We start from the raw sequence: 72,089 nt of genomic DNA, 5'->3' as shown, positions 1-72,089 counted from the left end.
ATTGTAGTGTGTAAATGCTATGAAAAATATATTCCTTTGTTCGGTGGAATGACTCTTATACGTTTGTGAAGCATGTATGTTATGCCTATCTCCAAATGTCTTGAAATTGTTTTGGCAAGCTTCTACACTCAAATGATAACCCCACACAAGATCTTAGGATTTTCTGGTCATGCAAGCTATTATTACATTTTTCTTTGTGCTAAATGAGATGAAAAATGGTGGACTACACCTAGATCCCACTAGGTTTTTCCACCAACCACAAGGAAGTTTTATTTCCTATGGTATATAAGACCCTGTGGAGAAGTTTGGAACCATTTGGAGTCATTTTAGGGGTATACCCTGTGGAAGCATAAGAATTTTAGCAAATAGCAAGGGTGAGATAGTAAGCATGAATGTAGTGAAGCAAAGATGGCTAAAACGACTATTACTATCTAGGCTTGCGTCCTACAGTCAACATTGCTTTGATACCACTTTGTAGCACCCGGTTTTAAGAACAAAACCAGATACACACCATATGTGAGCCCAAGAAGTCAAATCTCACATATAGCCACAAATAGGGGTAATATCAATAGACAATGCTTATATATAACGCACTTAGTATAAAAGATATAACCTTAAATAGCAAACAGCGGAAAGACACTCCGTTTTTCAAGCGAAAGCTCCAAATCCACACGGACAACTGACTGGTTGAGCACAAGCCTAAACTCTTCTCCAAACTAGCAATCTGGTACCCATCCGGGATTTTTATCCAAATAAAATGTAAAGGCAAGTGTAAGTACATCTCGTACTCAGCAAGAATAACATAGGGTTCATGAGGCTCAAAGGCTAGACACTGGTTGAACTGCATGTAGCTTTTAGTTGTCACAATTTTAGCATATGAGTAGCATCAAGTTGTCAAGTCCCGAAGTAAACTCATGATCAAGTAAAGTGAATAAAGGATAGCATAAACAACATATTAACAATAATAACATTAATGATTTGCCATTATTCTGTATTGGTCCAAGGCCGCTCGTGACCATGAGCACGGCTGATATATCAGTTTTACACTCTGCAGAGGTTGTACACTTTCACTGTGAGTCATGATTTATCCTTTCGCCCGAGGCCCGTCGACCTCATAGCCCACTACCAAGGAAGACCGGCAGGGTTCACTATAAAGCCTTTCAAAGGTTCGTCTAACAAGTTAGGGCCACTAGGTTTCGTTAGTCAGTCTGTGTGACTCACCCGCAGGAATCCACGGTCTGCTATCCCCCATTTGCGCCACAAGGGTAACCACTAACAAGCTAGAAAAGGTCCTCATACTGAGCTAAAGCCAGAGCCATGTAGCCCTCACAGTTGTACTGTATGTCCCAGATGGTCACATACAGATAAGTCCTTTTGGAGAGAAACTAGAGCACCATAAGATAGCCGAGTGCTCCAGTCCTCTTTACCAAAGTTGCTAAAAAGTCCTCTTTTAACGTTTATTGCATATTCCATTAATCAATTTACAAGATCATGGTTTAGTGGAGCACTAGCATAAGCTACCCAATGCAAAACCATAGGTGACAAGGTATAAGATCAATACTAGGAAATCCTTATCAAGGAGACACATGCAATATGAATTGTGTGATTAAAGTTATTAGGAAACAAGGATGATCCCATGCTATACTTGCCTTGAAACTCAGATCCTTCTTTTAGTTCCAAACCTTCCACAATCTGCTTCTTGATCACCACGTAAAAGCTCACCGACTAAACTCAGTCATCACATCAACATCAATCATCCAGAGGCAATCATACAAAGCAAACAAACCTATAATTAGAACAATACACCAACAGTATAAAATAAAGATGAAAAGTTTATAAAATGAATCTACGTCGTACTACGATCACACAGACGTAAAGATCACGAAAATCAGAGCTATAACGAAGAAGTTATGCTTTTCCTAAGATTTCCTTTAATAAAATAATTAATTAAATAGGATCATGAAAATAAAAAGTTGTAAACTTGTAAAACAGTGAGACTAACATGTAGATCTTGTGATTACGAATCTAACGCAATTTGAATGGATCAAAACAGAGTTAAAACGAATATTTTATGAGCAATATAAAACCAGTGGCAAACTTGTAATTTTTTGAAAACGTATTTTGAATCTGAGCGGACGGGAATACGCTTTCGGAGTTAGAAAACGTATTTTGGAAATCCACTAGGACCGCGGGTTGACTCTTTAAAAACATTGGGGGCTCTTTTGCAAAATAACGTGGCCGAAGGGGTATCCTTCGATTTAGGCCATCGGATTTCAAACGGACGACTGAGATTAGATCGGGGCGGGGGAAGGGAGCTGGCCGGCCGGAGTTGGAGAAGATCACGGCGGCGCCATGGCCGGACTTGGCCGGTGCTCGCTGACTTGGCAATTTAGGGCACTAGAAAGCGATCCGGTTTCACTGGGGCGTAGAGGAGCTCGAAGCGAACTTACCTAGGACCAAAACGAAGTCGAGGAGCTGCTCGGACGTGCTCGCGACGGAGGAAGGCGGACGACGACTCTGCAAAGAGGTTCGGCGAAGGTTAGGCAAACCTAGGAAGCAAAAGAATGCGAACGAAACGTCTCGGCGACTTCGCAAGAGCGAGGAGAAAGTCGGCAAGTCGCTCACTGTGACCAAAACGCGTTGCGGTGGCGGATTGCTTTCGAGGTGGATCTCGGCGATGTTCCTTAGCTTGGCTAGAGCCGCTGCTCGTTCTAGGGTTGGGCTAGGGGGTTTAGACGAGGCCAAGGGCGCTATTTAAGAGGGTCAAGACTTGCGGGGCAAGGCAGCCGAGGAAACCGCACGGCCGTTTCCAACTCGTGATGGAGTCCGGCTCCGTCATGAGGTAGGAGACGAGTCCGACAGGTGGGCCCCACCTGTCTGTGACTCAAGGGCGCGGGACCCGCTCGGTAGTGGTAGAAGAGAGGGGAGAGGCGTGGCGCACAGCTGCTGGGCTGTTGCGTCCGGGTGGGCTGGGGGCCGAGCGAGGGGGGAAAAGAGTGGGCCGCGGCTGCCGCTTGGGCCAGAGAGAAGAAGAAAGAGAGGAGGGGGAGGTCTGGGCCTTCGGGCCGATTTCTAGGGAGAGGGAGGAAGAGAAAAATAAATACTTTTCCAATTTTATTTTCAGACCTTTGCTTAATTAGATTGGAAGTAAATTTGAAAACCTTTTTGAAATTCAAAACAACCACTCAGACAAAATAAAATGCGGCAGCATGGATGCTCAGTCATGTTGCCAAACCCTATAATAAATTTTAATATAATGAAAATTTCCCTATGTTTTATGAGCACAAAAATACACAATTAAAAACAGTTCTCCTATTTTGGAAACTTCTAAATTTTGGGGTGTTACAACTATGAATCCTTTCAAAAGTTTGTCTAACGTGTTAAGGCCATAAGGTTTCCAATTGGCGAGCAGATGTAGAGCCCCCTTCTAAATGGCACAATAACGCACAGCCTATACACATAAGGATAGAAGCCGCACTATACCCGAGTCAGCAAAGCCCCTTTTGTGCCCTTTTGGGTAACCTCTAACAAGCTAGAAAAGCTCTTCATACTGAGTGTCGAGGGTATCAACAAGGGGTACCCTCACCAACGCGTATAACGAAACCATCCGTACATAAAACTAGCGCCTCGATTCGACGCTCCGTCCGCACACACGCACGACCATCGACGACCGTAGCCTCGAAGACGGAAATAGCGTCGAGCGAATCAATCAGGCGTCGAGCTCTGGTCAACGTCGAATACGGAACAGGCTCCCGCGAATCGGGAGGCGTCGAGCGCAAGGACGCCGCCGCCGCCTAACGCGCACGCGGGCTGGGGCATTAAATGCGCCTGGTGCCTCCTCACCTAACACATGGGTCACGGAGGGCGTGATAGGGAACAGGCACCTGTCCCATCGATCTTTTTGCAGCCTTCCCCTCCAAATGGCCCAAGGCGTGTCAGGACGTGGGAAACAGAGATGGAGTGTCTAATCAAGACCCCCTCGAGATGGCCAAAGTCAGCGCTTCAACATCAGGACGTCGTACGGCATCCGACCCTCGACCAGATAGGGACCCATCCAGGAGACAAGTTGGGCGTCGACTGACTACATCCCAACTACTCCGCCGGATTTGCCGTCGGGTCGTACGAGCGTGCATCAGGCAAACCAATCCAGGACGGCGTGCAGAGCGGAATGCAAGGGCACGCGTAATCATCACCAGGCTATTAAGACAGGACGACTCGAGGCCATGCCGGTACGGAAGCCTCGAGTAGGTCGGCGCTCCATACTGCTATCGACTCCTATTCTGATGCCTATACATGTACCCTGGGTCTCTCCTTGGGACTATAAAAGGAGGGACTCAGGAATAGAACGGCAGAGGACAAGACCACGCTCATACGTAGTAGAGCTCCACATTTCATACCACGCTTGTATTCACCCCTGTGCAAGCACTTAGGTGCAAGATAATACAAACTCTCCCCCCCGCTGGACGTAGGGCCTTCTCTTGCCCGAACCAGGATAAATCTCTGTGTCTTCTTGCATCACCATCTGGGAAAGGGAGCATGCATACAAATTTACTCGTTGGTGTGACCCCCTGGGCGAAAAACACCGACAGTTGGCGCGCCAGGTAGGGGTCCTGCGTGTTTTTCATCGATTTCCCACTCCTTTCCGGATGGCCACTCATGCCTCGCCGTTTCCGCGCTCCACGGTGATTTGGTTTGGGAGTCTCGAGTTCATGTCTACGGGCTCCGGCGACGACATGATCTTGCTCTCAGTCAAAGGACCAGGAGGAGCCCGCGTTACGCCAGCACGGTTGAAGGCCCCGAGACGCCCTCACCACCACGCCTCCCCGCCTAAGAAGAGGCGCGGACAGCACCACCGCGGCCCCTCTGCTTCAGCACGACCAACAACTCGTGCGAGGCAGGACGTAGGCCACAAGTCGGCAGCTCCGTGTGGCGGAGCAACAAGCGCGACAACTCAGCACTGCGCAACGACGGGAGGGGACGCGTCTCGCGCGCTCTCCCCCACCGCTGCTAGGCTACTTCCACACGGGTTGTTCACTCCAAGAGCGGCACTGCCGTTCGGATTGGACAACGCCGCGGCGTCGCTCGCCAGAGCGATATGCCCAAACGCCCAGACGTACATAGAAAGACCAATGGTCCTCCCACGTGGCTCTGAAGCGCGGCGGCCGGCGTCCGAGCTGTCGGACCTTTCCCGGGTACGAGGCCTCCGTCGTCTAGGCCCCGGACGATACACGATCACCTCCCTCAGGCAGCGATTGCTGGAGGAAGGACGTGGGTGTTTCTACGCCGCCAAACCGGACTCCGACTCCGAGACTGATAGCTATGACCCTACGAGGGAATGCTATCACATCGACGGGGCGGTAGAAACCACCGACGAGACACGGGATGCTGCTGCGGGCGGTCGAGCCCCCGCGGCACGAGAAGACCCCAGGACGCCTGGGAACGACGGACAGGTCGACCCCCTTCCACAGGAAGACAGAACCGCGCAGCTCGCGCAGCTGCGGGAACTCAAGGTGAAGCTCGACGAAGACCGCGAGCGCCTCGTCCTGCTCGAGCAAATCCTCGAGCAAGACCTGCCCTACCCGCCGGGCGGAAGTGTCCGCAGACGCGCTCGAGAGGTACATCGTCAGATCGTCGGCGACGCAGAGCCAGAGCAACCGGTCAGCCGTTTCCCTCGAGCAGGCCCGAATGTAGTGGCAGCGACGATGTTGCTGCGTAACATGCCAGAGCCGTCGAATTCCCAGGCCCGACGCATTCGAGATGAGGTACAGACATTGCTCCAGGTGGCGGTAGTTCAACAAGCCGAAAGCTCGGCATCTCGACGACGAGGAGCTGCCACAGAGAAGCGCGACGAACAGCCTCAAAACGAAAAGGAGGTGTCAGTCCATCAACAACCTCCCCCTCGAGGCAGAAAGACCGCTCTCATCCTCCCCGTCGACAATCAGCGTCGACACGATGCGCGACACGACATCGAAGAAAATCGACGCCGCCGGCACGGAGACGCGGAAGAGCGCGGTTACAGCGCGCATCGCGGCGGGAGATACGACAGCGACGAGGACCGGGTGGCCCCTGAGCCACCGGGCCCACGGGTGTTCAGCAGGGCGATCTGCAGCACGCCCCTGCCCAATCCATTCCGACCCCCGACCAGCATCGCGAAGTACAATGGAGAGACCAAGCCAGAGTTATGGCTGGCCGATTTCAGGCTGGCCTGTCAGCTAGGTGGCGCCCGAGGTGATGATCGAGCCATCATCAGACAGCTACCCCTTTTCCTCTCCGACACCGCCCGTCGATGGCTCGAGGAACTCCCCGCCGATCAGATCCACAACTGGGTTGATCTGGTCAGAGTCTTCGAGGGTAACTTCAAAGGGACCTACATACGGCCAGGGAACTCGTGGGACCTCAGCAAATGCAAGCAGAAGTCAGGAGAAACCCTTCGGTAGTATGCTCGACGCTTCTCGAAGCAGCGCACTGAGCTGCCGCACATCCCTGACCACGACGTCATCTTGGCGTTTGTCTCGGGCACCACCAGTCGAGACTTGGTGCGGGAATTAGGTCGCAATCGACCTCAGACCATCGACGAGCTGATGGACGTAGTAGCCAACTACGCGGCAGGGGAGGAGGCAGTCGGCGCCTTCTTCAGCTCTGAAGGAAGAAAAGGCAAGCAGCCCATCGATGAAGATGGGACCCCCAGTCGAGGCCTCAAGAAGAATAAAAAGAAGCAGAAAGCACGGCTGTTCCACCGGGAGGATTCCGATGACAACCTCGTCGCCGCCATGGATCGAAAGAAACCTCGAGGCCCTCCGGATGGAGGCATCTTCGACAAAATGTTGGAGGAGCCGTGCCCTTACCATAAGGGAGGCGCCAATCACAAGCTCAAAGACTGTCGTATGCTGAGAAAGCATTTCGACGGTCTGGGGTTCAAAAAAGATGCGCGTGACGACTCCAAGAAAGAGAGGGGTGGCAGCAAGGAAGACAACAAAGAGGACGACGGCTTCCCCGCCGTCCACGACTGCTACATGATCTATGGCGGGCCCTCGACTCAACTAACCACGAGGCAGCGCAAAAGGGAGCGTCATGAGGTCTTTGCGGCAAGAATGGCGGTGCCCCAGTACCTTAGCTGGTCGAGCACTCCTATCACTTTCGACCGAGAGGACCACCCCGACAAGGTAATCGCCCCAGGCGTCTACCCGCTCGTCGTCGACCCCATCATCGTCAACACCCGGCTCTCGAAAGTGCTGATGGATGGTGGCAGCAGCCTCAACATCATCTACCTCGAGACCCTCGACCTCCTCGGCATCGATAGAGGACGCCTCCAGCCAAGCGCCGGCGGTTTCCATGGCGTTGTGCCAGGGAAAAAGGCACTGCCAGTAGGTCGAATTGACTTACCGGTCTGCTTCGGCACGGCGGCCAACTTCAGAAAGGAGACCCTTACCTTTGAGGTGGTTGGGTTTCGAGGCACGTACCACGCCATCATCGGACGCCCGGGCTACGCCAAGTTCATGGCTATACCCAACTACACCTACTTGAAGCTGAAGATGCCCGGTCCTAAAGGCGTCATCACTGTCAGTTCCTCCTTCGATCACGCGTACGAGTGTGACGTCGAGTGCGTCGAGTACGGGGAGGCGGTCGAGAGCTCCACCGAGCTCGTCGCAAAGCTCGAAGCCCTGGCCACTGAGGCTCCAGAGCCAAAGCGCCACGCGGGCAGCTTCGAGGCGGCAGAAGGAACCAAGAAGATCCCGCTCGACCCCAGCAATTCCGACGGCAAAGTGCTGACGATCAGCACCGACCTCGACCCCAAATAGGAAGCTGTGCTCGTCGACTTTCTCCGTGCAAATGCCGACATGTTTGCATGGAGTCCCTCGGACATGCCAGGCATACCGAGGGAAGTCGCCGAGCACTCCTTGGAAATTCGAGCCGGTTCCAAGCCAGTGAAGCAGCGGTTGCGCCGATTCGACGAGGAGAAGCGCAAGATCATTGGCGAGGAAGTCCACAAGCTTTTGACGGCCGGATTCATCAAGGAGGTTCATCATCCCGACTGGTTAGCAAACGCTATACTAGTTAAGAAAAAGAATGGGAAAATGAGGATGTATGTCGATTATACTAGTCTAAATAAAGCATGTCCAAAAGTCCCTTTTCCGTTGCCACGTATTGATCAAATTGTCGATTCTACCGCGGGATGTGAAACCCTTTCTTTCCTTGATGCATATTCTGGTTACCACCAAATAAAAATGAAGGAGTCCGACCAGCTCGCGACCTCTTTCATTACACCTTTTGGGATGTATTGCTACGTGACCATGCCATTTGGGCTTCGAAACGCGGGAGCCACGTACCAACGTTGCATGCTCCACGTATTTGGCGAACATATAGGGTCAACTGTCGAGGCCTACGTCGACGACATTGTCGTCAAGTCAAAGCGACGAGGGGACCTGATCCAGGACCTCGAGATTGCCTTTAGTTGTCTACGCGCCAACCGGATCAAGCTCAATCCCGAGAAGTGCGTTTTCGGTGTGCCTCGAGGCATGCTCCTAGGCTACATCGTTTTGCAGCGCGGCATCGAGGCCAACCCCGAGAAAGTCTCGGCCATCACGAGAATGGGGCCGATCCGAGACATCAAGGGTGTGCAGAGAGTCACGGGATGCCTGGCGGCTCTGAGCCGTTTCATCTCGAGACTAGGAGAAAAGGCATTACCACTGTATCGACTCCTGAAGAAGGTCGAGCGCTTTTCTTGGACCACCGAGGCCGAGGAAGCACTCGAAAGGCTGAAGAAGACGCTGACCTCGGCACCAGTCCTGGTTCCACCTCAACCTGGAGAGCCGCTGCTCCTCTACGTCGCGTCGACGACCCAGGTCGTCAGCGCGGCGGTGGTGGTCAAGAGGCAGGAGGAGGGACATGCGCTGCCAGTTCAGAGGCCAGTATATTTCGTCAGCGAGGTGCTTTCGGAGACCAAAGCACGTTATCCCCAAATCCAGAAGCTGATTTATGCCGTAATCCTTGCCCGTCGTAAGCTGCAGCACTACTTCCTTGGCCACCCCATCACGGTGGTCTCGTCTTTCCCTTTAGGCGAAATAATCCAGAGCAAAGAAGCCACGGGAAGGATAGCAAAATGGTCGGTCGAGCTCATGAGTGAGACTCTCACTTATGCGCCTCGCAAGGTCATCAAATCGCAGGCCCTGGTAGACTTCGTCGCAGAATGGACGGACACTCAGCTCCCCCCGACCCAGGTCCAGGCGGAACTATGGACGATGTATTTCGATGGGTCACTCATGAAAACTGGGGCCGGGGCCGGCCTGCTGTTCGTCTCACCCTTGGGCATCCACATGAGGTACGTAATCAGGATTCATTTTGCCGCATCTAACAATGTCACAGAATATGAGGCCCTCGTCAACGGTCTCAAGATCGCTATCGAGTTAGGAGTCTGACGCCTCGACGTCCGAGGTGACTCCCAACTCGTCATCGACCAAGTAATGAAAACCTCGAGCTGCCACGACCCGAAAATGGAAGCGTACTGCAAAGAGGTCCGTCGACTCGAGGACAGATTCCACGGTCTCGAGCTTGTCCATATCGCCCGACGCTACAACGAGGCAGCCGACGAACTCGCCAAGATCGCATCGACCAGAGGCACGGTGCCGCCTGATGCATTCTCGAAAGATCTTCACGAGCCATCCGTCGACCTAGGCACAGGGGCTGGCGTCGACGCCACCACCGCCCAACCAACCAATGCTGTCGATACGCTCTTGATGGTGGAAGAGGTGATGGAGATAGAACGACGACCAGGTCGACCGTTCGATTGGCGCACGCCGTTCCTCGACTGCCTCATTCGCGGCGAGTTGCCAGAAGACCAGTCGGAAGCTCGTCGTATCGCTCGACGGGCCAAATCATATGTGATCTATGGCGAAGACAATGAGCTATATCGACGGAGCCCGACGGGAGTCTTACAACGTTGCATCACCGTGGAAGAAGGCCGAAAACTCCTCGATGACCTGCACTCGGGGGCTTGCGGTCACCACGCCGCTCCACGGACCCTTGTAGGGAATGCTTTTCGACAAGGCTTCTACTGGCCAACGGCCGTGGCGGACGCCATCGAGCTCGTACGCTCGTGTCATGGGTGCCAGTTCTACGCCAAGCAGACGCATCTGCCCGCCCACGCTCTTCAGATGATACCCATCACCTGGCCGTTTGCGGTGTGGGGGCTCGATTTAGTAGGACCTCTACAAAAGGCGAAAGGAGGATACACCCATTTGCTGGTGGCCATTGACAAGTTCTCCAAATGGATCGAGGCTCGACCCATCACCAACATCCGCTCTGAGCAGGCCGTCCTCTTCTTCACCGACATCATCCATCGGTTTGGGATCCCCAATGTCATCATCACCGACAATGGCACCCAGTTCACCGGCAAAAAGTTCTTGGATTTCTGCGATCAGCATCATATCCGTGTGAACTGGTCTGCAGTAGCCCACCCTCGAACAAACGGCCAGGTCGAGCGTGCCAACGGCATGATTTTGCAAGGACTCAAGCCGAGGATCTACAATCGACTGAAGAAATTCGGCAAGAAATGGGTCGAAGAGCTTTCCTCAGTCCTATGGAGCCTTAGGACAACACCAAGCAGGGCCACAAAATACACCCCATTCTTCATGGTCTACGGCTCTGAAGCTATCCTCCCCCACAGACCTCGAGTATGGGTCACCCCGACTGAAGGCGTACAACGAGCGATCAAACAAAGAGACTCAAGAAAACGCGGTCGACCAACTCGAGGAGGCTCGAGACATGGCCCTCCTCAACTCTGCCAGATATCAGCAGAAACTTCGACGCTACCACGACAAGCATGTGCGCAAGAGGGACCTCAACGTGGGCGACCTAGTCCTACGACGCCGGCAAAGAAATCAAGGACGCCACAAGCTGACTCCGCCTTGGGAAGGCCCGTACGTGGCGGCCGAGGTCCTGAAGCCGGGAACGTACAAGTTGGCGGACGAAAAGGGGGCAATCTTCACCAACGCATGGAACATCGAACAGCTACGTCGATTCTACCCCTAGAAGCTCTAGACTTATGTTCCTGCTTACGTTTTGTACCAAGACTTTGTAGACGAATGAATGAATAAATAAAGTCTTTCCCTCGGAGCAACTTCTTTTCGTGCCAAAAAGATTTACAAGTCACGATCTCGACGATTAAAAGGGGGCGCCGACTATGACCCATCATAGTCAGCACCCCCTCGGGGGCTACCTGGGGGACGACCCCCCCCCCCCCGAGTGCCGAAAAAACCAAGAAGTTTTTTTTTCTTACGTAGTAGACCTTGCACGGTTCAAGTAGCTAAGGTGCCTCGAGCCCCTCAAAGGCCGAGGGACAACGAGCTGGAGAACTCCTACGCCCCCGGGCTACGGAAACTCTACTCACTTCCCCACTATTGAAGTGATCGAGGTGATCTTTCACGAAAGATCGAGCAAGGGATACAAACGTAGGCGCAAATAAAAACAAAAGCATCGAGCGGAAAGACAAAATAAGCATTTAACAATTACGAAAAAGATACTGTATCAGTTAACCACAGAATTAACAAAGTATCATACAATGGGCCTCAGGCGCCCTGAGCAGGCTCGCAGGCCTCAGTCCGCGGCACGATCCTCACCACCCTCGCCTCCGCCTGAGCTAACCTCGGGAGGGAGCACCTTAGGCTCGAAAAGCTTAGCCAACCTTTCCCCAGGAGCCTCCGCATCGTCGATCAAGGCATGGAGCCTCTCCTCGTTCTCCGCGTCGGTCTTGGAGATGTCGGTGACAAAGCCATGAGACACCACCTCCATGTCGTAGGAGAAGCCCGAGCAGACAACCGCCATCGCTCGCTTCACCCCGATGTGGAGGGCGTCCCGCACCCGATCTCGCAACGTCGCGCCTATGTAGCACAGCTGGTCGACCAGGGCGTCGCCTCGAGCTCCCTCCCTTGACTCATCCATGGGCTCGACCTCCCAAGAGGTCGAGAGATCACTTATCGCCGTCCGCACTCGACGGTTCAAAGCAACCTCCGCCTCGAGCTGAGCCTTGGCGTTGCGAGCCTCGGATTGGGCGGCCAGGAGTTCGTCCTTGAGCCCTGTAAAGGCCAACACAAGAGACCTTAGGAAAAACCAAGCACACCTCGAAAAAAGAAACCCGATAAAGGAAACATACCGCGTACGGTCTCCTCTAGAGCCGTGTTCTCACCAACCAGCCTGGTGTTAGCCCTCTCGATCTCTTTGCTGGAGCGTGCCAGCTCGGTGTTGGCAACGCGGAGATCCTCGATCGCCTTGCTAGCCTGAACAATGGCCCCACTCTTCTCCAGCAATTCTCCCTTCAGACGCTCGACGTCGTTAGAGAGACTGCGGGATCGAGCCCGCTCCGCCTCGAGATCTTCGAGGGCCTTCTTCTTGGCTTCCTCTGCGGCGCCCCTGGCGACCTCGCCATTCACATGCTCCACTTTCATCTTACGGAAGGACTCTCGGACAGAGTCCAGGTCGGATTTAAGGAGGCCCTTCTCCTTGTCCAGATTTGAGATAACGCTCTTGTAGGACAGGGCCTCCTCCCGGGCTCTGGACGCGGCCTCCTCGACCGTAAGAGCCCGCTCCCGTAGCTGCATCATCTCCTCCTCCGCCTTCTTCGAGGCCTCTCGGGCCTCGGCCAAGGCAGCCTCCCTCGCTTTCTTCTCCTCCTCGAGCGCTATGAGGTCTTGGTAGGCTTTAAGGAGCTTCTCCTGCGACTCGAGGAGTTGATCCTTAAGGAGGGGAAGCTGCTCCCAGCCGCCTCTCGTGACGTGAATAAAACTGGACTTGATGCGGGAGGTCTCTTTCATATCCTGCGAATCAAGGGTCGGATGGATTAGAACACAGAAACCAGAAAGCGCCATGAGGATTGAAGCTCGAGAAACACTTACGAAATAGGCCGGGCCGAGCCCGTTGTTGATGACGTCTGCGAGGAGCCCCACCACATGCTTCATCCAAAGGCGGAGCTCCTCGACGTGTTCCCACTTCTCCGCCTCCTTCCGATCGTCGAGGAAGATGTCAGGCTCAGACGGATCGTGGGAGGCCCGGATACGGATGCGATCGGGGCACCAGTGCTCCATCTCCCGGTCGGCCCGCGCCTTAACGCCACGGATGAGATCCTCGACGGTCTCGAGAGATCCCCCATGACGCAGGAACAGGTCGACGAGGCATGGGAACCGCCCGTCGTCGTCCACCGTCTTCCAAGTTCCGTCCTTGGTCCCCGATGTCTCGATTTCATCCTCCTCGGAAGGAAAGCGGTCCTCCCACGCCCGACGTTCCCGGAGGAACCCTGGGGCGATCCCGTTCATGCCGTAAATTGTCCTCTTGATCTCGGACTCGGGGTCGACGGGGGTGCGCTTCAGGCAGGCAAGCGCCACCACTCCGTCCGCTCGCCCCGGCTCCGCCCGGATCGCGGCAGGTGCCCCCGGGAGGAGCCACGCCGGGGTTGGGGGGCCGTACACCGGCAGATCCTCTCCTTGCTCACCAGGCTCTTGCGGCTCCGGCGGCGCCAGTTGGGCCGGACCTTGGGACGGGGGCTCGAGCAGCCCCTCCTCTTGGCCCTCCTGCTGCTCCTGTTGCTCTTGCTCCTGCTGCTGTTGCTGCTGCGTTTGTTGCTGCTGCGGCTGTTGCTGCTGCCGCTGCCGCGCCGCCTCGCGCTCCCGCTGTTCATCCTCCTCCCTCTTCTTTTTCTGCTCCTCGAGGGTGCGGTGGCCGGCGGGCCAGGGAGTTGATCCCGCGACATGGGGGGTCGACGTCTCCTCCTCCATAGGGCGGGCACCCCCAGACGCTCTGTCACCATCAGACGTGTCGCTGATGGTAATGGGTTCCCCCTCGACCCCCAATAAAGGGGGCTCGGGGGTTCCCTCTGACGTTTGTGTCTGGGGCGCCACACCACCAGTCGACGGCGACGGGGTAGGCACGGGACGAGCCGGAGCCCTCTCGATGTCGGCAGAAGGTTGAGAGTCGGAAGAGTCTACAAAGCGAAGGGTAAGGGCTAGACGATACAGTAACCAACACAAGGACATCACAAGGCCCAGAAATAAACTACGAACCTGGTCCCTTGGAGGCGGCTCCCGTTTTGAGCCTCTTTGCCATAGATGGCTGGGCCTGCTCGAGGGTCCGCTTTAGCCTGAGAAAAGATCGGTATATGAGAAAAAATCGGCAGAGGAACAGGAAGACGGAAGCCACAACATCGAAAGGGCTTACCCCACAGGGAGAACAGCTCGCCTCCCGCCGCCCCGACTAGCAGGCCTCGAGCCACCCCGCGTCAGGGCTCCGGGTCCCTCGAGGGCAGGCGCCGGCCTAGGCGTGTCGGTTCCCGCCTGACAGGCACCGGGACTAGCGCTCCTGCGGCCGGCCTCTCCTTTCTTGGAGGCCGCGGCGCGACCGCGAGTCAGCGGCCCCTTTGCCTGGGGCCTAGCCTGACCGCTCTCTCTGGGCGCCGGGGGAGGGCGCGGTGCGTCTTGACCCGTCTTGGGCGCAGGAGGTGTGTCGGCCCGGGGGCGATGAGATCCACTCGGACCCTCCCTTGACGTCTCCGTCCGGGGGGCATCGACGTCGCCTCGAGACGGTCCCTCAAGGATCCGGTCGAGATGTGACGCCATCCCCTCAGAATCATCACTGTTGTCGTCATCGTCATCATCATCGTTGGGGGATTCTTCCTCAGGCTCCCCCCTCTGCCTGGATTTGGCCCGACGCGCCTCTAACGCTTGGCGGTCGAGGTTCTTCTTCTTCTCCCCTTTCTTGGCAGAGTCCTTGGCAGACTTTAGCTTTTCGGCGGATTGGCGCCGTTTGTCACGATCGACCTCATCCTCCTTTACCGGGGGCCTCGAGGACCGGACGTCGATCCGTCCCTGATAGAATGAAGGCAGACTTAGGTAAGAAGAGGGGAGGGGAAGAAAGGGAACCCAGATTCGAGGTTGCGCGCAAGAAGAAAACATACCAGATCGATCGACCCGGCATCTGGCCTCATGGGGAAGCCATTAACATGCTTCGGTTGAAAATCACCGGCGATTGCAGCCCTGACTCGGGCCGCAACTTCGTCATCCGCCGGAGCCTCGTTGGACATCCGGCACGCCTCGAGGTCCCGAGACGAAACACCGGGGCCCATCTCGTCCATCCTCAACGGCCGAGACATCAAAGGGAGAACTCTCCGGTGATGAACGGCCGAGAGAACGAGGGCGGCGGTCAAGCCCTCCGAACGCAGCTTCTTCATGACGTCGAGGAGGGGGTCGAGCCGAGATTGGTGAACCTGGACGACACCGTACGTCCAATTCTCCGGTCGCTCCGTGATCAAGCGCCCGGTGTAGGCGGGCAGCAGGCCGTCGTCGTTCCTCAAGTAGAACCATTGGGAGTCCCAGCCGGCGTGGTTAGTCGACAGTCCCACCGGGATGTACTCACGCGGCCTCTCCGACTTCCCCGTCTTCAGCACAAGATTGAGGCAACCCGCCCGCACAGGTTTCCTCACGCTGGCGGTCCCAGTGGGGGCATTGAAGAGCTCGCCCCTATAGAGATGGAGCCACAACTCCCAGTGCGGCATCATCCCCAAATAGCCCTCACACACGGCGGCGAAGACCGCCGCGACGGTGATGGCGTTCGGGGAGAAGTGCTGGAGCTCCACCCCGTAGTGGAAGCAGAGGGCCCGCATGAAGCGACTCGGGGGAGCACCCAGGCCATGTCGATGGAACTTGGCGAACGACACCACGTAGCCCTCGGGCGGCTGGGGCTCCCTGTGGTCCGCCGGTGGCGCGATCCACTCTGGCGACGATAGCGAAGTGCGGTGGCGCAGCAGTCCCTCTCTCTCGAGCTCTAACAATCGGCGCTCCATCATCGACGACGGGCGCCAGTCGTCGGCGGCAATGAGTCTTACAGGCATCTCGGACGGAAGGGCGGCGAATCCGCTACTGCACGAGGAGGCCTGTGCGCGAAAGATGGCGAGAGAGCTAGGACGGCAAGGAGGCTAGAGCAAGAGCAAAGATGGGAGGCGGAAGAAAGAACGGCGGTGGTGCCGCGGAGTATTTATAAGCCAAAAATCGCCAACAGACAGATCCGAGAAATGAGGTAACGTCCCCCCATTTAATGCGCCACCTAACAGTCTTTCCCCCTTCACAGGCCGGGCGTTCCGAATTCCACGCCAATACAGCATAGTAACGTCACCCGCCTAAAAAGACGCGCCCAACGGGCAGAAAGGCGAACCGTCATGGCCACTTCCTTCCCTTGTAAGCCAAGGAGCGTACCCGCGAGAGTCTCGAGAGGTCGATGGCTGGCCCGCCGAAAGGGTTCGACAGCCGATCTCGAGCACCAGAGTCAGGGATCTCCAGCGAGCGGTCGAAGATCGAGGCCTGCCTCGAAACTCGCTGGCGATGTCCAAGGTAGGGTCGAGACAGTCGAGAGGAATCCCCCCGACGGGAGGCATCGAGCCACTGGACTCTATCGAATGAGACCGGTATCCCCGACCACGACGACCCAGCTTTATGAGAACGCCTCCGGGCTACAGCTGACCCCCTCGAAAGGGGCACAGGTTCTCACTTGGACTACCCGCTAGGAACTCGATCTGGAGTGGAAGACGCTCGCTCTATCGAGAGTACGTCGAAACCTCCACGCAAGGCAAAGCCGATCAGAACCCTCCACCACTGGTGTCGACAGTGTCTCTGCAAATTAGGCAAAATAACCCTCGAAGGAGTTAAATACTCCCTCGAGGGCTCGGGGGCTACCCCCGCGGGGTCGCTCGCGCGGCCCCGCGGAACCTCGACTGTAAAGACAAAAGTCTCCACTCGAGCGCCAGCGCTCAAATGGAGACTCGGGGGCTACTGTCGAGGGTATCAACAAGGGGTACCCTCACCAACGCGTATAACGAAACCATCCGTACATAAAACTAGCGCCTCGATTCGACGCTCCGTCCGCACACACGCACGACCATCAACGACCGTAGCCTCGAAGACGGAAATAGCGTCGAGCGAATCAAAAAGGCGTCGAGCTCTGGTCAACGTCGAATACGGAACAGGCTCCCGCGAATCGGGAGGCGTCGAGCGCAAGGACGCCGCCGCCGCCTAACGCGTGCACACGGGCTGGGGCATTAAATGCGCCTGGTGCCTCCTCACCTAACACATGGGTCACGGGGGGCGTGATAGGGAACAGGCACCTGTCCCATCGATCTTTTTGCAGCCTTCCCCTCCAAACGGCCCAAGGCGTGTCAGGACGTGGGAAACAGAGATGGAGTGTCTAATCAAGACCCCCTCGAGATGGCCAAAGTCAGCGCTTCAACATCAGGACGTCGTACGGCATCCGACCCTCGACCAGATAGGGACCCATCCAGGAGACAAGTTGGGCGTCGACTGACTACATCCCAACTACTCCGTCGGATTTGCCGTCGGGTCGTACGAGCATGCATCAGGCAAACCAATCCAGGACGGCGTGCAGAGCGGAATGCAAGGGCACGCGTAATCATCACTAGGCTATTAAGACAGGACGACTCGAGGCCATGCCGGTACGGAAGCCTCGAGTAGGTCGGCGCTCCATACTGCTATCGACTCCTATTCTGACGCCTATACATGTACCCTGGGTCTCTTCTTGGGACTATAAAAGGAGGGACTCAGGAATAGAACGGCAGAGGACAAGACCACGCTCATACGTAGTAGAGCTCCACATTTCATACCACGCTTGTATTCACCCCTGTGCAAGCACTTAGGTGCAAGATAATACAAACTCTCCCCCCCCCCCGCTAGACGTAGGGCCTTCTCTTGCCCGAACCAGGATAAATCTCTGTGTCTTCTTGCATCACCATCTGGGAAAGGGAGCACGCATACAAATTTACTCGTTGGTGTGACCCCCCGGGGGAAAAACACCGACACTGAGCTAAGGCCACAACCATATAGCCCTCATGGTTGTAATGTCAATCTCCGGTGCTCAGGTACAGTCAAGATCTCATATAGTCATAAGTCATCTTTTAACGTTCAATGCATAGTCTTTAATCATCTTACAAGATCATGGATTAAGTTAAGCACTAGCAAGTACTACCCAAATGCATATCCAATAGGTATCAAGGAATTCAAAATAAAATTCAGCTATGATTTCACTAGGGTTGTTAATTAAGGTGGACACATGCATATAATATATGAATTGAAAATGTATAGGTAACAAGGATAGTCCCAATTTATACTTGCCTTGATCATCAAAGTATTGGTCTTGCTCCTGCTATGAAAGCTTTCCTCTAGCTCCTGCTGATCATCAAAGTATTGGTCTTGCTCACCAACGTATTGCTCACCTTATACTCGATCTTCAATTAACAACATGCAAGCAATTGGAGGCAATCATAAGTGAAGCAAACAAACCATAATTAGAACAGTAAACCAGCAATAGCAAAACAAATATAAAAGTTTATAAAAACATTCTACGCATCGCTACGATCACATAGACGTAAGGATCACAAAAATCAGAATTAAAATAGAGAAGTTATGGATTTCTAAGATTTCCTATAGAAAAATAATTAATTAAATAGGGTCATGAGACTAAAAAGTTATAAACTGGTAAAATATTGCTACTAACATGTAGATCTCGTGAAGATGAATCTAACACAATTTGAACGGGTCAAAATAGAGTTAAAATAAGCATTTTATGAGCAATATAAAATCAGTGCCAATTCTGTAAATAAAAGCGTATTTTGATTTAAACTGACATGAAATACGCTTCCAAAACTGAGAAAGCGTAAATATGCAACGGTGTAAAGGACTGCGGGTTAATATGTAGAATTTTCTAGGGACTCTTTAACAAAATTCACACCGAAGAGGTAACTTCTAATCCTGAGCGTTGATCTCAATCTAGACGGTCAAGATGGATTCTAGGGAAAGGGGTGACCATCTGCAGGTCAGACACGGTGGAGCTCCATTGCCAGCGTGCATGTTTCGTCGGAGTTCACCGATAAGTGTTTCCGACCGTCCTAGATCAAATGAACAACACAGGGGGTCGAGAAGGAATTTGCGAGCTCACCTACGCGATTTACTCGGGCCGAGAGGGCGTAGAGGAGGCTCGTAGCGGCGCCGGGTCTTCTCTATGCTTGGCGAGATCCAAACTCGAGGCAAAGGGGCTAGAGACGGCTGTAGAAGGAAACTGGAGCAAGGAGGTTGATCTAGGTGATGGGTCTTAAGTGCAGTTTTGGGAGGATGTGTGGATAAGGTCTTGCCCACTGAAATCGCTTTTCCCTACAATTTATAACATTGTGAGAAGAAAAAATGTGACTGTAAGATCAGTGATGTCTACGATACCGTTAAACCTAGCGTTCAGGAGATTTCTGACAGTTGCTAACTTGGAAGCATGGTATAATGTGGTGGCTATGGTGGCAAATATGCAACTGACAAATCAGAGGGACCACATTGTGCGGGGTTTATATATCAAAATAGGTTGTTTTCTGTTAAATCAATGTATAGGGCTTTATTAGAAACACAAGCTTTGCCTTTAGCACTTTTATCTCGAATTGAAGCTACCTCTCAAAATTAGAGTCTTCATTTGGTACTTGTACAAAGGAGTAATTCTGACATGATAATTTAGCACGACGGCAGTGGCAAGGAGAGAGGAAATGTTGTTTTTATTTCAAGAATGAGTCTATATATTCAGCACCTATTTTTTGATTGTCATGTTGCTATTTTATTTGGAGAATTGTTCATGTTTCCCTTAATTGGTATACATTATATTTTCTTAGATTGATTGGCAGGGGTAAATAGAAAACTTAAATCCCATATTATTGTGGGTTCATGTGCATTTTGTTGGACGATTTGACTAAACAGAAATGATATAGTTTTCAATAAGACAGTAGCACTATCTTAGTTGCACGCGTACACTGCTGGACAATCCGGCATTAGCACCGGTCGGGAAGGGCACCGGTCGGGAAGGGCCTGTTGCCCCGGTTCCCGAGCCGGTGTGTAACACCCTAAAATTTGCTTGCTTTTAAAATAGATGAATTTGAATTAATTAAATAATTTTTGAGAGCATTATAATATAGAAAAAAAAATAAATAAATTTTGGGATGATAAAATTTAATATAAGTTTAGAAACATGTTGATGCATTCATGCTGCAGCACTTATTTTTATGATGTGTGAATTTGTGCAAAGAAATTTGTTCAAAATTCAATTTATAAAAGCATTTGAAAATTGGTTCAAAAAAAGAAAAGAAATCCTGTTCCCCTCCTTCTCGGCCTGCTGGCCCAGCCCACCCCGCACCTCCCCCTTTTCTCCTCTTGGGCCGTGGCCCATCCGGCTGCCCCCTCCCTTCCTCCCTTCTCCCTCTGACGCGTGGGGCCTACGCGTCAGCTTCATCCCCCACCTCAACCGGCCGAACCCTCCCCCCCGCCCCGCTCCCACTTCCCCCACGACCCCCTTCCCCCCCCCCCCCCCGCGCCATGCTCTTTTCTCCGCTCTCTCCCCGTCCACTTCCCGAGCCTTATGGTGCATCGTAGGTCCGTTTCTTCAAGCTCCGGCGAGCGGCTCTTGGCACCGTCGCGAACCGCCGCGGAGAGTGCCTTCCCCGGCCGTGCTTAGGGTCCTGGCGTGTTCGCCTTGCCATTCTCTCTCTCCCGGTCCTCTCGGATTTGAGAACCAAGCACCACAGCGCCATATCGCCAAACGCCGGCGAGCTCTTCAACGCCGACCATGGCGCGCCGCCGTGAGAGCCCTGTTCCGGCCAGCGGCGCCTCCCCCTCTTCCCCCCTGATCTAATCCTGGCCGTCCATCGCGGGATCGATGGCCAGAATCAATTCATACCCCTTCGCGGGTCTTTTTTCTAAAGAGACCCGCGGCTTTCAGTTAATCATGCCCGCAGTCCCTGGCCGGTGGATTTTCTGAATTTTCTATATTTATTTTAATTCGCTTATACTTTGCAGTATTTACAGTTCTGCCACTGCATTGTTTAGCTTATAAAATATTTGTTTTAACTCCGATTTGACCCATTCAAATTGCGTTAGATTCGTAATCACATGAACTTTATGTTAGTAAACTTGGTTTAATAGTTTGAAACCTTTTTAATTTCATGACCCTATTTAATTAATTACTTTTCTATAGGAAAATCTAAGAAAATTCATATCTTCTCCGTTTTAGCTCCGATTCGATCCGTTCAAGTTGCGTTAGTTTCATAATTTCATAAGCTTCGCGTTGGTACCTTTGTTGTCTAGGTTCACCACTGTTAGTTTTTCTAGATAAATACAAGTCCGTAGATAGCCTTTGTAGTCCCGTTTAATGTGTAGGTTTCGCGTCGTAACTTCGTTTTCCGTGAATTTCCCGTTGACGTGATCGTAGCAGCGTGTAGATGATTTTGGAAAACTTTTATTTACATTTATTTACTGCTGGTGTACTGTTCTGATTGTAATCTTGTTTGCTTCGTGTATGTCTGTTTCCGATTGTTGTGTGTGATGATCGATGATTGAGTCTAGTCGGTGAGCTTTATTTCGGTGATCAAGATCAGAGCCTTGGAAGCAAGTAAGATCAGCAGGACCAGCAAGAGCAATTGGATCAAGGCAAGTATAGCATTTGGGTTTTAATTCTATGACTATGATCTTGTGACTAGATTAATATAAAGCAACAAATGATAATAATGACTTTTTAGCAACTTGATGATTTATTCGTAAGTGATAACCGGGATGAAAGTGCAACCGTGAGGGCTATAATGGCTCTGGCTTTAGTCAAGTATGAGTAATTTTTCTAGCTTGTTAGAGGTTACCTGTGTGGCGCAAATGGGGGATAGCAGACCGTGGATCCCCTGCGGGGTAGAATCACACGGACTGACTACCAAAACCAAGCGGCCCTAACCTGTTAGACGAACCTTTGAAAGACTTCATAGTGATCCCTGCCGACCTACCTTGGTAGTGGGTTACGAGGCTGATCACCTAAGGCGAAAGGGTAAATCATAACTCATGGGTAAAGATGTACAACCTCTGCAGAGTGTTAAAAACTGGTATACTAGCCGTGCTCACGGTCACGAGCGGCCTTGGGGACTCTTACATTAAGGGTGATGAATCTTGTTGTGTAAATATGCTCATGATTATTGTTTAATGCTCTATATTATTTATGTCACATTGATCATGAGATTGTGGAATCTATACAATCTAGTTGTTATACTTGCGGAGTTCGTCTTGGACTCACTCTTGCTAGGGCTTGTGATCAACCAGTCAGTTGGATCCTGTAGAGTGAAGTTAACACCCGAAGTTTGGAGTTATATTCCGTGGTTTGCTGCCTAAGGTTGTTTCTGATTTTCTATGTACACTATGTAATTTATGCATTGTCCTTTGATATTACCCCTTATTTGTAGCTATATGTGAGGCTTGTCTTCTAAAACTCACATATGGTGCATATCTGATTTTGTTCTTAAAATCGGGTGTTACAAAGTGGTATTAAAGCAATGCTGACTGTAGGACGCAAGCCTAGTTAGAACCGGACGTTTTAGGATGCTTCTAGCTGTGCTTACTTCTTGCTTTCACCTTAACCTTGATAATTGCTAAAATTTATGCTTACCTCTACCCTATTCTATTATAAAACTTTGTCTCTTTTCTAAATCCTCCCACCTTGTCTATTTAGATGGCTCATAACAAGGAGATCTTTGGCATGAATGAACAAAAAGACTTAGAGATGCCACTCGTAAAAGCATTCGATAAGGAGAAGCTTCTAGCCATGCAAAAGCAAGTAGTGGAAGGAATGGCTCAGAATGGAAACTCTCAGCAGTGCATCTCAGGTCCAGTGAAGAGACAAGTAGCAGAAGCTTGGAAAAATATGAGAACCCATGGAGGTGTTGGTAGTAGTACATCAGGATATCAGGATCAATGCCATTGCTGTAGGCATTACGGTCTCCCTTGTCTTCAGAATAGGTCATCTAAAAAGGAAGTTAAGGTAAAACCAAATTGTGTGACCAATGAGGATAAGAAGAGGAAGGTAAAATCACTAGAGCCAGCATTGGGAAGTGAACAACATTCAAATCCTAAGTTGTCACATTTAGCTTTGAACCCTGGCCATGAAAATCCAAACCTTGGAGATGAAGAAACTTCTCAAGCTAACCCCACTGCTCATGAGATATGCATAGATGGATGGACCATCACTTATAAAGAGTTTCAACCTTGAAGGATCAACCAAGTTAGGATGAAAGCTAGCCAGCCAGAGACAAACCTTCAGAGTCAGCGAGCTGATAACACACCGAGCAACACCTCAGTGGAAAATGACATCACAATGGATCCAGCTAAGAAAAAGTGTTATCACTGCCGACAGGAAGGACACTATGTAAACTCTTGTCCATAGAGGAATCAATAGATGCATCATGAAAGTAGCCACACTGAGTTATAAGATATAGGAGTTTGTGCCCTTGTGTAATAAAAACGCTAGAAGCGAAAGTTGAGTTTGTGTGCCTTGTGAACCTTTACTGCATGGTTGAATTGTCTTTATGTTTATGCTTGATTTGGATCTTTGTAATGAGTGTAATGATCTTGTGAGTTTCTTCACAATTTCATTTAGTTTATATGACTAAGGCATAAGGATTAATGACATAAATAGTTGGGTTTTGGTTTTTCTCTTGTTATCTTATCCTGCCTTTCCGGAGTATCACTTCTTTATCAGTTCATATCTTTGATCCGGGATGACCAAAAATCATGAGAAAATTCTGGATGATAGTGGACTTCAAGATCTTTCTCTGACTTCAAGAATCACCCCCATAGCTGTTTTGGTATTGGAGTTATGAAAATCACAAGATGATATAATTGTGCTGTCAAGAACCTGGACCAGTTTTGGTTGCTTACTGTTTTGGACAAATATAACTATAGAATTTGGAAAAGTGTTCTATAGAAAGGTTGTAGAAAATTATTTAAGCTTTCTAACGGTATAAGCTATAACCCTATTGGATTAACAAAACAAGAGTTATGTCCATTTTACTGCGCTGGTGATTTTCATATCGTGAGGAAATTTCAGGATATATGTTTCATCCTTGCACATAAGTTCCTTGGGATGTCAAAAAGGTCTCAATGCAAGATAACTTGTCAAGAAAAAGTGCAAGCTACCTTCCTTGTGCCTCCTAGTCGACCTTTCTTAAGGGGACTAGTACCTTTATATCACAGGTTGATGCATTTTCAACTCATCTTAAAGTGAGAGTTGTCTCTTGAGATATTCTATGATTATGATCATCTCTCCTTCCCATGTTATTGACGTTGGTCACACTATGACAGGGAGTGTAGTATCCCATGGATCAAGAGCCCTATATGATGCCTCTTACTGATACGTGGGAAGAGAATGATAATCCTGCCTTTGAAGAATGTTATGGGTATGATGAAACTGAGTACTATCAAAATAATGATACTGAAGAGCAAGTTGGAAGTGAATCAAATCAGAATCCACAACGGCGAAAGAGAAAAAGGAAAAGTCGTAAGAAGCCTACTCATGGAAATAAGGTGCAACGAGACTATATCAATGGAAGACTGAGCAATGTGGATAGGCATAACATTCATGGAGCTACCAAAGTGGTTGGCGGCTATATTCAAGTAGACTCAGTGCAAGTTTTTGCTCTGTTTGACCCGGGTGCTTCGCATTCTTTCATTTCCACCGACCTCGTAAAGACAATCGAGAGGGTAAAGTGTCCAACGAAGAAGCCTTTACTAGTTCAAACCCCAGTGGGAGAAATACAAGCAGATCAGGTGTGCTCAAATATCAATCTCGTCATAAACAACGAAAACTTCACTGTAAACCTCATTGTGCTAGAGTCACTTGGTATCCCCTTGGTCCTTGGTAATGGATGGTTGTGTGCACACAAAGGAGTGATCCACGGTACCCAGTACAAAATGCTTTTAACAGCACCGTCAGGAAAAAGAATTGAGTATCTTGGTGGTCCACTGCTACCTGAGGAGACAAATGCATATTAAGTTTCTATATCTCTTGGAGTTGTAAGCTAAGAGGATTAGTAGTCAAGATGGACTTCGGTCAACTATGAATAATAGTCATTCAATGGAAATGTTGTTCACGAGGTGTGACCTTGAGACAAGTGTTTAAGTTTGGTATGCAAGTTGTGAAGTTGAAAGGATTATCAAGATATTTTTTTCCTGTTTCTCTCAGAGGATGTGAGCCTCTTCCGAATCTCGAGGACGAGATTCATTTTAAGGGGGTAGAATTGTAACACCCTAAAATTTGCTTGCTTTTAAAATAGATGAATTTGAATTAATTAAATAATTTTTGTGAGCATTATAATATAGAAAAAAATAATTTTTGGGATAATAAAATTTAATATAAGTTTAGAAACATGTTGATGCATTCATGCTGCAGCACTTATTTTTATGATGTGTGAATTTGTGCAAAGAAATTTGTTCAAAATTCAATTTATAAAAGCATTTGAAAATTGGTTCAAAAAAAAGAAAAGAAATCTTGTTCCCCTCCTTCTCGGCCTGCTGGCCCAGCCCACCCCGCACCTCCCCCTTTTCTCCGCTTGGGTCGTGGCCCATCCGGCTGCCCCCTCCCTTCCTCCCTTCTCCCTCTGACGCGTGGGGCCTACGCGTCAGCTTCATCCCCCACCACTCCAACCGCTTCCCTGGACAACAACCGGCCGAACACCCCCCCGCGCTCCCACTTCCCCCACGACCCCCTTCCCCCCCCCCCCCCCCCGCGCCATGCTCTTTTGGTCGTGCGCGCACTACAAGAAACTTGTTAATCTGTGACGGATTTTAGATGACGGATTTACAAACCGTCACTGACAGATGCAATCTGTGACGATAATTTTTTTTCTGTCATAGATGTACAGGAGTGGATATTCCCGGCCCACTAAGTCGTGACGGTTTTTTTGGACCGTCACAATGTATGTTTTTAAATTTGACATACTTTAGTTAGTCCAAAATAATAAGCTTACTATCATATATTTAGTGCAAAGAAAATTAAAATTTTGATTGTGAAAAGAATCAAACCCAAAAGTTGATTCGTTAAAACCAAATAATTTTATTATGTTTTTGCATGTATCTGGTGCATAGCACACGGGGCAGAGGTTAAAGTAGGCACAAATTATTTTATGTTTTTTTAAATATTTTATGTTTTTTTTAAATATTTTATTAACCAAGGCGTGTCACCTGCCGCGCCCATTCTGCTCTCTCCCCCTGCCTTTGTTCTCGCTCAAGCGCACGGAGAACACCACCGAAGCCGCCGAGATTCACCGCGCACCTCACCGTCGATTCGAGCCGCCTCCGCCCACGTTCTTCGCCGCGGTGAACTCGCCTTCATCTCCGCTCTCTCCCCGTCCACTTCCCGAGCCTTATGGTGCATCGTAGGTCCGTTTCTTCAAGCTCCGGCGAGCGGGTCTTGGCACCGTCGCGAACCGCCGCGGAGATTGCCTTCCCCGGCCGTGCTTAGGGTCCTGGCGTGTTCGCCTTGCCATTCTCTCTCTCCCGGTCCTCTCAGATTTGAAAACCAAGCACCACAGCGCCATATCGCCAAACGCCGGCGAGCTCTTCAACGCCGACCATGGCGCGCCGTCGTGAGAGCCCTGTTCCGGCCAGCGGCGCCTCCCCCTCTTCCCCCTGATCTAATCCTGGCCATCCATCGCGGGATCGATGGCCAGAATCAATTCATACCCCTTCGCGGGTCTTTTTGCTAAAGAGACCCGCGGCTTTCAGTTAATCATGCCCGCAGTCCCTGGCCGGTGGATTTCCTGAATTTTCTGTATTTATTTTAATTCGCTTATACTTTGCAGTATTTACAGTTCTGCCACTGCATTGTTTAGCTTATAAAATATTTGTTTTAACTCCGATTTGACCCATTCAAATTGCGTTAGATTCGTAATCACATGAACTTTATGTTAGTAAACTTGGTTTAGCAGTTTGAAACCTTTTTAATGTCATGACCCTATTTAATTAATTACTTTTCTATAGGAAAATCTTAGAAAATTCATATATTCTCCGTTTTAGCTCCGATTCGATCCGTTCAAGTTGCGTTAGTTTCATAATTTCATAAGCTTCGCGTTGGTACCTTTGTTGTCTAGGTTCACCACTGTTAGGTTTTCTAGATAAATACAAGTCCGTAGATAGCCTTTGTAGTCCCGTTTAATGTGTAGGTTTCGCGTCGTAACTTCGTTTTTCGTGAATTTTCCGTTGACGTGATCGTAGCAGCGTGTAGATGATTTTGGAAAACTTTTATTTACATTTATTTACTGCTGGTGTAAATATGCTCATGATTATTGTTTAATGCTCTATATTATTTATGTCACATTGATCATGAGATTGTGGAATCTATACAATCTAGTTGTTATACTTGCGGAGTTCGTCTTGGACTCACTCTTGCTATCTCCCCCACACCTCAGGAGAAGTATTGGGCTTGTGATCAAAAAGTCAGTTGGATCCTGTAGAGTGAAGTTAACACCCGAAGTTTGGAGTTATATTCCGTGGTTTGCTGCCTAAGGTTGTTTCTAATTTTCTATGTACGCTATGTAATTTATGCGTTGTCCTTTGATATTACCCCTTAATTGTAGCTATATGTGAGGCTTGTCTTTTAAAACTCACATCGAACCGGTGTTAAAGGGTCCTGCCAGGGCTGCCACGTTGCAAGACCCTTTAACACCGGTTGGTATTACCAACCGGCACTTCTTCGGTTCTGTTTATTGTTTTTATTTAATAATAATAGGTTTTTCAATACATGTTTTTACTGATACAATAGTATATTTATATTACACGCATATTAAGCATATATAAATGAAAATTATAGGCGGCTTAGCTTTATAATTAAGCTTTGCCTATAATAAAATGAATAGGCCACATCAAAAATTAAATAGATATGTAAAAGGCTTTATATATATAGTTTTATATGTACAAAATTCGTGACACATATATACATAGAGTTTTTTCTCTCAATGTCTACAAACGATACAAATGATCATCGTTGTTTGGAATAAGAGTTTCGTTGCCGTTGAAGTGAAACTCGCCGTTTGGATTGATCACTTGCTTGCGGAGAAATCCTGCTATCGTCTCTTGGATAGCTTTGATTCGGTCTTTTTGTATGACCTTTTCCCTCAACCATTCCGTCTTTAATTTGAAATAAATAAAAAAGGTATTAGTTATCTAAGTTATTCAATATAATTCCGGAGATAACGAAAAGAGATATGAAATGTACTCTGAGCGTCTCTGTGGGTGTTTGATTGACTTATGCCATCATGAATTTGCACACGTAATATGCACATAGATTGTTCCCCCTTCTTGTCTTAAACACCACTGTACGATATATATATATATATATATATATATATATATATATATATATATATATATATATATATTCACGACCACGACAATAAGAAGGCTAAAAGTTAGCGAAAGTTTGCTAGCTAGTAGAACTTACTTGTGGATGTATTATGTTAAGCGGCGCTTTTACATCCACTGAGATGTTCACGGTCAATGAATCTTTCCCAAACCCTACACACAGCCATTGTGGATCGTGAACTAATAATTACAGAGTCATATTATGATATTCTTCTAGCTGAGATCGATATTACGTACCTTTGAATAATGTTTACATTTGTTGAGGTTTTCTCATTGAGTCAAAGATTATCAACCGGTTCTCGGGAATTTCAATGACCATGAGTATCCAGTGAAAGCTGTTTACACACATATATATAGTCAGGCCTATATATAACTATATAAAACTTGTCTCGAGTAATAATTATTAAAATAAAATATGCCTGCACTTAATAACTATATAACTCACAAAGAATATTTTTTGTTTTTCTTTTTGGTTCACAAAGAACCTCATAAGATTGGTGGAGACTTCTGTCTCATGAGCTGCTGTCCACACTGCCTGCGGAGCTTTGAAAACAATATAAGGGTCAACGAACCCAATACTATTGTCATTTCTGATTCTGAGCTCTCTCATTTGGTGCCTGCATATATACATACAAATCCTAAGTGTGTAGGGATTATATACACGTAATTAAAGAAGTTAGAAGTATAATAAAAAGAAAAAAAATACTTACAGACAAAAGCAGCTGACAAGAGATTTGTTGAGAGCGTCGAGGTGACATAATTGGTGCAATTCTTCGAACTGCACGTATATGAGGTCATCTCCACGGAAGTAGTGATGTTGTCTAATACGAACAGAAATCCAATTCTCTCCCCTTTTAGACGCCTCAATGCACCATTTGTTTATTGCAAACATTTGTGTGCCGAGCTCATGTAAACGTTGAGGGTCGAATAGACTCCTGCCCGGTTCATATCTTACCCTCCATTGATCGACTACCTCAGCTTTTTCAAATGTTTGGCATCCAAGAATGGCGGCAATTTCTTCCATATTTAAACCGCTCTGTCCAAAGTAACGCTCAAGCAAGTCTAGCTCAGACAACGCTAAGGATTTCTTAGGCATCAAGTCTACATTTGAGCCGTATTGATTTGGCACAATCAAAGGGGGCACCGGTTTTGATACTTCTCTGAGCTGTGGGACCGCCTTTCCTACTCTCTTTCTAGGCTGTGAAGACTTGACCAGAGACCGCTCATGGTCCAACAAATATAGTTTGGTACGAAACTAAACTTTAATAAGTGCGAATGAAAAGTTCTTGAGTTAGAATATTCCGTCAAATTCTTGCACACGGCACATGGACAGCACATGAACTCGTCCCTCTTATTTGTCTCGGCCACACTTAAAAAATAGTGCACGCCATTAATGAACTCTTCGGAGCGCCGATCGGCATTATACATCCAATTACGTGTTACCATCTGCATTAAATATAACATATATATATTATGAAAACCATGCACACATATAGTTTCTCATCTTATTGCACAACATGTCTAAGATACATAGTTGATTAATTCAGAAAAGCTTGGCTACAACAAATACAATCGCAACTAGCACTAAAAAACCAAAACTAAAATGCACTTAAGCAACATAATTAGTTCGCGTCCGATCTCAACTATAATAGATAGATCATTCGCTTGATCATCATCATTGAACTCCTTTCGTCGGCTCACTGCCTCACCACCTTCAGCCTCAACCAGCTGTGCAAAAGATTTCTTAATGTGTTCAATGTATTCTTCCTCCCAGTACCAACCTGTACATCCGCCGGTACCGTCCCACTGAAATTAAAAGAGAGAATCAAAAGTTTAATTAATATCATTTAAAAAAATATGTACATATATAAGCAAATGTCTGGAAATAACTCACATTACGATCCGGACACTTGTAGAATATACGATCCTTGTTTACTCCCTCTTTCGACACTTTGTACTCCATCACAATCTTCTGCCCACACTTGCCACAAGTAATGAGAAGGAGTTCCGGCCGGTATCGCTTTTGAACCCGTTGAGAGACCGAAGACCCGGTCACGGTTGCCATCTACTATCCATACTCAATTTTTAAACAATTATAAATTCCACATTTACTAGTAAACATGTATGATTAAAGAAGAACCTAATAATATCCTTTATTTGTCTAGTTACTTCAACAAATCTTCTAAATTATACAATGGACATTATGTAGTAATAAAAATAAATCAAGTGATATTAACAAACCAATTAATTTGAACTATCCTACTTTCTAAGATCATAAAAAGATACTATAATTCAGTCTTGCAAACTACATTAATACTAGGTCAACCATGAAATATGATATATATATATATATATATGGATACTAATTCATGTGAATGATTCAAAATAACAAAGTGGATTTGAGCTAAAAATGATGAGAACATCACAAGCCAAAAACAACATGAAAAAGACAAGAAATGTTGAAGTTAGTCACCTCCAAGCACGAAGAGACGATGACGGAGTCGAAGAAGATCAACGATGGGCGTCGGAAATAAAGAACAAATGAAGAACAAGCAAGAAGAAGCTCAAAGAACAACAATGGTGCTCTCGGTTTCAAATGGGCAGAGAGGAGGCCTATAAACCGGAGCTTTAGCATCGGTTCAGGGCAAAAACCGGTGCTAAAGGTCCCTGCCCCGACAGCACCTGTCAGTAGCCGTTGGGCAGGACCCTTTAGCACCGGTTCGTGTTACGAACCGGTGTTAAAGGGGCCTTTAACCCCGGGCCGCAAAAAGGCCGAGGTTTTTGGCCATTTTGGGCATCGACCAATGCCTCATTCTGTAGTAGTGTTATATTGTTTTGGTCCCTGTTACAGAATGAAGAGGATCGCCATTTTATGAAGATGGATTGTAAGACCTTCGAGACAGCCACGATAGAAGTGTTTGCTAGATACGACTAGAGTTTTAGGAAAACAATTGCTCTGTAGTATTGCTTTTTTACTCCTTTAATGCTATGGCGTAAACTTTGTCTTTGAGATATCCGGACCTTTTTGGGCTTGTTTAGTTGTGAAAAGATTTTGGATTTTGACACGGTAGCACTTTCGTTTGTATTTGACAATTATTGTCCAACTATTGACTAACTAGGCTCAAAAGATTCGTCTCGTAAATTATAGATAAACTGTGCAATTAGTTTTTGTTTTCATCTATATTTAGTGTTTTATGCATATGCCACAAGATTTGATGTGACGGGGAATCTTGAAAAGTTTTTGAATTTCAAGGTGAACTAAACAAGGCCTAGATTGTAATAATGCATTTTGATTGATGCAGAAATTGGGATATTAATATATTCTTTTTTCTAAAAAATAATCTAAATTGGACGATTTGGCGTGCTAGCTCTTTCTTGCTTATGTAATTAGCAAGCAATCTGTTCGGGCCTTCTCTCTTCCTTATTTTCCTTTTCTCCAACAATCTGCGCAGGACCGATTTAATTAGCAGTTTGGACCTTATTAAACTGCTGCTAATCTGTTCCTCAGCCTGCCAATCCAAGTACACATCAGCCAACGACAAGTTTTTCAAAAAAAAAAAGACATGCCTCTCACGTGCATGTGCTCTTGTGCGGCAGTTGCCCGCACTACGATCCCACGCGATGACGCCGTACCTGAGCTTGAGTCTCGCCAGGTGAAGCAATCGGCAGGAGGTCACTTCGCCTTCCAGCGAATACGTCGTCTCTTGGACTCACCTGTGGCAGCAAGAGCCTTTCCTTTCTCCACCTGCAGTAGTCAAAATAAACCTACTTATCTTAAGCAAGAACACTGGTGTGAATTTCAAGAGATGGCAGACGAGGGCCCAGTTGTGGCTCACGGCTATGGGCGTGTTTTGGGTCGTGGGTAATCCTTCCGCACTACCTCTCGGATCTGAGAAAGTGGTGCAGGAGTTTACTGAGGCTACGACGATTTTCGTCGGATGCGCTCTTAGCGTTCTCTCTGACCAGTTGTGTAATGTTTACATGAACATCAAAAGTGTTGCTGAACTGTGGGAGGCACTTGAACATAAGTTTGGTGCTACAGACGCTGGCCATGAGTTGTATGTGATGGAGAAGTACCACGACTTCGAAATGGTTGAAAACCGTTCAATCGTGGAACAGGCTCATGAGTTCAAACTTATTGTGAGAGAACTTGAACAACTCGGACACGTCTTGCCCGACAAGTTTGTGGCTGGTGGTATGATTGCCAAGTTACCTCCGTCACGGAGAAACTTCGCCACAGCTCTAAAAGATAAAAGACAGAAGATCTCAGTTGAAGATCTGTTGGTTTGTCTTGATGTTGAAGAGAAGGCTCGGGCAAAGGATGCTCCACTAAAAGCCCCAAAATAGTCCAGTGCCAATGTGATGCAGCATGCTGGCAAGAACAAGCAGAAGGCTATTCAGACTACTCAGTTCAAGAAGAAGAAGATGAACATGGATGAAGTTGTGTGCTTCGTTTGTGGTGAGAACGGACACTTCACCAAGAAGTGCAAGAACCGTAAAGGCTAGAAGAATCAGCAGGGGTAGAAATTTGCCAACGTGACTATTGTTGTCGGAATTAATCTATACATCGCTAAATTGCTTTTATTTTCAACATCATCTGCGTCACCGGCCTCTAGCTCTGCTCTGTTTGCCGTCTGAAGCACCGTCCTGACCGCCGGCGCGAGCGTCAGACGCCCCCCCCCCCCACCCCCCCCCCCCCCATAATAAGTTACAACATTAGTGTAGATGAGGAGTTGAGTCACAATAAAATGAGCCTAACTCAATTGGTCATGTGTGTGAACTTTTTTGTGTTGCATTTATAAAGTGAATTCAACTAGTCTGCACATTGTTGGAATTGGATGTGACCACGTATGATAGTTGACTTCCGTTAGTATATGCATCTAGTGGAACACACTGGTCATGTGGCTCCAAAAGTCCTACTGGGTCGATAAGTTTAATATTAGTTGATCTACAGGCTGATAGTTCAGTTTAGCTTAGTAATTTGGAAGGCTCCATGCAATATTGATATCCAAATTTACCGTCAAGAAATATTGTTTGTGTAACAGCATATCATATACAAATAATGTTCATTAAATTTTGTAGGATCTTCACGTAGTTCAGTTTAAATATTAGAAAAAGAATATAGTGTTATAGCTTGTAGCAGAGACACAAAAATAGTTATTGGTTACAACTTCAACCATTTATTCTATTATATATCTCGCCTGTAGCATGTCATCATAACTTAATACACACAGGGGTACGCAAAATTCACATAAACCAATCTTCGTACAATGAAGTCACTGCTAGAATTGGATATCACTCCCGACTGCATCATTGTTAGATTTTAAGAAAGGGCACTGCTAGCGCCCGGACGTCCGGACAAATATGTGTGTCCGGACGCTCGGGCCTGCACTCCGTCTGCCCCACGCGTGCCTACAACCCGCGCCCACCCATGTGGGCCCCGCACAGCTTGGACCCACCCCATGCTGCCCCGACCCGCTCGCACCCCTCCGCTGCTCAGGCGCATACACACGTCCTACAGCTGCGGCGGGTGACTACAACAGGTGGCTAGACCAACATCCACAAGAGAGGGGGGTGACTACAACAGGTGGCTAGACCAACGTCCAGAAGAGAGGGAGAGACAACATATGCTTAGTCGGTGCTAAAAGGAGGGAGAGACAACGAGGTGAACGTGAGGGAGCAGAAAAGCGAAGACAGGGATTCAACACTCGATCTACTTTTGAAACATCCAGATGCAATATTTTCAACATACATCTGAAGGCAGATGAAACATATGAAACTTGCATAAAAACACTATTTGCAACACCAGATATACTTCTGAAACATCTAGATGAAACACTTGCAACATTAAGTAAGAAACAGCTGAAACACTCGAAGCATTTTAATGAAACACTTAAAAAACAAAACAGAACTGAATCAAATTGTGTCCACTGTGCCCCTATCCTCCGTTTGCACCATGCCCCTGACCCCATCCCTAACGCACCCTGTTTCCCCACTGTCCCAAGGCACAAAAAGCACTTCAAGTGGAACCTCGCAAACATATGGAAAAAACTATATAATGCAAACATCTGAATATAAACGCTGCAATAACGCAAAAATATGTAGTACAACATCAGGAAACATATACTGTAACATTAAGAATAGTATGTACTGCAATATCAAAAATTATGTATTATAGCATCACAAAAATATGTAATACAACATCGAAAAAACATGTACTGCAACATCAAAAAATATGGACTGCAACATAAAAAATTATTTATTGCACTATTGAAAAATGTGTACTGCAATATCTTAAATAGTAATACTGCAACAACACAAAATCAACCATAAAACATGATAATAGAAACTCTCAAAAAACATCAGTTGTAACAACTCAAAAATCCTATTACAACATTCGGATATCATCTATTACAACAACCCAACAAACACATTGCAATAAGAAGAAATAGCAGAAAAAAGATGTACAAACAGTATGGGTATGAGTTCAAGGTGCAGTTTGCTCTAGCCCCCTGGTCCCATCACCTTCAAGCTCACCTGAGGGAGGAGCCGAAGGGAGGAGGGAATATGACCCCTAGAGCTCGTTGGAACCTAGCCACTGCCACATCCCTCAAATCTAGAAGAGGAGAAGGGCTCAGATCAAGAAGAGGAGGAGGAGGAGAAGGAGGAGAGAAGGGCTCTGGAAGAGGACGAGGAGGAGAACTCAAATCTAGAGAAGAATCGACCTACCTTGTTGTAGCCGTCGCCGCTGTCCTCATCTCTGGTGGGGGAGCAGGAGTTGGCTCATTGGATAACATGGGGTAGCAATGGAGGCAGCGGAGGAGGAAGGGAGAGAGGGAGGGATCGAGGGAGGGAAGGAGCACCAGCGAGTAGACGGGGCGGCGGCGAGCTAGCCCGAGCGTGGCATCCGTCGAGGTTGTCGCAACAGCAGTGAGCCGAGCAAGCGGCGGAGTGGGCGCACGGAGGCGGAGACACAGAGTAGGGATAAGGATGAGGGAGCAACGAGTGAAGCAGATGAAAACGAGTCGAGTCGTTTCATAGTTGTACTATGTGCGGGTCCGTCCGGATGGAACGGACGCCTGATACATATCATTCCTGTTTAAGAAACCGACTGTGATTTGGCTAAAACCTACAATGATAGAACAATCGACAGTTGATGGAGAAATGCCGTATAAAATTAAGTTTTAAAATTATTGAAGGCTAAAACTTGCAACTAGTCTCTCCCTCATGCTAACTTCCAATTTGATAATTTATTGTCTGAAAATTTCTAAAATCATGCTCTATCAATTTATTGTGGTCTTACAACATTTATTTTATGCATCTTTTCATATGACTATGTTAAAATTACAACTTCAAACATCATTTTCGAATACTGAATGATTTTAGCTGAAAAAGTCATGCACCTAAAAGTTATAAAACTTATTAAGATCCAGAACTTTTATTTTAGTGATTTCTTTATCCAATAAAGTGTAGTAAAACTGTTCACAAAATTTACATATCTCTTTTATAGTTTCATAAACTATAGGAGGGATATTTAACATTTGTGAGCAAGGTTACTATCACTATGTTGGATAAACAAATGATCAAATAGCCAAAATAAACATTTTTATATCTCAAAAAGTTACAAAACTTTATAATTGATAACATTTTTATTTGAAATCATCTTGTTAAGGAAACTACGTTTGAATTTCTAAAATTTGAAATTTTCAAATTTTATAGATGACCTTGGATGGAGAAACTATAAAAATGAAAGTTATACGACCCCAACGAGTTATGAAACTTTGTAGTTGACAACTTTTTTATTTAAAATTATCTTGCCAACTACATTTGATTTTATAAAAAAATTAAGATTTGAATTTTCCAAATGACCTCAGATGGCCAAATAGCAAAAACAACAGTTGTAGATCTCAAAAAGTTATGAAACTTTATAGTTGACAACTTTTTTATTTGAAATCATCTTGTCATGGAAAACTACATCTCAATTTTTTGAATTTGAAATTCAAACTTTATAAATGACCACGGATAGAGGAATAACCAAAATGAAAGTTGTAGATCTCAGAAAGTTATAAAACTTTATAGTTGACAACTTTTTTATTTGAGTTCATTTAGTATCCCAAATACATACTTTAAAATTAGATGGACATAAAATGCCTTGAAAATCTCATTCGGACACAGACAACTTGCAGGTGGAGTGGTTAGGGGCTTAAGATGCGAAGCAGGAGGTAAAGAGTTTGAGCGCCAATGGTCGCAAAGCGCGTGTTTTTTCGCATGAAAAATCTCGTGACTTGTGACTTTCCGTCGTCGAGGTAAGTCACATGAAAAATCAAATGACTTGTGACTTTCGCGCAAAAAAATCCCATTGATGGCAAGAGTAGCGACTAGGTGGCGCCGGGAAGCAGCGTCCGGCTCAGTTGTCGCTAGGAAGAAGAGCGTCGATGCAGTCACAAGAGAGAGAGAGAGAGAGAGAGAGAGAGAGAGAAGTAGGGGGGTTGGAGTAGGAGGCCAATAGAAGTCAGGAGGTTTTGGAGAGAAAATAGGGCGGCAACAAAAGTAGAAGGTATATTAGGGGTCTGTTGGAGCTGTTTTTTTTATCCCACTACCTAAATTCATAGTAGGGGTCAGGTACGGTGCATTGCTGGAGATTCTCTTAATGGAGCAAGCGTGACCTGACCTTATTAGGATCTAGCAAGCTACACTTTCTTGTTGTGTATAAGGTATTTCCTTTCTCTTCTCTTAACTAAGACTTATCATGTCAATAAATTTATATCTCTTATAAAGATAAACCCCGCTAGCCTAATTGTCTCGCACCTCCTTAGGCCACATCATCATCCACTTCTCCAACTACCACATGCAAGTGTCCACTCATACATGATTTCAGTAGTGGATGCAATTATCTACACATGACCCATGCACGCATACTGCTAATTCCTCTCTTCCTCCTCGAAAATTGACTACTAATAATCAAGCTATATATATATATATATATATATATATATATATATATATATATATATATATATATATATATATATATATATATATATATATATATATATATATAGACTACGATGAAGACATATTTATATTCCTCCTTCATACCCGTTGCAACGCGCGGAGAATCCTCTAGTTCATATACATATTGTCAGCACGATAGAACAAGCATTGATGACTTGTACATCTATGCTGTCCAATTTATCTTTCAACCGAAAATAAAATGCATCAGGTACCTCAATTATATACCAACCTTTTCACAAAGAAGTAGATACCAACTTCTCCACATATAAAACAGTATATATATTGCCGGACTGCAGGAACACCAACCATATTATATAGTCAGAAGACCAATACCCTTGCAAACACAGCATTATGTCCACAATACTAAACCGATTTGACAAGAAAATATTGCAAGTTTATGAGATTGTCTTGGGAAATAAATAAACAAACAATTCCCTTGGCAATTGACTATGCTGACCACCATCAGTCCAGGTTCATAAGTTGATTATTTAACGGAAAGTCGAATATATCACCAAACACTGAAAAATAATAAATATTAGCAAACAAAATCCTTTGTGTAAAATAAAATAGAAATAAAATAAAACCATGTATAATCAGAAGAAAGTACCAACAAAGTATCAAACCTGTAGGGTCGTCCTCTGCAGCAACTTCTTCTACAACATTTTCAGCCGGGTTCTGCTGTTGCACTATTCCTACGTATATAAGAATTATGTCACAAAAATTAAATTTTCTCTACTGTGCTCTGTCAAAGATCTTCAATTGGATGGGGTTATATATTACGTACCTGCTTGTTGGTCCGGAATGTGTTGCTGATTATTGATTATATTTTGTTCATTCTCAACTCCTAGAAAAAAATAATATATATTAGAATATCAAATAACAAATATAAAAATATATGTACTAAAGTGAATTGCATCAATAGTCTAAAGAAAATTTCATGGAAGTAAAAAAATTACCAGTTGGATCCTCCATAAGGTCTTCAATTTCTCCAAGATCCACGAGTTCATTATTCAATGGAAAGTTGAATATATCAGCAAAAACTGAAAAGAATAATAAATATTGGCATATTAATAACTTAGTGTTTGTTATGAAATCAAGGCCTTGTTTAGTTCCCAAAAATTTTTGCAAAATTTTTCAGATTCCTTGTCACATCGAATCTTGCGGCGCATGCATAGAATATTAAATATAGATAAAAACAATAACTAATTGTATAGTTTTCCTGTAATTGCAAGACGAACCTTTTGAGCCTAGCTAATCGATGATTGGACAATATTTGTCAAATACAAACGAAAGTGCTATAGTATCCATTTTGCAAAAAACAAAAAGAAAAGAAGACTTTGATGGTGGCCAAATTAATTAGACTAAGATAACAGTTGGAGGATTCACATTTGCAAAGTCTTATATGGTCATACTAGCCTCCTCCAATTTGTTACTATAAATAACGTCACATTCATCTGATGTAACGCAAGAAAAGTGAAATGCAAAGAACCCTCATTTCCTCTTCATTCCCTATGTTCCAGCGTCTTGCTCTATGTGTGTGCGGATAGGCCGATTTCTAGTAGTGTAAATTGTACTGGAAATAATACGGAACCATATATAATAACATCAAAGTACAAAAGAAGGAACAAACCTGCAGGATCCTCTGGCACATTTTCTTCTATAGCATTTTGAATATTTTGTTCTTGCATTATGCCTATGTACAAAAATATTATATTATAGAAATTTTACTTTCTCAACAGCACACTTTGAAAGGATCACTAATTGGATGAGTTATAGCATACCTGCTTGTTCAACTGGAAGGAGTTGCTGATTATCCACAACGTCTTGTTGGTTATCAACAACTAGAAAAACCAATATATATTAGCATACCACATAGCATCAGAAAATCTTAGTTCAGCACTAGAGACCTTTCTCAAACGGTCTCCAATTGGAAAGGTTATAATTTACCTGCTTGTTCCTGTAAGATCTGTTGTTCATTGTTGAAGTCATTTGGTTGTTGCACTACAATCAAAAAATCAAAACATATTAATAACATATAATTACAAATGTAAAAAGTGGAGAAGTGATTAACCGCATGCAACGTCTTGTTGGTTATCAACAACTAGAAAAATCAATATATATTAGCATACCACATAGCATAAAAAAGTCTAAGTTCAGCACTAGAGACCTTTCTCAAACGGTCTCCAATTGGAAAGGATATAATTTACCTGCTTCTTCCTGTATGATTTGTTGTTCATTGTTGAAGTCATTTGGTTGTTGCACTACAATCAAAAAATCAAAACATATTAATAACATGTAATTACAAATGTTAAAAAGTGGAGAAGTGATTAACCGCATGCAACGTCTTGTTGGTTATCAACAACTAGAAAAACTAATATATATTAGCATACCACATAGCATAAAAAAGTCTTAGTTCAGCACTAGAGACCTTTCTCAAACGGTCTCCAATTGGAAACGTTATAATTTACCTGCTTGTTCCTGTATGATTTGTTGTTCATTGTTGAAGTCATTTACTTGTTGCACTACAATCAAAAAATCAAAACATATTAATAACATATAATTACTAATGTTAAAAAGTGGAGAAGTGATTAACCGCATGCAACGTCTTGTTGGTTATCAACAATTAGAAAAACCAATATATATTAGCATACCACATAGCATCAAAAAGTCTTAGTTCACCAATAGAGACCTTGCTCAAACGGTCTCCAATTGGAAACGTTATAATTTACCTGCTTGTTCCTGTATGATTTGTTGTTCATTGTTGAAGTCATTTGGTTGTTGCACTACAATCAAAAAATCAAAACATATTAATAACATATAGTACAAATGTTAAAAAGTGGAGAAGTGATTAACCGCATGCAACGTCTTGTTGGTTATCAACAACTAGAAAAACCAATATATATTAGCATACCACATAGCATAAAAAAGTCTTAGTTCAGCACTAGAGACCTTGCTCAAATGGTCTCCAATTGGAAACGTTATAATTTACCTGCTTGTTCCTGTATGATTTGTTGTTCATTGTTGAAGTCATTTGGTTGTTGCACTACAATCAAAAAATCAAAACATATTAATAACATATAGTTACTAATGTTAAAAAGTGGAGAAGCGATTAACCGCATGCAACGTCTTGTTGGTTATCAACAACTAGAAAAACCAATATATATTAGCATACCAGATAGCATCAAAAAGTCTTAGTTCATCACTAGAGACCTTTCTCAAACGGTCTCCAATTGGAAAGGTTATAATTTACCTGCTTGTTCATGTATGATCTGTTGTTCATTGTTGAACTCATTTGGTTGTTGCACTACAATCAAAAAATAAAAACATAGAAACATTACTGTGAACAAAAAGTCAAAGAAGAAACAATATTAGTTGTAGGATCATCTAGAAACAAATTAATAAATTTTACCACATCAACGCTACAGTCATGAATATACTTGTAAATCAAATGAAACTATAGACGTAAGAAAATCAAATAAGTACAAAAACCTGCAGGATCCTCTTGTAGAATGTCTTCTGCATTCGCATGGTTCTGCAGCTGCTCTGTACCTACACAAACATTACAACCTAAGAGAGCTCCTAGATTTCCAATGCATTATTTCTAGTGTCTCCAATTGGGTGGGTTTTGATTAACTTCTTCCTTTGGAATATATTGTTCATTTCTAATAACATTTGGTTCAGCTACATCACCGAGAAGAAACAATATATATTAGCATATCAGTAAAATTGGAAAAAGAGTACAAAAATCAAATGAAACAACAATCTGATGCAAAACTCAAAGAGGCAATAGCATTACAAGAATGACCTTCCACAATGTCATCTCTAGGGTTTGAGACGTTGGGTTGTTGTATGATGCCTACAGAAACATTGTATATAGGAGTCTTAGTTTCCCACATCAATGTTTGAAATATCTCTAGTTCAATGGGCTAGATATGTTACATGTCTACTGCAGAACCTAGAAAATAAAATGAAAGACAGGTTAAGCTACAAATTTGAGTTTTAATATTTTCTCAAGTGCATATTAAAAAATATTTGAAAATATTAATATAGGTCTCTTGTTATTGGGAATTCCAAGTTGTTCATTTTTACCAATTTCACCATTCCACTTTGTTATGTCAACACTTCAAAATCAGTTTCCATATAGTATCCATTGTTTCCCCATCTTGTATAAATTTCACAATTTGGTTGAACCAAATTCTAGATCGATGATTACAGCATGACTGCAGGATTCTTGTTGATCCTGAAGATGAACTTTTACTGTTGATAACTGGAATTATCTAACAAGTAAAATTTGTTTGATTCCATGTATGCTACTACCTACTTTGTGAAAAATATAGAAGCAGAGGATTGTACCTAAGTTCCCTTCTGCTGGTGGATCAACGGGCACACGTGCAGGCTTACGATTCTTTCTTTTACCTAAAACAAGTGAAATCACAACTTCTTCAGTATGAAAAAATTAAATTTTGTGTTCGATAGCATGACTGCAGAAATGTTGATGCACTTTTACTATTAATACTATGGAATTAGCTAACAAGGGAAGTTTGTTTGGTTCATGTATGCTATTAACTTATGTAAAAATAGAAGCAAGAGATTGTACCTAGACGACCTTTCATCGGTGCTTCCTTCTTGGGTGCACGTGCAGCCTTGGGATTCTTGTTTTCTGAAACAAGTGAAAATAATAAATAACAACTTCAGTACCAATAAGATAGACTATTTGAGAAAAGAGTACGAATAAAATTTTTTAACTTCCATTTTTTCATCCATACTACTGGAATAGAGTCCCACATAGAAGCATTGTTGCACAATACATTTTTTGAGGAAAAATTGTTGCACAATACTTACTTGATGGTCCACCACCTGTAGTGTTTTTGTTGGTTGCTGCCCTTTTCTTTCCTGCAGCACCTGCCACCATTTTCTTTGGTGCTTCCTTGGGTGCACGTGCAGCTTTTGGATTCTTCTTTTCTGCAACAAGTGAAAACAATAAATAACAACTTCAGTATGAACAAGATTTTTTTTTGAGAAAAAAGTATGAATAAAAATTTTTAACTTCCATTTTTTCATCCATACTCTTGGAATAAAGTCCCACATAGATGCATTTTGCACACCATTGTTTCTTATTTTTTGGCTATGATTGTTATGAAATGGATACTTACTTGATTGTCCACCACCTGTAGTGTTTTTGCTGGTTGCTGCCCTTTTTTTTCCTGCAGCACCTGCCACCTTTTTCTTTGGTGGCAATGGAAAAGCTGGTAATGCTAGAACAGCATTACTGTAGTCAACGGGTTTCCTCTTTCGCTTTGCAGCCTTCTTCACGTGCGGCATCTAAAAAAATGGTATTAATCAGTGTATAACTGACATGTCATTGCTACACAAAAAAAGATTTTACGGGACACTGGATTTTTTTTCAAAGGTGACCTTTAAATTTTCCATCTCTATAAATCATCCAGTAGCCCAATGTCCATGGACTACATCTGTAAATAATATATTTAGATGTGAGATCCACTTTATTTATATTTTTGGCTACTCCTTCCATCCTGAAATATCTATATATATATTGCATTGTGACTTCTAAAAATTGTACTAAAATATAGTGCCTTCTACATGCCGATGACTATATTAGGCAAAGTTTGTGAGAGGGGACATTGCTACGATGATGGGATTAATCTTCTAAAAATTTATTTCCCAAGGACCAATGTACCCATAATTGAAGGAGAAACACCATAACTGGGTTTAATCTATTGGAACATGCGTCATTTGAAGATTCTCTTAAGTTGTCTTAAACTTTTTTGAATCCACTACATTTAATGATGGAATATTTTTGAGTATTTACTATTTTACAGCGCTTAGAGGGGACATTGCTATCGTTTGGGATGCACTAATGTGAGCATGACAGAACCCAAAGCACCAGTTATATATAGGGAGCCTACAAATCTGATGACATGCAAACTTGGAGGGAGGGAAAGGGACATACCCACCCACCCCTAGAGAGAGAGGGAGAGAGATTTGGGAAGGTCAACACACAATGGAAGGGACATACCCACCCACCCCTAGAGAGAGAGGGAGAGAGATTTGGGAAGGTCAACACACAATGGACTCGATGTCTATAGGTTGCACACATATAAGGTGCGTTAAGCATCAATTTATACAAAGGTTTCAACTGGTTAAGGTTATTTTTAGACATCATGCAAGTAATAATTGGCATTTCTTAGCAGAATTATACTTAGGAAAATAATTTGTAGGATTGAAACAAAACTTTAAAAGATATGAACCTACTAAATATAGTATCATAAAATATAATTTGAAGGGGGGCTATCAAAGTAATTTTGGTAAGCCTTGGGTCAAGATAGTTTTACATTGTTTTGTTCAATAGCAGATGGATCACATAGAGACCATGAGCTTGTTTTAGGCTAACTCAGTGGCAGAAGAGGTCTCTCTACATGTTTTAGTGCATTGGTGTGGACCAGACTGTTTGAGAGGTAGATGGCACTAGCTTTTTCATAGTTGGTAGTTTTGATATAGTTGATGTACAAGAAGTAATAACAAGTGATACAGGCAAGCCTTAGCCATTACATTCAAGTTGCTGTAATTCATAGAAATTCCTGACAATAATGATAAAATGCAATGGTAGTTATAAAATCATGCACCGCAAAGATGTCCATAATGTTCACGATTTTCACTAGCCTTTCACATTGGCGGTGGCGCTAAACGCCAGTGAAAATGCTTCTGGGATGTCCGCCAGTATAGAGCTTTGTTGTGCTAGTAAGAGAGAGTGTAAGGAATACAACTGATTGTCTTGGGCATATCGGCCCAATCAATATCAGAAGAGGTTAGGACGTTGCTTGGTGAAGCAAATTAAATGAGCAGTAGAGACGAAAACTTATGTCACCCTTGAGATAGTGAAGTATGGACTTTAGGATTTGTAGATCAATTGAAGTGTCCTATTAGCACTAAAGTTATGGAGACATAGACTCAAAATGTATATATGCATAATATCAAATTAAATTGTCTGGAAGTTAGATACTATAGTGCCCCTAGCTAGGCTGTGATAACGAGTAGCATTGGTAGTGGTGGTGTGCATGCTACTTGCATCAAGGTTGCTAGCTTGTTAGTTGCAATGCTCCATGTTAAGATGTGCAATGACCTCAGCAGTGTTCTTGTCATGAAAGGGTGCCATAGGTGCGTATGGCAACGCAAAGATGATAGTGAAGGGTCCAAATGTATGACACACCAAATGTATGACACAAAGAGCTTGTAGAAAATGGAACAAAATTTAGTCTGACCTCAACAAAGATAAAAATAGGGCATAAGAAATCCATGCCATGTGAAGTAACTGAACCATGCATGCATGCTGCTGCACTGACTTGAGGCCATAAGGTATTTATCAAGGCGACAAAGAAAAGAAAACTAAGAGACCATGGCACCAACAAAACCTTAGGGTTCTTGGCAATATACAGTTTCAACTTATAGGTTCCACCACACAAAGCATAGCCAATTGTTGCAAAAGAGCTAGTGAAATTATGGTACTGATTGTAGTTCATATTATAGTGAGATGATGAAGGTTTTGTTTATCATTCCATGGCATTGAGAGAGAAAGCACAAAAACTAGTGGGCATTATAGCACCAATCTAGGGGTTTCATCATCCAATTTTGTTTTTGTAGTGAACATTTCCAATGACAATCTTGGCCCAGGGAGGAGGAGGAAAATGATCCCATGTGAAGTGGAAACATGCGATATTGAACTCGTGTTGCCTAGCATCCTACCATCAAGGATAATTGAGATGACCAGGATGTATTTTAGGCATAAGAGAAGGTAATAGCTGTCCGAAGACATGTTGATAAAGACATGGGAGAGCAACCAGGATAGCTCTGTTAGTCTGTAAGAGTGCCATATTGCATAACTTGAACTCACACAAATGACTCAAAGGTATTCACTGAAGAAGAAATAAATAATGCACTTTTCAAATGGAAACAAACAAATAAAGCTACTAGCATAGATTATATCCCCATTGAGTTCCATAAAGCATATTAGGATGTCTAGTAAAGGGGGACATGACATCATGGAGTTCTTTTATGATTTCCATAGGGCACTCTTGAAGTTGATAGACTTAATTACGGTGTTATGACATTGTTCCCTAAAGTTGCTGATGCAAATAGAACTCAACAGTTTTGCCCATGTTTTCTAAATTGCATATACAAATTGATTTCCAAAAATTTCATGTTTAGAATTGAGCATTTCATTGATACGCTCATCCATACGACACAAGATGCATTCATAAAAAACAGAAATATCGTGAGCGGAGTGGTCACCTTGCATAAGATTTTGCATGAGTATAAAAGAAATGGCACCATATTATTCTTAAGTTGGATTTTTTTTCTTTTTGAGGTGCTTATTGGAATCAGAGGTTTCTCTAATACCTGGGATAATGAATTAGTGTTGTCTTAAGTCTAAGAGAATGCTTTTATGTTGGATTTTTTGTTATTTGAAATTTATCTCTGTTTTGGTTAGCCCTAGTTCTGCCGAGTGTATAGTTAGGTGCTAATTCTTTTCCGTGAACTGCTTTCTTTTTTGCTAGTTCTTTATAATCATGATTCATTTTGTTTGAATTTTTACCAAGATCAAATTAAGCCCTATTTGGAATGCCAAAGTGGAGCACAGCTGTACATTTTTTGCGTGGACCCTAATGCATAAGAAGATCCTCACAAACAACCTTTTAAAACGCAGATGGACTGATGATAACGACCTTGATTGCAAGCTCTGTGGAAACAATTCAGGAACTCCACTACACCTGTGAAAGGACTGCACTTTCACCAGAGACTTAGGGTATCCTGAGAGGATGACTCAACTTGTCAGTCTCCTGGATTAAATAGTGATTCAGGATCACTTTACGCCTATCAGTGGACATGCAGGGAAAAATCAAAAGGCAACAGAGAAGAGAGACGTGGACGGAATTTTAATTTATTTATGGTGGAATATATGGAGGGAGGATTTTTCAACAACAAAGTCTATCCAACACAAGTGGCTTCGCTTTGCAAGGATGAGATCATGCAATACCAGTTGGCTTTCATTCCTCGGAATGAAGCCCCTCACCCTGATTAATGGCTTTTTCCTCTTAGGCTGTTTGCTGTGTCAGTTTGTTTTTGTGATCGCAGTTAGCCTCCCCAGAGTTCTGTTGGCGTCGGTGTTCTTCTTCAGTTGAGTTTTTTTCCGGTAGTTTAATTGTTGTTCCCCTGGATGGGTGAGGCCGACGTTTTAACTGTAGATTTCCTTGTACAATTTTTTTTCCTTTTGCATGGTCTAATGGAAATAGTGGCATAGCTTTTGCTGTCCTTTCTAAAAAAATCCCCATTGGTAATGGAAATTGGGGTTACCCCAGGTCAACATAAGAGGTAAAGAGAAACAAGAGATAGGGTGGACAAGTGATTGTCGTCATGGCCATCGGCCAAATCTGTGTCGGCAAAGCTGGTTACGATATTGCTTGTGAAGCAAAGCGTATCAGCAATAGAGACCAAAAACTAATGTTACCCTTGAGGTAATGAAGTATGGACTTTAGGATGTGTAGAATTGAAGTGTGTTATTAGCATTACTATAGTTATGAATGTATACGCTAAAAATTACGTATGTGTAATATCAAACTGTGTGGATGTTAGATAATGCAGAGCCCCTAGCTAGGCTGTGATAAAGAGTGGCATTTACACTAGAAGTTGTGCAAGATATCACCAGCAGATAAAACACCTGCCCGGTCACACTTCATCACCGCCGGATGAAAGTTCACAACAGAGGTGTGATGAGCTTCGTCAGCACCAGATCATATGCCTGACCGATGGTGATGTACACTTCATCACCACCAAATGACACACCAAATAACCAGTTGTGATATGACAGAGAACTCTTCTGAATGCAACAAAATAAAGATAGGCCATCGGAGACCCATGGAATGTGAAGTGAGTAAACCATGCACTCTGCGCTGACATAGGGCCAGAAAGGTATTTATTGAGGTGTCAGAAAAAACAGAAAGACTTTGTGGCACCTACAATCCTAAGGGTTGTTGCGAAAAGCCAATGAAATTATGGAACCAAGGTTAGTTGGTATTACGGCGAGGATGAAGGTTTTTCATCATAATCGATCCATGGAGTTGAGAGAAAGCACATAAAATTAGTGGGCATTATATATTACCAATCAAGGGTATCAACATCCTTGTGCCTTTGTAGTGAACAACCCACTTTCCAATGACAATGATGGCCCTGTGAGGAAGAGGAATATGATCCCATGGATATGCAGTGCGAACATAACTCCATTTTTTTGACTGAACAACATAACTCCTAGTGACAAACTAAGGATAATTGAGATAACCAAGTTATATTTTTGGTAAAGGATGTTGGAACTTGATCACATCGACGGATGCAGGAACGCGATGACGCCGAGACGATGGTGACCGCGGCGAGAGCTAGGGTTCGGTATGAATGGAAACACGGAAGAAAACTGGAATTATTACTGCCAACGTGACAGCCCGATCATGTATCTATTCTTGTATATATAGAACTTCTGGGAACACAGTCCCGACTCCACACGCCACGTCGTGACAGGTACGAAGCACCGTTTCACCGCGATGCTTGTCCCGTGCGCCTGCCGCGCCATGGCGTGCCCAAGACAGACTCCAGACCGTGTCGTAGTCAGGCACGATTCTAACCACGGCTGATCCTAACCGACTCAATCTTCTAACATCTAACTGAATGAAAGATTACATGATTGCATTAGCTTATCTAACAAATCACCACCTAAGCCTGATGCACATCTACGACCCCTAAAGCACTCCTCATCTCTATGAACTTAACTCTTCCCAGCGCTTTTGTGAAGATATCAGCCAGCTGATCTGCTGTCCCTATGTGATCTACCTCCACCTTACCATCCTCTATGCATTCTCGAAGAAAATGACACTTTGTATCGATATGTTTGCTTCTCTTATGATGCACTGGATTCTTGCTAAGAGCAATTGCAGACATATTGTCCATGAGTAGCTTCACTGTCGCCTCTTTTGTTCCCATCATGTCAGATATAAGTCTGCTTAGCCAGATTCCTTGGCATGTTGCTGCTGCTGCCGTGACATATTCTGCTTCACAAGACGAGAGTGCAACGATTTTATGCTTCTGCGATGACCAGGTCACCAAACTCCTGCCGAGAAAGTAGACAGCACCAGATGTACTTCTCATGTCCTCAACATCACCAGCATAATCGCTATCACTATAACCCAATAGCATGGGTGATAGCTCCCCTCCTCTTGCATAAACACAGCCATAACCTGCTGTTCCTTTCAAGTACCGCAAAATATGTTTAACAGCAACCCTGTGCTCTTTCCCTGGCGCTTCCATGTATCGGCTCACCACACCAACAGCATAGGCTAAGTCTGGTCTTGGGTTCACAATGTATTTGAGGCTACCAATCAGACTCCTATATCCTGTTGCGTCAACAACATCTTCCCCTTTCAACTTGTTGAGTTTGAGCCTGCACTCCATTGGAGTATCACACGAATTACAGTTCTTCATGTTAGCAGTCTCCAAGATCTTGTGAGCATATGCACTCTGGCTCAAAGTGATTGTACCACCCCCTTGTTTTACTTCTATCCCCAGATAGTAGCTGAGGAGTCCCAGATCACTCATGTTGAATCTTCTTTTCATCTCTGCCTTGAATTTGAATATATCTTCAACTGAAGGTCCAGAAATTATTATATCATCAACATAAACTCCAACAATGAGAAAGATTTACTGCTGTTTCTTTTGTATACGGCATGTTCCAACTTGCTCCTTACAAATCCTAGAGCAATCAATTCTTTGTCAAGCTTGGCATTCCATGCCCGACGTGCCTCTGAGACCATACAGGACCTTCTTCAACTTTAACACCTTATCTGAATCACCAATGATGAAACCTGGAGGTTGCTGCACAAACACCATTTCTGTCAGGTCGCCATTGAGAAACGCAGACTTAACATCCATATGGTGAACTTCCCAACTGCCATGTGCTGCAAGTGCAAGCAAGACTCTTACAGTCTCAATTCTGGCAATAGGGGCAAAGACTTCATCAAAATCAATTCCCTGACGCTGAGCATAGCCTTTAGCTACTAGGCGTGCCTTGTGCTTGACAATATTGCCTTCAGGGTCCTTATTGACCTTAAATACACATTTAAGACCGATTGCTTTCTGCTTGGGTGGAAGATCCCAGGAAACCCATGTCTGATTCTCATGAATAGCTTTCATCTCCTTCTCCATAGCCTTTCTCCAGCTTTGTTCTGACAACACTTCCTCGATTGACATTGGCTCTTGAGCAGCGACTAAGCAAACGCCACTGTATTGCAAGTCTTGCATAGCTTCTGTTGTCTCGAGCAAATCTGGAATTGTTCTGTATCTGAGTGGAGCATCTTCTGAGAAATCACTATCGTGCGTGGGTGGTGTGGCCCACTGAATCTGCTGATGTGGAGATGTGTGTGGAGACTCTGCACCACCCGTGGTTGGAATTGAGGCTGCAGGTGAAGCTGGTTCCCATTCAGAAACAGGACCATCATCTGCATCGGCTCCTGTTGTCGGACTGTGAACAGTGTCTTCAAAGCACTGCACCTGAAAGGTTTCAGGCAAAACTGCAACACCTCCTGCGGGCGAACCTGCTGCTGTTCCCTCCCAATTCCACGCCACCTTTTCGTCAAAAATCACATCACGGCTGATCATAAGTTTATCCTGTACGGGATCATAGATTTGAGTTCCTGGCTCATAGCCAAGGAGCACACCTGGAGTCGATCGATTAGACAACTTACTGATCCCCGGACCAACGCGTTTGACATATGCCTTGCACCCAAAAGTTCTAAGGTGCTTGACACCTGGCTTTCTTCCAAACCATGCTTCATACGAAGTTTGATCTTTTAGACTCTTGGTTGGTGCACGATTAAGCAACTATACTGCTGTTTTAACTGCTTCTCCCTAGAACTGAGCAGGAACTCTCATACTCTTGAGTAAGCATCTGGCCATCTCCACCACCGTCTGATTTTGCCTCTCAATGACACCATTCTGCTGCGGGAAGTACGCTGTTGTGGTATTATGTTTAATGCCATTTACTTGGCAAAAATCCACAAATGTGCTTGAGTTGAACTCGCCACCACGATCTGATCTGAAAGCCTTCATTCAGGTTCAGCTCAAGCTCAGCTGCAACCTTATATCTTTTGAAATGTTTGAGGGCTTCATCTTTCGTGGCCATCAGTTCAAGCCACATGTACCGACTGTGGTCGTCAACAATGAGCAAAAAGTATTGTTTCCCACCTGGAGTAGGCGGTGTAACCTATCCACAGAGGTCTATGTGCACCATCTCCAACCACTGTGATGCGCGATTTGCTGTCGCTCTTGGAAATGGTGCCCGATGTTGCTTTCCAAGAGCACACCCATCACACACCTGTTCGACAGGTTTCACCACCGGCATCCCCTCCACAAGTCCCCTTGCTCCAAGTTCTCAAAGAGCCCTGAAGTTTAGATGCCCATACCGAGCATGCCACAGCCATGAGATGTCATCCATCTTTGACAACAGACATATGGGTGATGTAATCTTCACTTTCATTTTGTATAACCGGTTCTTGCGTTCTGCTCGAATGAGCACACCCCGGTTCTTATAGCCTATCTGCTTGCGCTCTAACACAGTCATCACGCCATTGTCAATCTCTACCCGACATCCTCCCTCTTCTAGCTGTCCAAGGCTCACAATATTGCATTTCAGGGATGGAATGTAGTAAACTTCGGAGAGTACCCTGTGCTCTTGGTTCTTGCCTGCGATCGTCACTGCACCGATCCCACAAATCTCAACCTTGGACCCATCTCCGAATCTCACAGCACCTCGCATAGACTCATCAAGATTTGACAACGAGGTTCTGCAACCGGTCATATGGTTTGTTGCACCTGTATCTAGAACCCACGAGCCTTCTTCATATTTAGATGGAGTGGCCCATTCTTGATTCAAAAACCCCTGTGGCGCTATGGCAACATCTGTGGTTCTGACCACATTGCAGACTTGTGCTACCAGAAGAGCTGGGGGTGCATCGATATCGGCATTAGCATGATGTGCTATTTCTGTGTGCTCCCTGGGGAACTTCTTGCATTCTCTGGCCCAATGACCGAAGACTTTGCACTTGTCGCATTGACCATTGCGGCGTGGTGCACCCGTATTGTTAGTTTCTTTGCCAGCTGGCTCACGTGCATCACGGTTACCAGCACCGCCACCACGTGCTCTCTGCTTATTTTTCTTTTGATAGTGGGAATTACCACCACCACCTTTGCCACCAGACGATGACGCATCTACCATCATCCTTGGTTTATGCTTGGTTGCCCAATCTTCCTCAGTCATCATGAGTTGTCCTGCCTTATCGTCACCTCTTCCACCATAGGCTCAAACCGAGCTTCAGCGGCCCGGAGACGACCAACTAGCTCCTCCATGATCAGGGTTTGAGATCGCAGAAGATCTCAATGGTTACTGCCACTTGATTATATCACGGTGGCACTACCCTGAGGTATTTCTTCACAACACGTGCATCATCAACACTATTCTCCCCAAGCCCCTTTAGATCAGTAGCGAGTTTTCCCGATCCTAACTGCAAAATCTTTGATCGTTTCGCCATTTTTGAATGTGATCGACTCGAATTCAGCCAACAATCTCTGTGCATTCACCTCCTTCACCCTCTCAGCACCTAGATGCATCGATTTGATCGCCTCCTAGGCTTCCTTGGCTAACTTCTTATTCAGCAACATTGAGTGCATATCTGCTAGCACACCACGGATCATGGCACCCAAGGCGAGCCGATCTCATCGTCGCTCAACCTTGTTAGATTCAACTCCATCCCAGAGGTACATCGCTTCGAGATTGCACTGCACATGAACTGACCAATCTTGGCAATTGGAACGAGTTAGCATCGGCCACACGAGATTACCTGCGGCCTGATTCCACGCATGTTCCATCAGCTCCTTGTCTTTGTCACTGATCAACATGGTGACGATGGATCTTCACTTCCTTTTTCTCCGAATCTGACGATGTGTATCATCCTGATATACCTCCTTGCTCCCTACTACACCGTGGACGTCCCCTTCGATGATCTTGAGGCTTTGATACCAGTTGTTGGAACTAGATCACATCGACGGATGTAGGAACGCGATGACGCCGAGACGATGGTGACCGCGGCGAGAGCTAGGGTTCAATATGAATGAAAACACGGAAGAAAACTAGAATTATTACTGCCAACGTGACAGGCCGATCATGTATCTATTCTTGTATATATAGAACATCTGGGAACGCAGTCCCGACTCCACACGCCATGTCGTGATAGGTACGAAGCACCGTTTCACCGCGATGCTTGTCCCGTGCGCCTGCCGCGCCATGGCGTGCCCAAGACAGACTCCAGACTGTGTCATAGTCAGGCACGACTCTAACCACGGCTGATCCTAACTGACTCAACCTTCTAACATCTAACTGAATGAAAGATTACATGATTGCATTAGCTTATCTAACAAAGGAGAGGGCCTCAGCTGGCACAAAACATGATGACAAAGACCTGGGACTGGGACATAGTCACCGGTGTTCCCGGAACGATGGATCGAGGAACGACGAACCGGGAACGGGAACGACGTTTTAGATGTAGTTTTTACAGTGTGGGAGCGATTTCGTTCCCGCGTTCCCGTCCCGAACGCTCGTTCCCGGAACGTGGAACGCTGCATCGTTCCCGTTCCGCGGTGACTAAGGACTGGGAGAGACATGTTGCAGAACTAGCTAGTGACCAGATATAGTTCTGGAAGGGGTGTCATCCAACTCAGACTCTAGGGCAAGCAGGAGGCACCTCGGCCCTGGGGTGTCTGCAGTCTGCACTGCTGCAGTGGCTCTTAGCTAGCCTCTTACCATTGAAGAGAAAGTTGCATCAACATGGATGTGAGTCCTCGATGGGGTGATCGCCAACGCAAGGTCAGCCAGCAGCCCAGCAACAAGGCCTTGTGTTGCCGTGAGCTCGTTGCCCTAGGAAGTTTGGGAGTTGGGACACCAGGATCTCTCACGGATGGACATGGATGGCCGAGCGGTGTCTGCTTGCAGGTCTGCCGCAGCAAGCGTCGTTTTGAGCTCGATCGAGCGCATCCAGGTTGGTTCCGATCGAACTGTGGGCGTGTGGCTGATCTGTACGTATGGCACATCAGGAGAGGGAAACAGCTACAGCTTGGTTGGTTCGGCCGGCACAGATCGATCCCGCTCTGTCTGATGCGCGTGCTTCATGCCGGAGCAGCGAGAACTGCGGCTGTGATGCTCTTCTTGTTGCCCGCGCACGCAGCAGCGCAAGATCGGTACCGCGGCGGTGTTGTGAAAGCTAGCCCGGCTATGGCGGCGTCTCAAAAGGTTCCGCCGCCGCCTGGCAGGATGGCCCCCACATCCCTTCACCCTCACAGAAGAAAGAAGATAAACTTTACCTGCTGCTGCTCCTGCTGCGGTTCCTCCTCCATGGCGCCCTGGCTGGTGATGGCGACCGGAGGACGTCTCGGGCGAGATCTGGATCCGGAGAGCGGCCAGGGGTAGACGAGGGCGACGGTGGCGAGCGAGATTTGGCCGCTGCTGCTCACGCCGTTGGCGTGCAGTGCCACTGTTATACCACGCTGTCAGTTTCAAAAATCGTAAAGCTGGACTTATCATAAATATAGTGATGAACTAGCTGGCTTTTATTATTAGCTGTATATTTTGTGAGTATGCATCACCAGAAGGCTCATGGTTTATAAGTACTGCATTTAATTAGTTAGCTTATTCAGCAAAGATATATATGGAGATTTTCTTCACCGCAATGAACTGGATGATCTAGCTAGCTTCGTTCATATCAGTCCTGAAATGGAAGCTTGTATATGTATATATGTCCTTTATTTAAGGAGTATATATATAAGTGGACCGTGTGATGATCTAGCAGTGTGTCACGTTGACGTGCATGACTACTCATCAGCTTGATATTTGAAAGAGTTGTAGATCTTGATCATTTGATGAGGTGCATACTACTACTCTATTCCTCTATTCCTTCATCGAGTCATTGACTGAGCAAATTAAAATGTGGAAGCCACTCATCAACTTTTGCTTTGATCTGTTCAGCATGGATGAATAAGAATCGAAGGAACCTGACCTATGCAATATACGTGCACTGGCTAGGCACAACAATAATAATATTTCTCTATTCTGGCAAAGGTTGTACATTTCCTTTAGGTTGTTATATGAAACAGAATACAATAAAGAGATGACGACGCAGTGGTCAAAAGCTAGTTTTTACACATCGTTTATTTTTATTTGATAATTACGTAATACAACACAATATGCACCCACACTCACCCCTACAAACACACATATACAAATCTTATCTCTATATGAGCACCACCGAAGGACTAAGCTGGCAGATCTCAAAATTCACAAAGGCACCACAGGCACCTCGATGTCAACAGAGATGTCGCATACCACTAAAAGCATAGCACTATTAAGTCCTAGAATAAAACCATAAAAATATAAGCATCCGTGTCAAATCGATGACATAAACCCGGGCCGGGTCAGCAAGTTCCACCCCAATAAGGAACCGAGGATCAGTTACAAATGCTAATTTTTAATTTGAAAAGGCACTATTTTCCTATATAGATATTAAATCTCTATCTCTATCTCTATCCTTTGTCTCTATCTACCTTTCTTTTTCTAAAATATATTAAACAGTGAAGAGTTTCTTTGAATATGCTTTTTCTATTCCTAAATGACCTGTGGACCTTCGTGAATCCTCTTGTTCTCTGAACCATCCTCAAGTCTCTTCATTGGTTTTTTCCGGTTTCCTATCTTTTTTTTGTCATCGTTAGGTTTCTTCATTTATTTTTATCTGATTTATTTCACTAAGTTACTGTATAAGCGGTTCGCAACCTCTTTCTACATGTGGTTTGGCGAACCGCCTGCGCTGGTGGCTTGTGAAAATAATTTTTTCACAGGCCAGTAACTGTTTCTACAGGCGGTTCAGTTATGTTAATCGTGTAGAAATGTATTTAGAAAAACAATTAGGAAAAATACGAAATCGGCTTTTAAAAATAGGAAAAAAATATTTTAAGGGAAGGCTCATTGACTAAGTCACAAGTCACGCATTTTTTCGCGTAAAATCGCGTGCTACGTAGCCGGTGAGATTCGAACCTAAGACCTCACCCTCGCGCTTAACCTCCTCTACCACTCCACCTATCACACAATTATGTCTACATTAGAGTTTACTTCTCCACATATTATCCTAAATCGAGCATACATTGGTTATTTGAGGCCCTAAACGGATTCAAATGGAAAAGTTGTCAACTACAAGATTTCATAGCTTTTTAAGATCTACAACTTTTATATTGGTAGTTTCTCCATCCGAGGTCATTTACAAAATTTGAATTTTAAATTTGAGAAATTCAAACGTTGTTTTCGATGACAAGATGATCTCAAATGAAAAAATTATCAACTACAAAATTTCATAACTTTTCGAGATCTATAACTTTCATTTTGATAGTTTTTTCAAACGAGGTCATTTGAAAAGCTCAAAAAAAATCAATTTCAAATTATTTTTATAGGCGGTTTCTTAAGAAACCGTCCGTAGAAATATAATTTTTAGTGAAAATCGCCTATAGAAATACATGATTTCTATAGACGGTTTTCTTAGAAAAAGCGCATGTGAAAATCCGTTTTCACTGGTGGTTTTTGAGTTGGGCCCGCCGATTTCTTTTTACAGACGTTTTTAATTGAAGCCGCCTATAAAAATAAAATTCCGCCGCCAGCATAGAGCGGTTCTGTACTAGTGTTTTTACTTGCCGCCATCAAGTTTATTCATTCATTTTTCCATACATGTACAATCCAAATATGATATATTCAATAATTTAGTCTAAAGAGAAAATTAAGAAAAGAGGGGGAAGGGAAATATAAAATCATAGTCATTGTAGGTCTAGTTGTAGGCATATGTCCCACCATGTATTCTTGAAGAACTAGGTGTAGTTGTAGGCATGTGTCCCACCATGTATTCTTGTGAGTATATGGATGGGTGGCTTGTGTTTAGCTTCCCATACATAGGTCAACATTCCTGTAAGTACTACAATGGCCCAAATGCTTGGCATGTGCAACAATGCCGTGGCCTCAACTATGGTGGAGCTCCTAGGGTCGGGGATAGCGGATGAGGACCAAGATAGGAACAGAGATTACGGTGGTTGTAATCCTTGGATTGGTGCAAGAGAGATGAAATGTTACCAGTCGGAAGACAGAACGGAGGGTGGGCAATGGAAATTTTCATTATATCAGTTCAAAAGTTCACCCAACAGTGATGCTCTGCTATCACTACCAGTTCAATGATTAACCTGGCAGTGATCGTGTGCTACCACTACTGGCTTATTGTCTAAACTAGAAGTGATGCTCAGCTATCAGTGCCGGTTTAAAGATTCACCCAGCAGTGATAGTTAGTGATTTTTCCCTATGTGTACAATGTTGACTAATTCACCCCAAACCCCCACGTCCCTATCAAGAGCATCCGACACCCATGTAATCGTCGGTTTTGGCCAACATGGAGACCCTGTTGGAGATCCTTGTTGTAGATGGCATCCCAATCCATGTCATCTATCTCACTGGTAAGCTCCTAAGACCGAAGCCCTCTAATCGATTGCAACAAGTGTGGGTGCTATAAGGTGTTAGTGTTAAAGGTGAAGAAGAAGAATGGTCCCAACTATGGATGCAACTTCTAGAAATGTCTAGATCATAAGGTTAGGTTTTCATCGTTTTTGACTGAGTTCTACCCATTTCTTGTGATTTTCATTAGAACTTCATGTTTTGTTGTTCTCTTTCATTGGGATGGTAGTGGATCCCCTTTCTGGTATTAGGAGGAAGAATATATTGATCTCCTAGAAATGTTGCCCAAAGAGGTTGAGAGTACACCTATGCATGGAGAGGTGAATCAAAAGAATGTCGTAGATGAAGCTCTCACAAAGAGTTTGTATCTTTTAGCTAAAACTAGAGGAGGAATCCATGTTCTATTGAAGTCTATTGTAATTCTAGTTTGTTTAGTGCTAATTGGGATTGTCAATAGTGTAGCTTTCGCCTAAATGTTTTGTTTCATATTCTGTTTACTGCTATTAATGAGATTGTCCATTGTTGACACCTAAGTGGTAAACGGATAAACTGCAAGCGTACGATAGATAATGTAGCCTTCACAGAGAGTATTCCAAGTATTGTATTTCCACGAGAAATGTGAAGTGAACTAACTAAGGATCAAGACCGTCCTACGATGATACAAAAGAGCATATGGAACTTTGGGTAGAGTGGATATCTAGATAGCAACGATATCTGGTAAAGATAGTAGTTATAAAGGGAACTTCACCCACCTTCTTATAGGAGGCGATAGGTGAGACAATAGGGAATGAAACCCTATCCGAAGTGGCTACCTTGTTATTGGGGCCCTACCTTTTAAGAACTTGCATACAACATGTGGTGGACCACAAAGGCTAGATAGGGTTGTCACCACCTATTAGCTACCACTAACAATCCGTGCAACAAGTGGTCTACACAAGCAAGATATAGCCTAGGCACCATGTCTACACTACACTTACTACTCTTACCTTGTGCAACTAAGTTCCCTTAGAAAGGCTAGAGAATTGTACTAAAGTAAAGCGGTATACATGTAAGAAGGCCTATATAACTACTAGTCACTGTTTGCCTAAATGGCCCTTTAGACCATTCGAATGCCATGTAAATGCTACATAGTGGTACACCGATCCCATTTAATCATCTGTTTAGTCCGTTTAATTGACCATTTAGCTTGTTTAATGGACTGTTTAGCCTGAATAATGGCTAAACATCAGGTGACCGACTGTTTACCATTTAGCATTTAGGAAAACATTACTACTAGTAGATATAGAATACCAAATACTATAAAGATCTCAGATGAGTCACTTACAAGAAGAGTGCATTTGTTGAGGTATAGCTTGAAGAAGACACCAAACAGGCCTAGCTCTTCTCCTCACTCCCCTCACTCTCTCCCTAGTCTCATAGCACTACAGCAAAGCTTCATTAAAAGCTACTAGAGACTAGTTTACACTAATGTGTCATGAATGAGAGTGAATGTCTAGGGGTATTTATAGGTGGAGGTGGAGCCTAGAGCCACATCAGCGATCTATGTGACCTCCATCAAGCACCATTAGATCAAACCACCATTAAATCAAAGGCTAGGATCATGGGACTGCATGGAGGCATGCACTAAGTTGGTGTGTGCAAGATAGATGTTGGGAACCACAATAGGGAGGTAGGCTAACCTCCCTATGATAGGTAGGCCATGTGACTAGTTTCTAAAAGGTGTCCCCAAGTGTCATAGTGCAGGTTTGATACTTTAGTCATGCTAGATGCATGCTTCGTTGTGGGCCCATGAATCCTAGCTAATAAGAGAAAAGAACCTTGGGATCCAAGATTGCAGATTGACTCTAGAGGTGTTTGGAGGATCATGGGAGGCTTGAGAGGGGGTAGTGGACCATATGTAGGTCGAGCGACCTGCATTTGGAGTCTACAGCCACCCAAAGTCCATGTGTTATGTACCTACAAGCAAATAATGGCATGTACATGTGTAATCAAGTTGTATGTGTACCTAAGTCACTATGATTTTGCTTGTTAGCTCCCAGAAATAGTGTTTTGTTGATGGTTTTGATGGTGTAAAATCATGGTGAAATTACCATCAACATCCATATTGTATGTCCAATATAGATAGTGTATAATCTAGTTTTAAGACACATTCCAAATAAATAGACAGTGTGTGATGTACATAAGACATTTCAAATATAGGCAACAACATATCTACTTTTAAATAGCAGTGAAATATCACTCTCGGTTCTATTGTTCAATCGACAATTATGCTTAATATCAATGTTGGTTCTTCTATTCAACTGGTATTGATGTTATGCTATCATCGCCGATTCAAAGATTCACATAGTAGTGATAGGTAGTCCATGGATTTATTTTTGCCTATCGGTGTGCTTGGTTCGTTTCTTAGACAAGTCTAGTGAGCAAAACTAACATAGGCTAGCTCTAGCTAGCTTTAGGCAACGCAAGCAGCACATGTTTAGTTGCTTGTACTTGCTAAACTGGGGTAGGAATTGGTGTGTTTGGTTGCTTTGTTTAGTTTACATATAGAATTGTCTCTTCCTTCAACTAGTAAGTTTACCCCTGTGAGGACATTAGTCAAACAGGTGGTAGGCATGCGAGCATGGCAGCACATTGGCTAGAGAACCTCCTCCATCCCACCTTGGTCTGCGCTGACGCATGAAATGATGATGCCTCTCCCTTTCTCTACCCACTGACCTGGCACCATCCCTCCACAGGAGAACAAACATGTGAGCACCATGGCCGTGAGTAGGGAGAAGGAGCCCTTGCTCTACCCACTGAGCCGGCACCATCCCTCCATAGGAGAACAAACATCTGAGCACCATGGTCGTGACTAGGGAGAAGAGAGAGACGTGGTGGTAAGCTAAGCATGGAGGAGGCTATCACCATTTTGCACCGTTGGCCATAGCCACACAGGCTCACCCTATCGTTATCGTTGTAGAGGCACAGAAGAACGTGTCCGCCTGCCTGCACCATGGTCGCATGAGGAGCCACCTGTACAAGCTTGCACATCCACGCCGCCAATATCTGAAGACAGGCAAGATTGGGAGGAGCTCGGCATGGCGTGGTGCTCAACGGTCAAGCCAAGGGAAGAAGAATACAGGGAGCTTGAGCCGCACTGTAGCGACCTGCAGCGTTCCGCGTGAGATCTAGTCGAGGTAAGAAGAAGACAACGGTGTGGCGATGATCGGTGGTAGCAGAGCAACAACACGATGGTCAGCAGTCGGAGCGGCCTGAGCATGGAGAAGATGGAGGAGCCACCGGCATGTCCACACGAGAGCGGACGTGGAGCGGCGGCGTGAGAGCGAGGACGATCGGCGTCCATGTGAGAGGTGATGCGAGTGGAGGTGAGGGGAGCACTAACTAACCCTAAACCCAAGTTGGCTCTATGGAGCCTGGCTAGGCAGTAACCTAGGGAACCAAACACATCCTATGTGTATGATGTTGGCCACTTAATAAAATCATTTGAATGTTTTATGACAATCATATACACTAGACATTAGAGTAAAATTATATATATGATAACATAGACATCAGAATTAAATTATAAATATGATAACAAAGGCTTTAGAATAAAATTATATACACGGTAACAAAGATCTTAAAATAAAATTATATGCATGATAACAAAGACTTTTTTTGGAAAATGTACAATACTTTGACCAGGCAAATCTTAGCATAGAAGTCTACAAACACATTATAATATTTCCACCTCAGAAATAATCTTCTTGCAATAGAGTGGAGTCTCAACGGTGCAAGAACATGACGGAGGAGATGGAGTTAGCTGCCATGAAGCCTATGCCTCAGTCGGGTCACGGATGAGCCAATTCCTTCTGTGCCACTAGAAATTTTGTGACTTCTCTGTGTGCCATTGAAATCGCTGAATTTCCTTATCAGCCATTGCAAACAAAAAAAAATATCCCATGTATGCCACTTTTGACGTGTTTCGCTAGTCTTTTGGCGGACAAAGGCATTGAACAAGCATTTATAATGAAAATCTTAACGATGAACCAAAATCTATCATAGAAGATCGATTTCTATGACGACTGTTTTTTGTCATCATGGATAGGGATGAAAACGGATCGGATACGGCACGGATATCACCGATATCATATTTGTTTTCATATTTCTGGTCGGATTCGGATTCGAATACGGATAATATCAATCATGTCGGATAAGATAAGATTAGATGTCGACATCATAAATATACGATTTAAGTATTGGGATACGGATACGGTATCGGATGTTGAATATTCAGTCTCAGATACGGACAGATTTAAACCACTCTAAACAAATTCGGTCTCGAATACGGTCGGAAAATATCCGTACCGTTTTCATCCCTAATCATGGATACTTGGTGACGATCCTCTGCCATTGTCGATTAATGATGAAATTAGATATCTCCACAAAATTTCACCACTGAATGACACAAGGTTTCATTGATCACACATGCAACTCTTCCTACTTATCAGTGACGATCTGCTTTAGAACTGTAGTGAACAACAATTCTTCAATAAAACCAATTTTCAACAACAAAGTCCTAGACTCTATTGAGAACTACACCTTTAGTATATATCATGTCCACATCAGATGTTGTTTATAAATTTCAAAATCCAGAATTAAAAACAATATTTTGGAACTCTAAATAGTGTTTAATAATTTTCACGGTTATTGAGACTATCTGAATAGGCCGATCTCTGGCATGCTAGCTCTTTTCTTGCTTTTTTAGTTAGTAACAATTTCTTCCTACCTGTAGTGGTTGTTACCTCTACCTGTACTGGTACTTGTCCACACAGTACCTGTAGTAGTTGCCGCCGCTCCCCCCCCCCCCCCCCCCCCCCCTCTCCTGTTGTTAAGTCTCTGTACCCCCTTTGTTGCCTTTATTTATAATGAAAATAAAAAAATAGGTAGAGAACTCCCTGCTGACCCTTTAAAAAAAAGCAATTTGTTCCTACCTGTAGCGGATGACACGTGGGCCCATGCTCTTTTTTCCCCTACCCACGTGGCTTAGCTCGGTTGCACCTACGCCGCTGTTCGGCCAAGCCGAATTAAAGAGGATGTAAAAAAAAGGTTCATAAGCTAATGAAAGGATTCGAACCCAGACCAATCAAATAGAAACAAGTGTACACAGATTACTGCACATATTTAGGACTCTAAATAACTTCAAATAAAAAGCTTTTCAACAATAGAGTTCTACACTTTATAGAGAACTACATCTGATATGTACCATGTCAATGTCTCAGGTTGTTTACCGTTTTTAAATTTTAAATTTCAAAATCTGTGAACTATTAAAATAATTTTTAGGACTCCAAATAGTTTCAAATTAAAATCTTTTTTAACTATAAAGTTGTAGATTGTGTTGAATTTTACAATTTTAATATAAAGTTCATGTTAATCTGAGTTTATATGAAAAAGTTAGAATTATTTTTATACAATTGTCAAAATCAAAATTAGAGGAGAAAACTAAATAAAAAATTGGAAAAATACTCGACCACATGAACTTTTATTATAGCAGCTAAGGACATATCACTAAGCTACAAGGCCATTGTTGATTCATTATATTTTGCACATTTTTTATACTGAGAAGGCATATACTCAGCCAGGCCACCCTGCACCCAAGCAATTCCTTGCGCTGACAGGGCGGTCCCACTAGACCGTCATGGCACTACGGGAGGGAGTGGCTTCCCCTAGTGCCAAATGCACTCGGAGAAGCCTTCCCCGAGTGCAACACTCGGGGAAGAGCCTCCGGGGTATCTCTTCACGGGAAAGACGTCTTCTCCGAGAGCCGAAAATTATGCACTCGGAGAAGGCTTTCCCGAGAGCCGTTCTAGCACTCGGGGAAGAATTAATGTCGTTGGTTGCCAGCCGGCGCCGTTACCTTCTTATTATTATTTTTTATTTTCTTCCCCGAGTGCAACACTCGGGGAAGAAACCCTCTTCCCCGAGTGCTGCAGCCCAGGCACTCGGGAAAGCCACTTTGAAAATCTTTTTTTATTATTTTTTGCTTTTCCATGTAAACAACAAAGCATATATATATATATATATATATATATATATATATATATATATATATATATATATATATCATAAACTATAAATCAACAGTAATATATCACAAACCATATTTATATATATTTATATCACAAACGACCAAATTTGTACGAAATTCACAATATATTACAAACCACACATTCAAAAGTACACATTATTCCAAGTTCACAAGTTCAATACATAAAAACGACTCCGAAGATGGCTCACGTTGACGGTTCAGTGTGCGATGCCGGCGAGGGCTGGGACGCCCCAGCTTGTGATCCCGGCGTGGCGAAGCAGTGCAGGCACGACCGCAACACCGGCGAAGGCGATCAGGGTCACCAAGGTGCTTTGGGTCCCATCCGACAGGTCCTGCTCTACAAATAAGAAACACATCACAACATAATAAATACTAGTGAAGAGCGCGCGCCCTTGCGCGTGGAATCAACAAGCAAATGTTAGGCAAAAGATGTGTCTTCAGTTTTGGCATGGTATTAGGATCAGGGAGAGGAAATGAACACGGTTATGTTGTCGCGGCCATATCTATCATACAGAGCGATTACACAAGCTTAGTGATTATTTTATATACATTTCTCTGGCAACCTACAGAAGCTTAGGGGCATCAAAGATCCATTTTCTAATGACACGAACACATACAACTGTCTTTCTTGTTGTATTTGCTATTTCTATCTTTCAGTCAATAAAAGTTCAGTAGGGGCAACCCCTTCTGTTAACATCAAAAAAAAACTGTGACAAAAAGAAAATGCTATATCTGCATCCTGGGCACCTGCAGAGGTCCATATAATCTGTTTAGTTTCATAAGAAAAAGCGGTGACTATCTAAAGAGGTGTACAGGTCCATATATATGTAAATTATGGGTCATAACCTGTGATCTATAAGACAATGGAGCAGAAGGAGCAGTATGTTTTTGTGGTCTACTATACTGAAGTTGGATTTAGCAATAACAAAGGTACCCTAATTTGATAACAAAAAGAGCAGTATCTGATTGCGGGCAATGAAAGTAGAGGAGACCAAAGCATTATCATGCAAAATTTTAACTACTCAACAAAGAATAGACATACATACATCTCTGTAGATTCTTTTTTTCACACATACATACAAAAGTCAACTTAGATATATATAGCATATATTGAGATGGCAAATAAATTGATACATTCAGATATATATGAAATATCTTCAGTTCTGGTCATGCTTTATTATCAGATATTTCGGGAAGGAAAAAAGGAACTGTCGCATGAGCAGGACTCTGAAATCCAAAACATGGTATGCAGGGCTGAAAACTAATAAAAGAAAGATGAACTAAACACAAGAATAGAAGGTAACATTTAGGTGCCAACTGCCAAGCATGCAGCCTATGAAGTTCTATTTTTCAAAGGATCAGCTCATATATTTAAGGGGAAGTTGTCAAACAAATATGTGACCTGCACAAATATCATCACCTGCACCAGAGGCATGCACCCCATCTCATAATTGAACTGCGTGGGTCTAGTATACAGGTTTTAATCCGACCGATTTTCCCAGTGATCATGGATACTAAGAATAAGTTGTGATCTGCAGTAGCCTCGGAAGCGCCAAACCCAGACTATTTTCCCAGTGTGCAGCTTGCATTGTAAAGGAAAGGAAAATCATATTTGTGAAGTGGATAAAAGAAAGCAAGGAATGTAGGAAAATCTAGAGAGCAAAACTGAGACAAAAAATAAAGGGAATTAGAAAGCTACAACCTATATGACACTAAGATTGCAGGATAAAATATAGGGAATCATATTTCATTGTATATCTGTCATCATAAATCAGAAAAAGATTCTTTTCATTTGTTTGCTCATTCGCTCTTATAAACCTGTAACACCCAAAAATTTACAACTTTTGAAATAGGTGAAAAATGATTTAATTTTATATTTTTGTGCTCATGAAACATAGGAAAATAATATTTTTCATTAAGCTAAAAATATATCATAAGTTTAGTAATATGGTTGTGCATTCATGCTGGAAAATTCATTTTATTGTGATGAGTGATTTGACCAAAGATCAAAAATATTTCAAACATATTTTAAATGGATTTGAAAAGGGCTTGAAAGAAAAGAATTTAAAAAAAAAGAAAAGGGAAAAACCTTCCCCATCTGCATTCTGGCCCGAAGGCCCAGTCCTTCCCCTCCCCTTTTCCCCCTCTGGCTTGGCCCAGCAATGCAGCAGCAGCACCCCAGCCCAGCGCAGCAGCAGCTTGGCCCAGCTCGCCCACAGCGCAGCCCAATCGGCCAGGCCGCACGCGCGCTCACCTCCTTGGCCCACTGACGGCCGGGGCCCACTCGTCAGTCGCGCCCCTTTCCCCTACCTCCGGCCGTAATCGAGCAGGACTCTTTCCCAACCGAAACCGATCGCAGCAAGCTGTGATTTCTTGCCTTTTTGCAAGAATCAAGCTCCTATAAAAGCCCAGATACTTTCCCCGCACGCCTCCTTTCCCTCTGTCCACGCAAGAAGCCGCCCTGGTGGCGATTTTGGATCTCATCGAGGAGTAGGAAACGCCGCCGTCGTGGAACCTTCTATCCATGGCCGTGTCAACGAAATCGATACTATGCCGAGCTTCGGATAGAGGTGACGAACATGCCGAGCCCTTCCTTTCCCTCTCTAGCGCGATCTTTTGCTCTTAATTCTTCGCCGAACTCTTTGCAGGAGCCGATGTCCGCCATAAGCCCGACGCCGACCGTTTCCGAGCCTCTTGCCGAGGTTTTGTGCCCGGGGTAAGTTCGCACGAGGCTCTGCTTTGACCCCCTGCCCTCGGTTGATTGAATGGTGCTCGGAGTCGTTCAAACCGAGAACTCCGGCGAGGGTCGTCAATGGCGCCGCCGCGGGGAGCATAGCTCCGGCGAGGTGGCCGGCTGTTTTCTTCCCTGCGCGATCTCAGCCGTCGGATCTAAAATCTACGGCTCAGATTAAAACATAACAGTTCGGCTGCGATTTTGCTAAAGAGTCCCTGGAATTTTCCAGGAATCAACCCGCACTCCTCAGCGCTTTCTATAGATTACGTTTTCTAAGTTGGAAAGCGTACTTTAGACCGGTTTAGCTCAGATTTCGCTTTCTGATATTTACAATTTTGCCACTGTATCCGTTTTAGCCATAAAATCTTCGTTTTAAATCCGTTTTGACCCATTCAAATTGCGTTAGATTCATGATCACGAGCTCTACATGTTAGTAACATTGTTTTCTCAGTTTGAAACTTTTTATTTTCGTGACCCTAATTAATTAATTACTTTTCTATATGAAAATCTTAGAAAATTTATAACTTCTCCGTTTTAATTCCGATTTTCGTGATCCTTACGTTTGTGTGATCGTAGCGCTGCGTAGAATATTTCACAAACTTTTATATTTGTTTTACCACTGTTTGGTGTATTGTTCTGATTATATCTTGTTTGCTTCGTGTATGATTGTCTACATTGGATTGCGTGTTGTTGATTGATGATCGGGTATAGACGGTGAGCGATACGTTGGTGATCAAGGTCAATCTTTTGACGACCAGCAGCAGACTCAGGAGAGCTTTGATCAAGGCAAGTATAACTTGGGATTATCCTTGTTACCTATACACAATTAATACAATATTTATCATATGCATGTGTCCATCTTGATGACCTTAGCAAAATCATAGATGATTGTTATCCTGAATTCCTTGTTGCCTATTTGGATATGCATTTGGATAGTTCTTGCTAGTGCTTGATAATAATCCATGATCTTGTAACATGAATATTTGGATATAAAATAAACAATAAAATAAGCTTTCTAGCAACTTGAACATAAAGGGTGGAAAGAACTCTAGCTTTTGCTAGATTGATCTTGACCCTCCATAAGGACTTATCCCTTGGCAAAAGCTGGGACAACTCGTACAACCATGAGGGCTACATGGCTCTGGTTTTAGCTCAGTATGAGGATCTTTTTCTAGCTTGTTAGCGGTTACCTTAAATGGCGTAAGAATGGCTAGACACGTTGGGTATAGTGTGGCCTCTGTCCATGTGTATAGGCTGCGGGTTATGTGCCATGGAAGGGGGGCTCTATATCTGCCTGCCGAGTGAATCTAATGGCCCTAACTTGTTAGACAAAACCTTTGAAAGGCTTCATAGTGATCCCTGCCGACCTCCCTTGGAAGGGGGTTAAGAGACTTGCAACCTCGGGTGAAAGGGTAAATCACGACTCATGGGTAAAGATGTACAACCTCTGCAGAGTGTTAAATCTGGTATACTAGCCGTGCCCACGGATACGGCCGACTCGGAAAACTGACGGAATAGATGGACACTGATGAACATGATTAATAACGATAAATGATGGTTTATTATGTTGTTTATATGTGTTATTCTTAATTCTTGTATACATTGATCATGTGGTTATGGGATTAATTATGCTACCTTGATATTTGCTATCCAATGATTAAACATGCTATCCATTATTAAAAGCTAAATGCAGTCAAACCAGTGTCAACTATTTGAGCCTCATGAACCCCTGGTTACGCTTGTTGAGTACGATATGTGCTCACTCTTGCAATTTTCCCCACACTTCAGGAGTTGCTTTAGGCTTGTGATCAACCAGTCAGTTTGATCCTGTGGAGAGGAGTTAATACCCGAAGTTTGGAGTTGTCTATCCGCTTTTTGTTATCAAAGGTTATCTCTTTTATACTAAGTACGTTATATATTTATGCATTGTCTTTTGATATTACCCCTTATTTGTAGCTATATGTGAGATTTGGTTTCTAAAACTCACATATGGTGCATATCTGGTTTTATCCTTAAAATCGGGTATTACAAAACCTACAAAACTTCTAACACTATTAAGGAATATGGGAGTAGCATCATAGGATTCCATTAGTCAAGTAAGCAGTTGGATGCAACATCTCAAAAGAAAGGTCACTGAAGAGGGGGTATGGATGACAAAAAACATGTCATAAATCATAGCCCGTATATGAATTAGTTTTCTTTTTGTCATGACCATCAGAAGTAGAATTGGAATTATAATCTTTAGATAATATCATCACTGCTAAATTAGTCACATGAATGCACTATGTAACAAAGACAACAGAATAAATATTGGCATTGTAATTTGGAACATATGACATTAAAGTTATTACTACAAATGTGTAAGCCTGCCTTTAACTATGCTAACAAGTAAAAGAAATGCCTCACTTCTCAAATAAATTAATTTCTGCAGAAAGAGATAAGTGCAAGCCATGCCTAACTTCTACCAATCCACCATAGTCTATCAGTTAGACTTATTCAATTTAGAATGATTCAAATAAATGAGAACATATTATTTCTATAATTAAAATACAAGATTTTTATCTTCTTGTAATTGAACAATTGCTATGGTACACCTGTAATTGAACAGAGTTCCACGCAATTGAATTAATGTGTACCTGCGGCTCGTAGTGGCACGCCATAAGCGTCTCCCCGGAGTCGCAGTCGACGACGGCGCATCCAAACTCCTTGCTGTTCCCCCACACCATCCGAACTCCGAGGAGAGCAGTCAGGGGGGCGCACTACTGCCTTGGGGGCCGCCGCCTTGTGGCCGCCGGGCACGCGCGCGAGGGGTCTGGGCGTAGGGCCGGTGTAGGGCACGCGCACGAGGCGCTAGGGTTGGAGGCGAGGAGGGGCCGGTACAGGGGAGGGGAGGGCGCGCTCGGGGGCGAGGGAGGAGCGACCGCGGTGCAGGGCAGGGCCGGCGCACGAGAGGGAAGGGCGGCGCGGCGCGGACGGCGGCAGGCCGTGCGGGCGGTGCTTGGCGGCGGCGCAGCCGGCACGGGGCGGGGGTTCGAGGCGGAGTGGGGCGCGCGGGGGGTTAGGGTTGGGGGTGGGGCAGGATGGGCCGGTTCGGCCTAATTAGGCCTGGCCGGCTCTCGGGGAAGAAATAGGGCAAAAAAAACAAAAAAAATCTTCCCCGAGAGCTTTGTCCTCGCACTCGGGGAAGAATTTTTGTTTTTTTTTTATTTTTTTGGCCTAGTTTTTTTATGAGGTCTTCCCACATTATTTAAAACTTCTTGTTCCAATTTGGAGAAATTTTAAATTTTTTTAGTATATTTCATTAGTTTTTTTTTCGTTTTATTGTTTTTTTCAAACTTCAAATTTGAACTGTAGATGCATTAAATAATGGAATTTCTTTATTCAAAAAATTATATTCACGATATTTGGTGTATGTTAAGACTGTATCCAGACGCTCAAATGAAATGTGAAACATCTTGCTATCGTAACACGAGATACAACTTGCGGAAAAAGTGTTTTAAAATTATATAAAATCTGTAAAAAGTCCGAAAATAAAGAAACTTGTCTGGACATCATGTTATCGCATGTAGAGGCTATGATAAAAAATTGAGAAGGTTTCGAACAAGTTGTAACATCGGATGCTTAAAACCTAGACATCACCCTATGTGATCATAAGTCATCACATGTAAAGATGTCTAGGTTTAAGACATCCAACATCGCAACTTGTTCCAAACCTTCTCAATTTTTTATCATAGCCTCTACACGTGATAAAATGACGCCCAGACAAGTTTCTTGATTTTTAGACTTTTTACGGATTTTATATAATTCAAAAACATTTTTCCCGCAAGTTGTTTCTAATGTTACGGCAGGAACATGTTTCACATTTCATTGAGCTTGTGGATATGGTCTTAAAATACACCAAATATTGTGAATATCATTTTTTGAATAAAGAAATTCCATTATTTAATGCACCTGCAGTTCAAATTTGAAGTTTGCAAAAAAAATCAATGAAACGTAAAAAACAAATGAAATATACTTAAAGAAGTTTAAATATCCCCAAATTTGAACAAGAAGTTTGAAATAATGTTGGAAAGCATCAGAAAAAAACTGGGCCAAAAAAACAAAAAAAACAAAAAAAATTCTCCGAGTGCCAGGACAGCAGCACTCGGGGAAGCCAGTATCTTCCCCGAGTGTCAGGATTCAGCACTCGGGAAAGAGCGCCTTCCCCGAGTGTTTTTTTTGGCTCTCGGGAAAGAATTTTTTTAATTTTAAGCCCCAACGGCGCCGTTTGGTTGGGACGTCATGGAACACTTTTCTTCCCCGAGAGCGGCTCTTCTCCGAGTGTTGCGCTCGGGGAAGATGAATTTTTCCGAGTGTTATTCTTCTCCGAGTGTCAGGTTGGTTAGGGCTCTCGGGAAAGTCTCTCTTCCCTGAGTGCATTTCTTCTCCGAGAGCAACACTCGGGAAAGACTGGCTTCCCCGAGTGCTCGATTTTTGGCACTCGGGGAAGCCGTTGACACTCGAGAAATTTCGATTCTCCCGTAGTGTGGCGCCCACCCACCGCACCCCTGAAACTGGCCGTGTGGGTTTTTTATGTACTAGATCGAACTCGTGACCATAATATAAGGATGATAATAACTCTAAATTAGATGATTCTAGTTTCAGTATTGGTATAAAATCATTTTCTATTATTTCGAGCACTTATATTTGGACCCGTAAGTTAGCATGTCAACCAATAGCATGTCGTCAAGTAAATAGGGATGACTCCTTGTGAAACAGCCTTAGAAATTATCTTGTATATACTTTGAAACTTTTTTTACACTAGCAAACATGCCCGTGCGTTGCAACGGGAATCTAATGTGCATAGTAATCAGTTTTTGCTATCTCGTACCATGGCCTAGGCAGCCGTATCCATGTTCCTATATGTGTTGCTCAACGACTGCGTCCTCGTGGCCCCGAGCATCGAGATGGACGAGCTCTTTTGTGATCCTTTAGCCGGCACGACATTGCTGCTCCCGTGGGATTTTTCCCTAGCGATTTACAACAACTTCAGCATCAATATCCCACTAAGAGCTACGACAATATGTGGAGAACAAGGTGTTTAGGGCCGATGTGCCAATGATGCAACTACCGGCGTTCATATACCTCCACCTCCTTATAAAAAAACATGTCCATACGTACGCTTCAATGGGACCATATATATTAGTATGGGACTCCATGTCATCGCTAGATGTGAGTTCTGTAACACATGAGCACGGCTTATGAGTCCATGATCCCAGAAATGTTTGATATTATTGGCTCAAAATCGATGATGACTTTGTGTCAAGGGAAAGAGGATGATGAGCCCGAAGCTCATCAAATTATTTTAATTTGGTTTATTTTCGTTGAATGCAAAAGAAAAGCAAAATGACGAATGTAGCTCTATCAGTCGTTGTTCATTTGCCATTCAAGCTAATATTTGAAGGAGATAAGTTTCGGATCTACTCTAGTCTACTAGAATTCATAGATAAATTGTTGACCACCTAATTGGCATTGTTCATAGGCTTTACTTTCTTTGACTGTACTGGTGACATGTTGTTTAACTATGCATACACGTGCATGTGTCAAGCACAAGGAGGAGGAGACATGTAAATGCAGGAGGCTAGAGCCTGGGTGGTAGCTGTTTTTAGTTTCGCTACTATATATATGGAGCTTGGAGATATCCTATCCCTGTGTGCATCTGTTTTAGTCGAATCTGGTTTTTGGTTTGGGTCCAATATAAGATTAGGAACTTGGTGTCATGTGCCTGCATGCACCTGTTTGGTCCAACCAAGTATCACGCTTGTAGAGCTATTTTAACTCATATGGACACAGTTATATATATATAAGTCCGAATGGAAGAAACTCTCCATTATTTTAAAGGAAGACGGATAAAAAAAATGGATAAACTAAAAAAGGCTGAAATTTTATTATTAGGCTTATGTATAGATGTGACATTCTGCATATATATGTTGCTGTGTACGAGTTTTAGAAATTTTGGAATCGATTTGCTATTTTTTGTTGTTTAAATGAATTTCTACTTCCTTATCGAAACTAATTCTAAATTGAGCTACATGTACACGATTCCCAAAATTCACAAAAATTATAAGAACCGTACGTTTCACTCTGGACTAAATCTGGGAGATAGACAAAAAAAAATCATTTATTTGCTAGGACTAATTTATTCTTCTAACTCCAAATTTCCACAGAATAATTATAATAATACCTAAACTTGGCTAGGAAATCTATTACTCTTATAAAGCTAAACCTCACTACATGAATTCTCTCTTCATGCAAGGTGTCCACATCATTCTCCACTAAGTGACCCACTAAATATTCTATCTCTTCATGCAAGGTGTCTACATGTAACACCCAAAT

General features: G+C 44.3%; 1 protein-coding gene and 1 long non-coding RNA gene across 3 annotated transcripts; both read right to left on the bottom strand.

Moving 5' to 3' along the window:
* Positions 37,520 to 53,846, bottom strand: LOC8071122 (altered inheritance of mitochondria protein 3). Of its 2 annotated transcripts, XM_021465893.1 has the most exons (18): positions 53,721 to 53,846; positions 42,407 to 42,575; positions 42,096 to 42,215; positions 41,851 to 41,913; positions 41,607 to 41,669; positions 40,743 to 40,802; positions 40,504 to 40,557; positions 40,243 to 40,296; positions 39,983 to 40,036; positions 39,722 to 39,775; positions 39,461 to 39,514; positions 39,201 to 39,254; positions 39,035 to 39,094; positions 38,884 to 38,946; positions 38,210 to 38,293; positions 38,038 to 38,097; positions 37,877 to 37,945; positions 37,520 to 37,771 (listed from the first exon to the last, which is right to left on the bottom strand). In XM_021465893.1, the coding sequence occupies exons 1-18, from the start codon at positions 53,751 to 53,753 to the stop codon at positions 37,716 to 37,718; spliced, it is 1,224 nt and encodes a 407-aa protein (XP_021321568.1). In that variant the 5' UTR covers positions 53,754 to 53,846; the 3' UTR covers positions 37,520 to 37,715. The 2 variants fall into 2 exon arrangements, with proteins under 2 accessions (XP_021321568.1, XP_021321569.1); XM_021465894.1 differs by lacking the exon at positions 39,722 to 39,775.
* LOC110437187 lies at positions 63,030 to 68,000 on the bottom strand. The gene is made up of 3 exons (XR_002455384.1): positions 67,749 to 68,000; positions 64,401 to 64,798; positions 63,030 to 63,317 (listed from the first exon to the last, which is right to left on the bottom strand). It is a non-coding gene; the product is annotated as an uncharacterized LOC110437187 (long non-coding RNA).

This window comes from Sorghum bicolor, chromosome 7 (assembly GCF_000003195.3).
Source record: "Sorghum bicolor cultivar BTx623 chromosome 7, Sorghum_bicolor_NCBIv3, whole genome shotgun sequence".
Lineage (NCBI taxonomy): Eukaryota > Viridiplantae > Streptophyta > Magnoliopsida > Poales > Poaceae > Sorghum > Sorghum bicolor.
The sequence above is the reverse complement of the archived record's forward strand: the minus strand, read 5'-3'. Positions and strand labels throughout refer to the sequence as shown.

Coding starts and splice junctions, on each gene's coding strand:
- LOC8071122 (XM_021465893.1), bottom strand. CDS start 53,753: ATGGAGGAGGAACCGCAGCAGGAGCAGCAGCAG. Junction 41,914..42,095: donor TACAGGTGGTGGACCATCAA/GTAAGTATTGTG, acceptor CACTTGTTTCAG/AAAACAAGAATCCCAAGGCT. Junction 40,297..40,503: donor GATCATACATGAACAAGCAG/GTAAATTATAAC, acceptor TTTTGATTGTAG/TGCAACAACCAAATGACTTC.